This window comes from Primulina tabacum, chromosome 15, assembly GCF_025594145.1.
Source record: "Primulina tabacum isolate GXHZ01 chromosome 15, ASM2559414v2, whole genome shotgun sequence".
Classification (NCBI taxonomy): Eukaryota; Viridiplantae; Streptophyta; class Magnoliopsida; order Lamiales; family Gesneriaceae; genus Primulina; species Primulina tabacum.
This window is the reverse complement of record NC_134564.1, coordinates 4,624,098-4,696,186: the sequence shown is the minus strand read 5'-3', so window position 1 is coordinate 4,696,186 and position 72,089 is coordinate 4,624,098. Positions and strand designations below refer to the sequence as shown.

The following is a 72,089-nucleotide window of genomic DNA, read 5'->3' as shown; positions in this document are numbered from 1 at the left end:
CATTATAAACTGTAAAGCATCATCATCAACGAGATTGACTTGAATTTCATGCCAAGATGATCTCTCCATGAATGAATATTTGGTTGACAACTTCGGAGAAAAATTCGTTGGATCGATTCTTAACATTTTATGCACAATTTCAACCAACTCCAACAAATTAATAGATCGTAATACTCGTATCGGTCTAACAAATGGAATACTATATTCAACCGATATATTACCGATAACTACATGACCGCCAAAATATAAGAGTACATCGATATTAGACATTTTGACGATGAAATTTGAGAGAAAATTTATGCAAAATGAAAGAGAATAATTATAACTCATTCATCAAAGTTTACAACATTATATAGAAAGAAATTACTAAAGGAAATTGAGAACTCATTCATCGAATTTTAGAAAACACGTGAAGATGAAGAAAATTCAGAAATCTCATTCAATTATTGAAGGAAATTCAGAAATCACGTGAAGATTCAGGAAAAATACAAAATATAGTATGAACGTCCGTGAATGCTCCACGTTGGAGCATCCGTGACCAAGCACGAATGCTCCAACGTGGAACATTATTCGTGCTTCGTAAGCACGGAGTACAGTATATGTGAATTTTTTTAAAAAAATTTATTTTTGAAATAAATATTAATTTTAAATTAATTATAAAATAAACCCGAACTTTCACATATTTTGTTTTATAAATTGTTTTCTCTTCGTACATTGCATCAATAACAAGAGGCACTTGATTTATTTTTTTTAAAAAAATAAATCTAAATTAATTATCACAAGTGAAGCACTTAAAAAAATAAATCTAAATTAATTATCACAAGTGAAGCACTAATACATCAAGGATGTAAGGGCACAACCAACCACCCCATCTGATCATACAACCAACGATCTTAATTAAAAAAATGAACTACTTGATTCGCTGATCGCGGAAAATAAACAAAATAATAGTTTATAATTTCCAATGACAGCAATCATATATATGTCAGCCTATATAGAAAAGATAGAATCACAAAAATTAATTTTATGTTATTCCAATAATCTAAAAAATAGAACCACGATAGATTTATGTATTTAACACAAAATAATTAATTATAACACAAAATAACTTAGTGATCACCCATGAAGAGTTATTTAACGATCTTTTGTTTGCTACGGATCAAACCTCCAAACCTCCAAACCCTCAAGTCTTCTTTGGTGTTTGCTAGGGCAGGAGTTAACATAAAAATCAAAGATAGTAACTTGAGTTTCATTTGTTGGAAATTTTAATAAAATTTAGAGGTTGAATAAAAAATTATGTCTCATGAATGTGGGAGTGTCTTTTGGCTCTCCATATTCTTGAGTTAATGGGAAGATTAATTTAGTTAATTAATCTTGCATGACTCTTGATATGCATTTTGGGGTTTATGAATAGTGTGTTCATTTCCTCACTTCATACACATGGAAATTTTATCTCGTTCAAGCACTCTCTTGCATTACATATTGTTATATTTCATTTTGCCTCCGTTAAATATTGGTGGTAAAGTAAATGTACGTTTTCAGTTCGCCGTAGTAGTGCCTCGTGCTAAGTCACTGCTGGTTGTTCCGTTGTATCCTGTGAAATAGACGTCCAAGACGATTCTCGAAGCACATACAAGAGGGGACACATTTGTTTTAAGGAAACTGTACACGCTACAGGCCTCGGTTTGATTTTTCTTTCTTTAACATGATAGTCATAATGTAAACATCACACTTGTTTCAATTATTGTTTTTTTCCTGCAAGTTGGTTTCTGAACTACCGTTTTTTGCAATTTTTCTAACATCATTATCAAGATTTTTTAGAAAAATATCCTACTGAAAAGACACATGTTGGAAATTTTGAGGTGGTCTAATATTGACACGTTGTTATTATTATTATTATTATTATTATTATTATAAAGAAATCATGTCAAGTTGTCTTGCTATGGACATTTCCCTATAATGTTTGGACATGTTTATCAGAAGCTTTGACGCAAAGTTTGACAAGTAATTGTAGTCATGAAATGGATGGCTATAAACAGTGACGAAGTCAACAACATGATTTTATTCATCTTAGAATTTTAAATTTTATAATTTTTAAATATCTTGAATTGATCTACCCAAATTAATATCGTATTAATTCAAAATCATACAAAATTTAAATTTTGTATATGACTTTATTCGGGTTAGAATTTTGAACTCTAAAATATTTTAATATTTTGAATTGATCTATCCAGATTAATATCGTATTAATTCAAAATTATACAAAATTTACGTACAAATTTTTTTTTAAAAAAATTGAACCATCCGGATTAAAGCCCAAATATCTATCCATGTAGCTCCGCCACTGGCTACAAATAAAATTTCAACATGTTCATAGTTTAGATTTTTTTGTTTTTATTAATACCGCCAAATCGATTTGTTGTATTATTGTCCATCTTATCATCCTTGCATGCACTTACTAGGATCATGCGCGTAAATATTATATATCCCACGATTTTATAAAATACTATATGTACAAATTTAGTTATAATTTGAGTTAAAAAATACATTTTAAATTATAAAATTATTCCTGTACTTTATTTGCGAAAAAAATATTTTCAAAAATACATTTAAGATAATTTTTAATTTCAAATGCAATTTATAACCTAATATATATATAACTTAATTTATACATGTAGCATGACCTGACCTAAAATTATTTACGCAAGTTAAAATGGAGTTGGGATATTATGCGGTGATAGTTTTACCATATTAAATTATGGGATATATTTAAGAAAGAGTAGGTCTCTTGTGAGACGGTTTCATGAATTTTTATCTGTGAGACGGGTCAACACTACCGATATTCACAATAAAAAGTAATACTCTTAACATAAAATCAATATTTTTTCATGAATGATCCAAGTAAGAGATCAGTCTCACAAAATACGACCCGTGAACCCGTCTCACACAAGTTTTTGTCTTTAAGAAAACATGTATTCCAAAATTTTCACCAGTCTCACAAAATACGACCCGTGAACCCGTCTCACACAAGTTTTTGTTCCAAAACTTTCCCTCACAATAACCAAACAAATTAAGTGAGACATATATCTTATTTGGGTCATTAATGAAAAATATTACTTTTTATGCTACGAGTATTACTTTTTATAATGAATATTGGTAGGATTGACCTGTCTCACAGAAAAAAATTTGTGAGACCGTCTCACAAGAGACCTACTCTATATAACAAATGTTGATGTTACTCAAATATCATATAATAGTACAATATTGTCAATTTTGTATTGATTTTCATCTGAAAAGACAAATGTGTCATTAATACCAGTATGTTGTACATCTTGGAGCAATCAAAAATTACATATTAGTATCAGATTTGAAACAATTGATACTCAAATATCATATACTAATATCATATTTTTAATGTTTAGTACCGACTTTCATCCAAAAAAAGACATGTGAGCCCATAGATTTCGAACATATTTTTTCTGAGACAGAGACTGAAAGCAAATTTTTGGTTACTTTTAGATATTTTTGAGCAATTTACGCCATTGTAATCATAATATAATATTTTATTGTTTAATATTTTCCACAATAAAATAAAAAAATATGTGAAAAATAAAAAAATGATTCACAACAAAATAAAAAATGTGAAAAATGAAAAAAATAAAAAAAATAAACATGCTCGAGGGCCAAGCCGACCTGATTGGACCTGGTATACCCTGTCAACTTATTTACCAGATTCTCTCTATTTCACCAATCTTTTTTACTCTACAAAATAATTATATTTTATTACATTATATTAAATTAAGTTATGTTCAAATTACATATATTTCATAATTAATCATACAAATCGAAGAAAAACCGATTGTCCAAGCATCCAACACGTACATTATGATACACGCATACATATATACATATTAGTGTCCCAGTTACACCATATGTGCGTATATATTAAAATAAACTTGTTTTAAATAATTTTTGTGAAAATTTAAATATTATATTAAAAACTTTTAAATTTTTTTATGTTATGAATGATATGATTATTTAATATTCCAAATTATAGACATGAATAAAGAAATATTTTATTAAGATATGATCGTTATAAATAATAGACATTCAAATTTACTAAAATGGTTTATATATATGCAACGCATATTTTTTTTATTTATCAAAAAACATAACATGACACCAAAATTAGCTATACTAACCTTTTCAAATTTAATAATACAATATAAATAATATATATAGATAAACGTGTGTGTATGTGTGTGATGTAGTCAAAAAATAATATCACGCAGAATAAGGTTTTTCAAGTGATCAACCAATCCGGGTAATCGGATGTCACTCCCGCAATTCCCAGAAAGCAAGTCTTTTAAATCATCAGCTGCATCACGAATAAGCCTTAAAAGTGACGGGGCTATTTGACGAAAACCCTCTGAAGCTTAAGTGAGCGATGATAAACACAAGATCCTTGAAATGTATTATACATGAGGACTTACCATCAGTGTGAGAGTTTTGGTCTATTCATATGCACTTGGAGCCCTACAAGAGTGTAGTCCAGATTTAATAGCTTTTGATGAAGAGCCTATGTTTAATTAAATACAAACTAAGCCTGATTAAATTAAAAACAATTAAACCATATATAGCGAAAGACCTGACCAAATAACACAAACTGTTAGAATACTTTTTCTACCTTGAAATTTTGGTAATTGATAAAATAATTGCGTCAAGCTATTACAAGAAACCAGCCACTACATTATTTTTTTTAATTTGATGTTTATGACCGCTTATGAAGAAGTCAGACCTCTCAAGTTATTTAATATTTTAAAGCTGCAGATCACTCAAAGTTCTGACCGGAACAAGCTTTTAAATATGCATTCGATGTAGAATGTTACTATCTGACCGCCAATCAGAAATGTGTAAAGCAAAGTAGATATTTGTTTTCCAACCATTCTGAAAAATACCTATTTTGGTAAAGCTAAATACGGAAAAGTAAAGGGAATTAAATGATATTTATTGCAGTGTACGATATTGATAGAGACAATGTCAATTTGTCGGAAATTGGTACAAGTGATCGTTGTAAAATATATCCGATCGTTGGTGCTTTTCAACTATATATAGATGAAGATTCAATTCAAGGAAACTAACTGTCTTGCTCTCGAACTCGCATTTATCTTATCTGTATTTTAAAGATCTTTGAGCACTCTAAAAGCTATACATTTTCGAATCGGCCACTAACACATGCTCATCAGTTCATATCATATCTTCTACAAAACATCATTGTGCTACTTCACCAACTCAAGCCGTTACAAGCTAATTGTTGGTTTTGTTTCTAAGTATCTGATAAATCAAGGATTCTTAAACATCTCGAGTTGTAAAGTGATCACTTAAAGTTTCAACTTATGTAGTGAATAAGTCCTAGTTGAAGTGAGTTATTACAAGACGTTGTAAAGCCAAAGTCATTTAGGAAAAACCTTCCTAAGTGGAAGAAGGGTGACATAGGAGCTTGATAATCTAAACATCCATAAAAATCCTTGCGTCATTTACATTACGCATTTACTTTCAGTTATTTATCTTTTCCAGTTTTCGTTATTTATTTATCTGAAATTTCAAATATATGTTTATCACTAGAATTATCAGACCGTTTAAGCACTTTTCACTTTTTAGTGGTTCAGTAATCTAGTTGTTCAATGATACTTGTTTTAACAGCCTGGCAACTATTAAACCATCTCGCTTTTTAGAAAAAGTTTTTATAGAGTTTATTCACTTTCATCTAAACTCTAACTCAATCCATAGAAGTGGTACCATAGACAGTTTATATCATATCATCAAGAATCATTTCGTGTTATACCAACAACTCAAATTGTCAAATATGACCCTTGAGTTTTTTCATTATTGTCTGGTAAACTGAGAGCTCTTAAATATCCAAATTTGTAAGTGATTAGTAAGAGTTTCAGTTTAGATAGTGATAAGTCCTAACTAAAATGACAAGAAGTTGTAAAATCAGAGTCTTTTAGTAGAAATCTTCTCAAGTAGAAAAAGAGATGACGTAGGAGTTTTATCTCCGAACATCCATAAAAATACGTGTGATACATTTGCCCCATATCTTAAAAATGAAAGATTTAAAATGAGTTTATAATGACTTACAATGGACTTCTATAGCAACTTGGGCTAATTATTTTCGTAAAAGCGAGGAAGAATATGAAGTAGTTCATATAGGGACCCATTATGCAGTCACGCAGGCGCAGGCCTGGGTTCGGGGCGTGGCAGAATGGTATCAGATCCAGGTTACTGGCATGAAACACCGGGAAATAAGTGCAATGTGGGGAAAGTGCTACGTGTATGTGAGCCACCTCTTGAACCTGCGGGGCAAAGTGCTACATGACGGGAGCCACCTCTTGAACCTGTAGGAGCCACCTCTAGATTTTCGGCGCTGGTTGATTGAGAGGTCAGGCCGCGATTCTGAAGGAGGGGTGATTGTGATACCCCTGTCCCACATTTTAAAAATGAAATATTTAAAATGAGTTTATAATGGCTTACAATGGACTTCTATAGCAACTTGGGTTAATGGTTTTCGTAAAAGCGACGACGAATACGAAGTAGTTGATATAGGGGCTCATTATGCAGTCACGCAGGCGCGTGCCTGGGTTCGGGGCGTGACAATACGTGTGTTATTCCAATCTGCACTTTCCATTCTTGCAAATCATATTTCAAGCCATTTTTATTAAATTATCAAATATAGTTCGTTATTAGTAAAGCTGGATCGTTCCGTAGTTACTCACTTTTTAGTGGTCTAGCAAGTGTAGTCATTCAAAAATATTTTTTGACAGCCTAAAACTATTAACAACGGTTCAAAATTTAAAAATTTTTTAAAATAGTTTATTCATCTCATTTCTAAAATCTAATCCGAGCCCAACAGATCCTCTTATGTCATTGTGCATATCATTCTTAAGGGCGTCCAAATCATAATACAATCACTTACGAAAGAGTGTATAATTCTTGACTTTACAGAAGATAACAAAAATAAGAATTCAACATATAAGTCACGATCTTCCTAAACCAACATTCTCATTCTCAATTTTCATCTTATTTTGATTCTTGTAATCTTGTATCCGGAATTTATAATAAGTAGACATAAGATAGAGGTCAAGTCTTTGGGGGTTTAGTGAGAGAATAAAATCGAGCTTATATATTTATAGGGGGTTTAGTGAGAGAATAAAATTGAGCTTATATATTTATAACAAGTCAAACAAACATTTAGTTATGCAATAATTAATATGATATGATATATATCAGTAGTAGCATATCATTATGAAAATATCATATCAAGTGAAATGCAGTGATTGTTCAGGAGTATGAAGTGAATATCGTGGGCTTAAGGGGTGACTCCTACCAATATTCGGTGTAGCACTTTTCCCTATGTACTCAAGTAGAATCAGTACAATCGATTATTTACGAGCAAATGTGAACTCACATTTTCGGACCGAAATCACGTTTTAAATATGAACCATATATCAGGTTTTAACACGTTTATTGGACTCATATTTTTCGGCCGAAGCCCATTGTCTAGTGGACTAGCAGTCCGGTACACAGACCGTTATCTAAGCTCAATCAGTCATTCATTCAGTGATAGTCGATCGGTAACAAGTCAAGAATAAACAAATCTAGAAATCCAATATGAAGCATGCACTATGTGACCAATCAATTAAAAAAATGCACAATATGATGTAATATATGAATAAATCACTAATTATGAAACTTTACTATAAATTCTAGGTCAAATGTCAAATTCTATTATTCAAAGAAAAAAATGGTAGGAAACCTCACTGTAAAGAAAACTTCACTTCGGTAGCTCACTTTTTCTTCTCAGTTTCAAACCCAAGACAATATAGTTTCCTATAAATATAATTTGACTGATTTTATACTGGTTAGGACAAGTAGTAGGTGTTGAATTTTTTAAAAGTTTTTTTTGTACAAAACTTGTACCTGATAGGTTTGGTTAACACTTTAAAAATTCATAAAAAATTAAAATACATGTCCAAAAATTATCAAACTTTTCAGAAATGCCTAAAAATAGTGCAGAATCATTTGGAAGTCGGAAAATTCATGAAACACGCAGGCGCGTGTACCACACGTGCCATGTTGCCAGCACGTGATAGAGCTCTAGTCACCACGCAGGGTCGGAATTTTACAAGAGATGTATATTGTAGTTTCCTAAAACTTCTATGTTGAACATTTTTCAAAATTTGGAGCGTAAAAAATGCAAATTTGGTAAAATAAGAATGATTGTCAAGCTTATTTCGGACGACCAAAACCAGCTCTTCCGGTGACTGTTAGGATGATCATCATGCACATCTTTAAACAATATAATATTTTGAACATGTTTTTAGTTAAAATCGAAATGAAATTCGTTCAAGAAGGGGGAGAAAAATAGGCTAAAAATAGCTACCTCGTAAACAATTTTCTGAAAAATTTTCGAAAACTGTTCTTCACGAATTCGGATTTTCTGGGACGAATTTGGTCGTGATACTTTACACCTCCATCGCATTATAGTTTCTGGGTAAGAAATGATGGTTGTGTAAAAATTTGGAGATTTTTGGATATGTTTTGATATTTTTCTCTATTTTGCCCATTTTCTCTGCTTAATTTCTTATCCGATTTTTCTTCTCTAAAACCAACGAACTTCAAGAAAAAATTTCTGATGGAAAAACCTCAAAATGAATGTATTTATAGTAGAAAAGAGAACATTAAGCTTGGACATTTGTCTTAACTTATTTTGTTAAGTTTTGACACTTGTTTGCATAAATTTGACACCTATCATTTTTATTAAAATTAAATCAAATTATTTATTATATATTTTATTTATTTATTTATTTATTATTATTATTAAAACAAACCTAAATATTTTATTGTATTTCTATATATATTTATTGATTTTTTTAATCTATATAAATTTCTCAATTATAATTATTTTGATTATTATTAAAACAAACCTAAATATTTTATTTTATTTTATTTTTTTAATATATATAAATTTCTCTTAAATTATAAAATAAATTTTATTTATTTATTTAAATCATGTTATTTTAAAAATATATATTATATTGTAATTTTAAATATAAATTTATTAAATTATACTTGTAGGATAATAAAATTCATGTAATTAAATTATTGCTATGATTTAGAAGTATTTTTTTAAAATATTTTGTAGTGTTCAATTTATTAACTTTTATTTGTAGGAGATAGAATTCATTTCTTTAAATTATTATTATTTAGAATTATTTTTATTTATTTCATTACAAACATTTTTTAGACATTAAATATATTAATGGATATGATAAATCATTTATATGTATCAAAATCTTTGGCTACACTAAATAATTTTATTTATTATTATTATTATTATTATTATATGAATCAATAATATTTTGACTAAACAACTCAAACTTTTGGGGTGTCACATTAATCGTTTGTATTTAAGTCTTTTTTGACATCCTGTTTCGTCTATTAATATACTAGTCGTGGTTTCTCATCTCTTAACTGGAACCTCTGTTGGTTATCTATGTACATTTGATACTCACGGGAAATTTAGGGTCCGTTTCCAGCAAGTGTCACTAGTCCAGATGCAGGTTTTGAAATTATCCTGAGCCTGAAATCACAAATAAGATCGTTAGGAGGGGGCCAGGAGGGTGTCCTGGCGTAGCCCCTCTGACGCTCAAGTCAGAGACTGAGGATATATGGGGAGAGCAGCTAAGGGTGCTGCTGAAAAAAATATAGTGAATGAATTAACTGAACACTCAAACCTGATATTTATAGGAGGATACATGGGCCCTTGATGGGCTTGTCTTCCATTTGGGCTAGGGATGGGCCAAGGGTAGTGGGTCCATCCATGTCTTCCATCTGGGCTAGGCCCATTCATGGGGTATCACCAGTCTCCCCCTCCCGAGTCGAACTGAATCGTAGGTTCAAAGTTCGATTAGATGTGTTGTCCTTGGTTTATCGGCGACGAGGGCGTACCGTAATAAAAAAATTATTTCGTTTGCCATTAACGAACGATGTCCACCGCTGCGAAAATTACGGGAATCGACCTGCCCGGTCAGGTCGTGGGGGTTTGGGGGCAACGCCCCCAAAAGCTCTTCAGAAATAATCATTCGCCGGGGTGAGGCCGTGCAAAATTTTAAAATAAATCAAATCGCAATCTTGTTCTGAAAAGAAAGATATCATATCACAATCCTGTCCTGAAAGGAAAGATTTGGGCTCCCCCTATAAATAGAGGTCCCCTTCTTGCTTCATTATCACTTCTCTTCCACAAAATTTTTCTTCCTTGCAGTTCATTCGCCAGCTCTTTCCCGTCTACGCTCTACCTGCGCGTTAACACTTGCACCACTCCCCATCGCGTCACCTTAGCCCGCGTCGAGTCACGCCGACACGCCGCCCCTGCCTGCCAGCACCTGCGCGTGTCCCGCTGCTCGCCTAACCATCCTGCCCTCGCCAAGCCCGCCTCCCTCGCCAAGCCACGCTTACCCAACTACCCTGCCCTCGCCAAGCCACGCTCGCCCACCGCCCTCGCCTGCCAAGCCACGCTCGCCCAACCACCCTGCCCTCGCCAAGCCACGCTCGCCCACCGCCCTCGCCTGCCAAGCCACGCTCGCCCAACCACCCTGCCCTCGCCAAGTCCGACTCCCTCGCCAAGCCACGCTCGCCCACCGCCCTCGCCTGCCGAGCCACGCCCACACAAGCGCCCAGCGCTCGCCCAACTACGCGCACACCTGCCAAGCCACGCCCCGAGCTCGCCTGCCACGCTCGCCCTGCCCCGAGCTCGCCCCGAGCGCCCCAACAGCCACGCTCGCTCGAGCGCCTTGCCCAACGCCCCTGTCGCACGCTTGCCCGAGCGCCCCAACAGCCACGCTCACCCGAGCGCCTTGCCCAGCGCCCCTGCCACACGCTCGCCCGAGCGCCTCAACAGCCACGCTCACCCGAGCGCCTCGCCCAGCTGAGCGCACCTGCCGCACTCTCGCCCGACTGTGCGCGCACCTGCCGCACTCTCGCCCGACTGTGCGCGCACCTGCCGAGCCACGCCCCGAGCTCGCCCTGCCCCAAGCTCGCCCCTGCCGCGCCCACACAAGCGCCCAGCGCTCGCCCAACTGCGCGCACACCTGCCGAGCCACGCCTCGAGCTCGCCTGCCACGCTCGCCCTGCCACGAGCTCGCCCCTTCCGCGCACACACAAGCTCCCAGCGCTCGCCCAACTGCGCGAACACCTGCCGAGCCACGCCCCGAGCTCGCCTGCCACGTTCGTCCGCGCGAGCCCAGCCACCCCGCCGCACGCTCGCCCACCTCCGGCTTGTTCTATTGGTACTATTCCGCGAGTCTTCTCCCGCGCTATTTTCGGGTCAGTTTTTCCCCTATTTGTTTGATTATCCTCATTAGTTATGTCTTCTTTCGATTCTGAGTCTAGTTATTCGAGTGGTTCCGAGAGGTCCAGCGGGTCTAGTGAATCTAGTGAGTCTAACCAGAGTAGGATTTCCCTAGTTGATCCTGATTTTACCCTTGATTCCCATGAGGAGCAAGTCACCACTCATAGCCGTCCTGGTAAGGAAGTTCGCCATGTGACCCAACAGATGAACATATCTGAAGCGGATAACTTATGGTACGGTCACTTGTCATCCCACATCCCTCCTGGTAGCGAATCAAAACTTAGAACTTTGTGGCACATTCCTCTATCCCATCAGATCATCATTCCTACCACTAAGGACCGAACCTACCTAGCTCCCAAGGGCTGCTACACCTTCTTTCAGCACCACCTTGATGCCAGTCTCCGTTTTCCCTTGTGCGATTTCTTCCAAGAATTGAGCAAATACTATCAGGTGCATCTAGGCCTGCTCACTCCCAATGCTCTCCGCTTGATAAGCTGTTTTTCTGTGCTATTCCGGGCCTTAGACCTCCCTTTGAATTGCACCACTTTCTCATACTTCTTTGTTCTGTCCAGATCAAAAGAAGGACCTTTCTACGTGACCTCCCGGTCTAGCCACAAACTTTTTGATGGGGCTCCCAGTCATGTGAAGGATTGGAAAAAATATTACTTCTTTATCCAGCCTCCTAAGGAATTGACCTGTTTCACGGATTGGTACCCTATTTTCACCAAGCCCGACCTTTCCAAGGGTTACAAGAAAGATAAGGAGTATCTGGAGATAATGAGTGTATTAGGAGATCGATGCTTTAGCATTCCCCAACTTCTGTCTGAAGATCTCCTGTGCCATGCCGGGTAGCTCCCACATTTCTGGCTGCTCGCAGTCCTGCCAACACAGCCTCATACTCTGCCTCATTGTTGGATGCTCGAAAATCCAATCTCACAGCCAACTGCACTTTCTCTCCAGCCGGTGAAATCAATACTACTCCCACCCCACTTCCATCCTTCGACGAGGAACCATCCACATACACTTCATTCTCCTGATGCACGGTCTCAGCCAGAAAATCGGCAAAGGCTTGTGCTTTGATAGCTGTTCTAGGCTCATACTGGATGTCATACTCTCCCAGCTCAGTAGTCCATTTTACCAAACGGCCAGACATATCGGAATGAGTGAGGATTCTGCCCAATGGACTGTTAGTTAGCACCACAATTGGATGAGATAGGAAGTAGGGCCTCAAACGCCTTGCTGTCATCACAAAAGCCAAAGCCAATTTTTCCAACCCTGAATACCTGATTTCTGCCCCTTTGAGTGCATGCGAAACGTAGTAAACCGGCTGCTGAACTGATCCTTCTGACTTGACTAGGACCGAGCTCACAGCTCCTTCAGTGGCAGATAAATATACCCACAAAGGCTCACCTGCTGCCGGTTTGGCCAGGACAGGAAGCTCAGCAAGGTACTCATTCAACTCGGTAAAAGCCTTCTCGCAATCCAGACCCCATTCAAATTTTTTCGCCTTATGCAAGGTCCGGAAGAATGGTAAACTTCTTTGAGCGGACCTCGAGATAAAACGTGCCAGAGTAGCAATCCTCCCTGTCAATTGTTGAACATCTTTGGGTCCCCGAGGAGAGACCATATCTTGGATAGCTTGGACTTTCTCGGGGTTGGCCTCGATCCCTCTTTCTGTCACAATATAACCCAAAAACTTTCCACTCCTCACCCCGAAGAAACACTTCTGAGGATTCAACTTCAGCCCGTAGGATTTGAGGATCGCAAAGGTTTCCACCAAATCAGGTACAAGCTGGGATGAGTCTTTTGATTTTACCATGATGTCGTCCACATACACTTCGACATTCCTTCCCATCTGCTCAGAAAATACCATATCCATCAGTCATTGATACGTGGCTCCGGTATTTTTGAGTCCGAAGGGCATGACCACGTAGCAGAAAGTTCCTTCAGAGGTAATGAAACTCACTTTATTTTGGTCCTCCACGGCCAAAGGGATTTGGTGGTATCCCTGATAAGCATCCAACATACACAAATATTGATGTCCCGCTGTGGAGTCCACCAACTGATCTATCCGAGGCAGAGGATAACAATCTTTAAGGCATGCCTTATTGAGGTCTCTGAAATCCACACACATCCTCCATTTCCCTGAACTTTTCGGAACAAGAATGACATTCGAGATCCAAGTAGGAAACTGCACCTCTCGAATGTGCCCAGCATTGAGCAACTCCCTCACTTCTTTTTTTATAACTATATCTTTCTAAGGCCCGAAATGTCTCTTCTTCTGCTTTACGGGACGAGAATTCGGTAAGATGTTCAATCGGTGCTCTGCTACATCTGGGCTCGTCCCTGTGAGCTCTTGGGCTGACCAAGCGAATCCGCTGAGATTAGCTTGTAAACAAATAATGAGTTCCTCCCTGACTTTTGGGTCAAGGTCAGGGGCTATTCTGAGGGTCTTCTCATCGGGCCCCAATGTCACAATCTCCGGCTTTTCATCCATCACCTCATGAACCTCCCTCACTACCACGGGCAACCCGCTTCGCCCCCTTCTAATCATATTGACATCCACACGAGCCCTCTTTCCCTCTTCTTTCGCTATTCCTTCATAACATCGTCGTGCAACTTTCTGGTCTCCACATAAGACTTACACCTCCTTTTCCACAGGAAATTTCAACTTCTGATGATACGTGGAAGCTACGGCCCTGAAATACTTTACGGCTGGCCGCCCCAGGATTCCATTATACAATGAGGGGGTATCCACCACGGTAAATGTTATAATCTTTGTTACCCACCGAGAGTCACGTCCCAAAGATAGGGGAAGAGTAATCTGACCCAGCGACGGAATGGCATGGCCCGCGAACCCATATAGAGGAGTGGAGACTGGATCAAACTCGAATCCTTCCACCTTCATCTGATCCAACGTGCTCTTAAACAATATATTCACAGAGCTCCCATTATCAATGAAGATCCTTGCCACATCGTAGTTGGCAATGGTGGCCGTCACCACCAAGGCATCGTTATGAGGAGCCACGATGCCTCGAAGGTCTTCCGGCCCGAAGCTGATGACAGGATCTTGGGGTAAGTCTGAACCCCTGGATATCTCAAAATTCTCCAACCTCCTTCCGTGCGCTTTCCGGGCTCGCCCAGAGTCCCCATCAGTAGCACCCCCCGAGATCATGTGAATTATTCCTCTCGTGGGGTGGTTATCTTCATCTGCTCTTCTCCTCGGTTCGACAGGTTCCCGAGGAGCATCCTGACATCGCCCTTCTCTTCTCGGCTCTCCGACCCTCTGGTTGATCCAAGGAGGACCTCGACCCCGCCTAGGAGACGGGCGAGGTTTTGGTCGATCCCCAGATGAGGATCCCTCTCGTCTGTCCATCGGAGGCATCCTAACTCCGCCCTGCAACTTCTCCCACCTTCCCTCCGGCTCCCTTACCTCCATCACTTTATCACGATTCCTATTGAGAGGAACATGTGACGAGAATTGTCCTCTACTTCTAGTTCTGTCCTCCTCTCTTTCCCCCGCACCCCTCTTCCTTCCCCCTTTCTCCACTCCATCAAATCTACTTCCTCCGGGCCGATTCTCTATCCTTCTGTACCTTTGGGCATCCTCCAAGTTTACATACTTCTCAGCTCGAGCCAACAGAGCATCATAGCTCGACGGAGGCTTCTTGACCAGCGACTTAAAAAACTCCCCTCCTCTCATGCCTTGGGTAAAGGCACTTATCATGATGTCCGGGGTAGCCGCTGGTATCTCCAGCGCTACATTGTTAAAACGCTGGACAAATTCTCGCAAAGTGTCAGACTCTTGCTGTTTCATCACGAACAAGCTCAAATAATTTTTCTGATGTCTCTTGCTACTGACGAACCGGTGCAAGAAAGCGACTGAAAAGTCCTCAAAAGAACAAATGGAGTTAGGCTGCAAGGTGTTAAACCACTGCTGGGCTGACCTCACCAACGTGCCCAAGAACACCGGCATTTCACTCCATCTGTATACTGATGCAACAAAGCCGCATTCTCAAATCTCCCCAAATGCTCTTCGGGATCGGAATGTCCATCATATTCTCCAACATTCGGTTGTCGGAAAGTCGGGGGAAGTCCTTCTTCCAGAATGGCAAGCGAAAAAGGACTTCCTTTCTTGGGGGCCGGCGCTCTGCTTCCCACCTGTTGTCTAAATATCCGTATTTCCTTCCACATCTCTCCAATCTCTGCATTCCCTTTGCTTGGGAGGGGCTGGGTCTCTTCAATTCTGCTCTGCTGGCCCCCAATATTTTCCTCTCGCTCCTGGCGAGTGGCCTGCTCTTCAATGAACACAGATTCTTGGTTCCTCTTCATAGCCTCATCCACTGTCCGAGTGATAAATTGACCCAACTGCTCCAGGGTCAAATTCCCCACATTTTCATTAGGACGAGGTTGCTCGACCCTGGTCTCTTGACGAGGTTGTTCAGTTCTTGTCTCCTGATGGGGTTGTTCCTGCATCGCCTCAGCATGAGACTGTTCGGGTCCCCTCTGAGGACGCGATGACGCTGAATTAACTCTTCTACTCCCTCGCCTCCCTACCATCTCTAAGTCTCAACTCAAATATTCCCACAGACGGCGCCAAGTGATACTCACGGGAAATTTAGGGTCCGGTTCCAGCAAGTGTCACTAGTCCAGACGCAGGTTTTAAAATTACCCTGAGCCTGAAATCACAAATAAGATCGTTAGGAGGGGGCCAGGAGGGTGTCCTGTCGTAGCCCCTCCGACGCTCAAGTCAGAGACTGAGGATATATGGGGGGAGCAGCTAAGGGTGCTGCTGAAAATAATATAGTGAATGAATTAACTGAACACTCAAACCTGATATTTATAGGAGGATACATGGGCCCTTGATGAGCTTGTGTTCCATTTGGGCTAGGGATGGGCCAAGGGTAGTGGGTCCATCCATGTCTTCCATCTGGGCTAGGCTCATCTATGGGGTATCAATATTCATACTATTTCAGACATGTCTCCCTCAATTTATTTCCCGATAAGCTCAACTTAAAACTTTTTTCTCTAATAGATTCGTTTCTTGGCTTATCCAATATTGATGTATGCACCTCCATCTTAGCATGCCAATCTCTACAATTCAAACATTTTTTTCATTTAACTGCTTTACTGAAACGTCTGCTATTCGTTTTTTAAAATGTACTAGAATTTTTTTTTTCCCAAACCTCACTAAATCGGCCGAGATGCATAATCACATGCATAAAATATTTTGGAACTATTTTAAAAGTAAAACAACCAACTATTTTACCAAACCTAAAAACATCATTTGAAAAGTATAGTCATACTATAACCTCTCAAAAATCACTCATAATTAAATCGTCGTAAAAATATCTTTAACATCACTTAAAATCATAAATCATAACTAGTACGAAAAACTAGCGTCGGTCATCGGGTTATGTGCACCTTCAGTCCAATCAGATCAATCATCAAGACCTTCATTATCATAATTATCATAATCACCAGTATCAATCACACCTAGTGAGTCTAAAGACTCAACACACCATAATCTTGATAACAAGTACTACATATACATATCACATGCACCGTAAAAATACTTGTACTTAAAATATCAGTTTCATGAAGATGCATAAACTTTAAACGTAACATTTTCGTAAACATTTTCATGATGCATAAACTTTAAATAAAAACGTTTTCATAATGATGCATCAACTTTAAACATAAACAGTTTCATAAACCTTTCATATCCTCATAAACATATCTTTATTCATCATATTCATATTCATGTTCATATCATCATCAACATATACGTATTCCTTTTTCCTTTCATTGAATTTAGATCGTTAATTGTGACTTTCGTGTTCATCTACATCTACGTGTTGGGCGATGGATTCATCTACATGTAACCACAGTACTGGGCGGCGGGGACACCAGCAATACTCTCACCGGTCAACTGGGCCTTGGCCATACGTATTAACATATCATCGTATTCGTATTCGTATCCATGGAAACACGATCGTCGGGCTCCCACTGGGACCATAACCCTCACGATATCTCCAACATATCATCGTATTAGTCACAATTACTTCACTTCCTTCAACGTTTCATATTCTCATCACTTTAAAAATTTAAACATGCATATAACGTTTTTCTTTTAAACCAAGTATGCAACATATCTTTTAAATGTCCATAATAAAACCATAAAAATCCATGTACTTTTAAAAATCATAATTTAACATATAACAATTCATAAACATTCAACATAATCATATTAGCATATAAAACAGCATTCAAGACACTGCCATGACGTTTACTAATTTCTAGTGTAAAATGACCGTTTTACCCCTAGACGCATAATTTTTTGTATTTATCCTTAGACCTCGGAACGACGTCTCAAATCGTCCCAAACTTATCCTAATACCTTAAAACACTCCCATAAATATTTCTTAGGCTTAACACTTAGCCTTTCGATATGTTTCTCGATTCGTTTTTAAACTTAGACGTATAACCCGGTTTTGACTCGTATGGACTCGAAACTTAACCAAACTTTACCAAACTTGAACCAAAGCTTAATAACATCTAAATAACCCATATTCAACCCAAATCAAGCCAATTAGAACCCATGAACAGCCTAGGATACCTACTGAAATTTTGTTCTTATTCCTTTGAAAACCCTAGCCACCCTAGCCTTGTAATTTTCGATCATAGCCCTCAAGCGACTTGACCAGCCCCTATGAGCCCTTCCTAGGACCTTGACTGAACCCCTAACACGCTGCTGGACATGACCTAAAAGACTTAGAACCTCAACCCCTCAACCCATCAACTAAGCATGCACCTGTTTCCCCCAAACCCGTCCAAGCGCATGCACATCTACCTATCCCTTCGAGCCACCCTCTTGCCACCATCTTAGGAACATCATGCAGCCCACTTAAGTCTAATGGACCCTCCCTAACTGCAGCTAGCAGCCGTGACCCTCAAAGACTCCTAGTCGAAGAGTCCTTTCCCTTAAGGAGTCTATTTTTGTTTTCATTCCTCCCCTATTTTTTTCCAGCCCTTAAACATACACCTAGGGACCCTTTAACATGTGGAAAAACATCCCTTCAAGTACCCCTACCATGGCAGCCCCTTTGTGCATCATTATGAAGAGTTTTAAAAAAAGAAAACTCTAGTTTTATGCATAATAAGCCATAAAAACGACAACACAAGGTAATGTTTCATATTTTTCATGCAAACATGCATCAAACATATAATATGGTGTGATAGATGAGAAAAAAGAAGATTAAGGAGTGTCTTTGCGTATTTTACGCACGAAAACGAAGCGACGATGCGAAGAACGGCGATAGTAGACACCTAGGCTGAATTTTTCTTCAAAAGACCAAAGCTTTTCCTTTTTGATTGTGATGTGTGTGCCGTGTTGCTGGTGGAGGAAGAATTGTGGTGCTTTGGGTAGTGGAGGTGCGAGTTTTTGTTTCAATATGTAGGGTGAATTGCACTTTATATATTAAATAAATACTAACCAAACACTAATTACTAGCTTAGGCCCATTAACCATGTTAACTAGGCACATTTTGTCCATTAGTGTTTAATTAAAATATTTAAAATAATTTTTCTTAAATAAGTTTGTGAAATTATTAGTCGGGTTGCCAAAACGTTCGTATTTTTGTTAAAAATCCAACACCGACAAAAATTACGTCCCGACGTATAAAATCACCTCAAAACCCCATATTTTCAAAAATAAGAAAAAGCATCACCCATAATTTAAATAATTAAAAATAATTAACCAATAAAAACGTTTTCTATTTTTCAGCCATCGGTCTTCGTTCCTTGATCGCAATTTGAATAACCTTTAAAAATAAATTTAAATGCAACCATGTAGAAAATATATTTTAAACATGTCAAAATGCACAATATTATTAATTTATGCAATTAAAACAATTAATTAAAATACAAAGAAATTTAATAATTGCATGCATGTGGTTCGTGTGGACCTTCGAATTTTTGGGGCATTACATTTACTGCCCAGCATTATGATCCGCACAACATAGCATACCTAACCGCTATTATGTAAAACCTCCCGTTGAGTTTCAGGAATACTTTACGACCACACAGAATGCCAGATATATTTTTTACATTCTATGTGATAAATCTATGTCGATTCTCTCACCTTTCTATAAAGATTATTATAGACACTTAGGCTATGTTTGGTTGGCATGATAAAAGGGTGATTGATGAGTAATCACTCCTCATCACATGTTTGATATAAGTATTAGTACTCCTAATTATCTTGTGGGCTATCATATGGCCCATGTATGGCCTGCACTGTACATATTACATGGGAGATTAACTATCACATCTTGTTCAAGTGATTCTTTATACAACCCAAGGACAATAATATATAATTCTTGTTTTACCCTTTAATAACAAGTATGAACTAAATATATACATATGATTTAATAATATTTAGGATAAGAATTCGAGATAAATATTAAAATATAAAAGTTTATGCAATAAAATATAATTGTACAGTCTTAAAAATCGTCTTAATCCCAGCTTATGGATTTACTACTCACTATTTAATTTTTAATTATTTTTCAAATTATATAATTCAAATTAATAATAATAATAATAATAAAAATAAATAATAAGATGTAAAATAATAATAATAATAAATGAGAAGATACAAATTAATATCAATAATAAAAAATTAAATAATGATAAAAAATTAATTAAATTAATAAGAAATGGGCGGGGGAAGAAAACCATCCCTAACTAAATCGAAGGAAATTAGATAATAAAAAAATGAATTTGGAAGGGCATTATGGGTATCTCAAGTGACACTAGACGCAAGCCAAGTCGTAATTCCTTTGCAACAAATTAATTTTGAATATTGTTTTAATACATATTTTCCACGTTGTTTGTTTTTTATTGTACAATTTTAGCAATTTTTTTTTTTTTTTTTTTTTGGGATGTTGAAATGATAATATAGATATATCAGAAACTTCGTAGAACTTTCCATGTTGGAAGCATTCATGCAAGTTTAATCTGATATAAATAATCAAAATTTAGATATAGAAAACCTTTAAAAAAAAGATATAACAAATTAAATTATTTTATTTTTAAATTTTTATCTGAAATATTGATATAATATCGATATGTGAAATATTTATGATATAATCGAGTGTGTCAATACTTTGACTAGAATATATAATATTTTGTAAAAGAGGACAAGTAAAACAAATCTTTGTTTTGTGTTCATAATATTAAATTTGTATTATTTTAAATTTAATTTTTTATCTATTCACGTGCATAATTTTCTGTAAATTGGACGACAATATATTTATACTATCTTATTAATCGTGAGATTCTTAAAGTAATTAATTTTTGATGTCGTTATTTGTTTTAATAATTATTTATATTAATAAAGTGTTAAAACTTTAATACAAATCACATGCAACTTAGCGGATAGAGCTTTTGTTTGTTAAACTTCAAATTTTAGATTCAATCCCTACTTTGATATATTATTTATTTATTTTTTAATTCATATATTAAAATTATAGTGATTTTTTGGTACATCACATCCATGCATTTACAATTCATGTCACGGTATTGACACTCCTGAAAGGAGTTTTATTTGCTCGTAGCTCCAGTTTGATACCGGATGAGGTAAATCTCGGTTTTTGTTTTCTTTGTGATGGACCTGGAAGAGAAGGTACATGCCAAATATCAACCTGAGATCATGTCGTGTAATCTCTAGTTATTTTTTATAATTATATTTTAATAATAATAATATAAATATAAATCAAATAAATTAAACGTAACGCTCGGAAGTTGGGTGAAATGTATTTAAATAGCAAATTCGATAGAAAAACACTGACTGATTGGGTTGCGGATTTGAGAGTAGGCTCCGGAGTGCGAGAAAGTGGGTCCCAATTAATCATTTCTGCCACGCGGCATTTCGAAAATGAGTGTCAGAAATTAATAATAGTTTCAATTGTTATGACACATTAGTAAAATATATATTGATATGAACACCTTGATTGTCCAAATATTTATCGCAATTAGAAAATGATTCATCATCCCATGTCCTTGGCCAATTCGTCTTTCTATTTTCGTGAAGGTTTTTTCAATCGTAGTCGACGGATGCATCTATTTTTGACTTATCTAATAATTTATTTAACAAAATATTTTTAATCCGATTAAAATAAGTCAAATTTAATTTTGAAATTTTTTACTCATCGTGATAGATACATATAACTATTTTTGAAATGTTTTTTTTTTTACTCATCGTGATAGATAGATAGATATAACTGGTTGATTTTTCACTTGACCCGTCTTGTAGAAAAAAACTCGTGAGTTATTCTAAAATAAATCAAACTCAAATTTATTAAAATACTTTTATTTTATTTAAAAAGATAATCAAGATTTGGTCCCACGGATCTTCCCCTACCTTGAATTTCCCTATAAAACGCCGGTTTGCCTCTCATGCAATTCTCGCTCATTTCACATTTTCTCCTTGATAATATACCAAGGCTGAAACCCCAGCATCCCGTTAGGTTTCCGTCCATTTCTACTCTCCAATCTCCTCCCCTTTTAATCTTCAATCTTAAATCTGTATGGTGGGATTCGTTCACGGGATCTAGAATTGTTGCCGATCCATTTTTGGCACCCGTTTTTGTATGTTGTGCTCTGTAATTCGCTTCTTCTGAGGGGTTAGGTGTGGGGATATTGGGGCCTTGTAGGCGTGCGAGTGGCTTCCGTTTTGTTGTGACGCAGATCCCTTTTTGCTTCTTTTGAGGGGGTAGCCGGGGCTCCGGCCTCGGCGGGTGTTAAAGCCCCCACCTTTACAACATCGGCCAATTTTCATTCTTTGATTCTTTTTACTTTTTGTTAAAGAACTCGTAGATCCGGGAAGAGATGCCTACACTTACTTGTTTCGCGGACGCCGCCGACGCTCCTCCGCCTCCATACTCTGTGACCACTGTACCAGAACCTCCGCCATCAAACACCTCTGCCGATGCCAGTGATGATTCCGCCGCCGCTTGGTCATCTGCCCACTCGGCGTTACTTTACCGGGTTGATGGCTGGGGCGCTCCTTACTTCACCGTTAATGCTAACGGTAATGTTTCCGTTCGTCCTCACGGCGTCAACAGCCTTGCCCACCAGGAAATTGATCTTCTCAAGGTCGTGAAGAAGGCTTCTGACCCGAAAAAATCAGGCGGGCTCGGGCTTCAGCTACCTCTTGTTGTTCGCTTCCCCGATGTGCTGAAAAATCGCCTTGAGTCCCTGCAGGCTTCTTTCGACGTTGCTATTCAATCGCAAGGGTACGAGGCTCACTACCAGGGCGTGTATCCTGTCAAATGTAATCAGGATAAGTTAGTGGTTGAAGATATTGTGAAATTCGGCTCTGGTTTCCGGTTCGGGCTGGAAGCTGGGTCCAAACCGGAGCTTCTCTTGGCAATGAGTTGTCTCTGTAACGGAAGCCCTGAGGCCCTTTTGGTATGCAATGGATTCAAGGATATGGAATACATATCTCTTGCCCTTGTTGCGAGAAAGCTACATTTGAACACCGTCATTGTTCTTGAACAAGAGGAAGAGCTTGATGTAGTGATTGATGCCAGCAGGAAACTTGGTGTTCGGCCTGTTGTTGGATTCCGTGCTAAGCTTCGTACCAAGCATTCGGGTCATTTCGGTTCAACCTCTGGTGAGAAAGGAAAATTCGGTCTGACGACCACCCAAATCCTTCGCGTTGTCAAGAAACTGCAGCAGCATGAGATGCTGGATTGTATGCAGCTGCTACATTTCCATATCGGATCGCAGATCCCTTCTACTTCTTTACTTGCTGATGGAGTTCGCGAGGCTGCTCAGATTTACTGTGAGTTAGTTCGCCTTGGTGCTTGTATGAAAGTCATTGATATAGGCGGAGGCTTAGGAATCGATTATGATGGCTCCAAGTCTCAAGATTCTGATATTTCTGTTAGCTACAGCCTCCAAGAATATGCCTCCGCTGTTGTTCAAGCTGTTCGATCCGTTTGCAATCAGAAGGGTGTTAAACATCCTGTAATTTGCAGTGAAAGCGGCCGTGCAATTGTTTCGCACCACTCCATTTTAGTTTTTGAAGCGGTTTCATCGAGTTCCCATGATTCTCCTCGAATATCTTATCTGGGCCTTCAGCACCTCGTGCAGAACTTGTCTGATGAGGCTCTTACTGATTACAAAAATCTATCAACTGCCGTGGTTCGTGGCGAATATGATACATGTTTGCTTTATGCGGAGCAGCTGAAACAGAGGTGTGTTGAGCAGTTCAAAGAAGGGTCTTTGGAGATGGAACAGCTTGCTGCAGTTGATGGTCTTTGCGAATTGTTGTCGAAATCTATCGGGGTTTCTGATCCTGTCCAAGTTTACAATGTGAACCTCTCAATTTTCACCTCGATCCCGGATTTCTGGGGCATTGGCCAGTTGTTTCCGATCATTCCCATCCATAGGCTCAATGAGAGGCCTGTGGTTAGGGGGATTCTCTCTGACTTAACCTGCGACAGCGATGGAAAGATCGATCAATTCATAGGAGGTGAGGCTTGTTTGCTTCTCCATGAATTGGATGGGAATGACAGTTTAAATGGCAACGGCAGGGCTTACTACTTGGGGATGTTCTTGGGTGGAGCGTATGAGGAAGCACTTGGTGGAGTTCACAACCTATTTGGTGGCCCGAGCATGGTGCGTGTCTCGCAGAGTGATGGCCCTCATAGCTTTTCGGTGACGCGTGCCGTGCCTGGTCCGTCATGCGGAGACATTCTTCAGGTGATGCAGCATGAGCCCAAGATCATGTTCGAGACCCTCAGGCACCGCGCTGAGGAATTCGACTACAGCAATAGCATGTCAATCGCCAATGGTCTTGCTTGCTCTTTCGATAACATGCCTTACCTTTCGGCAGCATCTTCTTGCAGCCTTACTGCAGCGAACTCAGGTAATAACAGCTACTATTACCTAATGGATGAGAATTTTACAGCTGCTGCCGCCGCTGACTCGGTTGCTTCTGAGGAGGACCAGTGGTCTTACTGTGTTGCTTGAGTTGATTATGTTCTCCAATGGTTCTGTAAGTCTGTATGCTCATGGTGTCTTTTTTCGATCGTTTTGGTTCGGTTCGGTTCTGTTATGTTAGACTTTGTTGGGTATTATTAGTTGTTTCTTGTTTTTGTGGTGTCCATCTATTTCGCATGCTGATGTGAAATTCAGTGCTCGAAGTCCAGTCTTGCTTCATTTAATGTTCTCTAATTTCTCTGTTTCATGACTCTTTTTTATTAGATTCTTGTTTCTTTTCTGCTTTTATTCAAAAATTCGGTTTCTTTATTGCATATATTATTATATCATTAAAAGATGAATTGTGCCTTGAAATCATGGTTGATTGGAATTCAATTAGGATGGCTCTCACTTTAATGGACTGGATCCACTTTACTGATACAATAAGATTCAAATCAAAGTTGATACCATACTTTAAGGCTGTAGTGCCCAGTAAACATATCTTTCCCAATTTCAAGTTTTACCCAAGTGGGGAGAGACATAAACCCCCTCTTCTGTTTTCTTATTGGGTTGATTCAAAAAACATATCTGTCTGAGTTCGAAATACCCTCCCCCTCGTTTATAAAAAAAATTTTGACAAGATAAATTCATTTTTGAAGTATGTTTTTCCCATATCCCAGTATTTGAACTAATTTACTCTATTATATAGCAAATAATTCAATCCGATAAATTTTTGGGTTCTAACTATTTTTCTAACAATGCAATGTCTGTATTTCTGTAAAATATTTTTCAACAGTTGTTGAAGAACCAAATAAATAGTGCAAGAATCGTGTTTAATGTGCGTTCTTTGCGCTGTCACTGTCATAGTGTTTGATGGTCTTTATTTCCTGTCCAGTCCTCAAATTGTTGCTATAAATGACAGATGAAGGGCGAATGTTAAATGCTGTTAGTGAGCTTTTGTTTTTTTATTCCTTGAACAAAGGTTATTGTGTGTTGAAACATTAAAACTATAATAAAACATGGACATAATTAATAAGATGATATTTTTTGGAAAATATAATAATCAATTATCTAATATAACAAATATAACTAGAACAATTCGGTAAAACATAATTCTTATTGAAACGTTCACTACTTGTTTTCTTAAAAAATACTATTTTTTTAAGCTCTCAAAATCTCGGCCGAACCCATGTAAAATAAATGAAATATTTTTGACACTATTTTTAAAATAAAACAACCAACTATTATTTGAAAATCAAAAAAATAATACAAACATAAAATCATAACATTTTATCAAACCTAAAAATATTATTTGAAAAGTATAGCTCATAGTATCAACCTCTCATAAAACTCTCAAAAGCATAAATAACTAGTCGTAAAAATCTTTAACATAAATCATAATCATAAGTGCGGAAAAATAGAAACGCTGATCCTCGGAACAATTCAGTAAAACATGACTCTTACTATTTTTTTAAAAAAAATTTATAAATTTAATTTAGCTTTTTCTTTAATTTTAAACTCATTGCATCCAAAAACCGATTCCACATATATCTTCATATCCGATGAAAGATCGGATTTTCATACTCTACCCAAATATCATGTTATCATTTGCAATTGCATTTTATAAAAATTTGAATTATTTAAACGAATCCATTGATGTTTACCAATTTTTTAAGATAAAAATAAGAAAAATATTAAATGTATAAATTAACAAACTACACATCATAGAAGAAATAACAAAATAATGAAAATATTTTATCACAACACCATTATTCTACAAAATTAAAATCACCTCTATATTAATAATTTTTTCATTCCATCTGACTACCATTATTCAATAAAAACAATTAAAATTGACATCATATTCCAAAAATCATAATTCAAAAAAAAAAAAAAAACAGTTCAAAAATTTATAGAAACCTTTCTTTAATATAAATAAATATATATGTATAAACAAGGGACATTTGCTTTTAAATCCCTAACAACATAATTTTATTTTTGTTCAATCTCTTTCTGTCTGACAAAATATTTTTCTGCAATTCGTGATACACTCAAAAAATATTTTGCACTCGCTGCACCACATATGTTTTTTTGGATGGAATTTGATACAAAAAAATTGAAGATATGATACTAATATATGATATTTGATAATTAACTAGGTTTAAATCTGTTACAAAAGATAAAATTTTGAGTATAAAATTTGAGCAATTATATTAATATCAACACTTGTTACTTTTGTTTGAATACTCAAATATCATATATTAGCATCAAATTTGAAATTGTTGATTCTAAAATATTATATGTTAGTACCACTTTTTTAATGTTTGTACCGAAAATCGAAAAAATATGTGTCATTAATATCAGTATTTATTATACATGTTTGTATACTAAAAAATCATATTATTGTCGGATATGAAAAATATAGTACTCAAATATTATATATTATTACCAAATTTTCAATTTTTTTACTGTATTTTATACGAGAAAAGAATTGTGGGAGAGAGCGCATAAATATTTTTCTGTTAATTAGAGACTACATAGTCGGCTAGGAATTGAACACAAATACAACTATGTTGTTGGAAATTTATTGATCATTTATTCTATAAACAAATACATATACATATATATTATACTATACATATATATTATACAATATATATTATAATTTAATAAGATATCCGGGTCAAGTATTAGTCGATTTTGTCATACTTGCCTCCATCTTAGAACTCGAAATCTACGTATAATTTAATATATGCTATCATATTATTAGTTAAATTCTTTAGTTCTCTGGGACTTTCCTGTACTTGGGCGTATGAGTGTTTTCGTCAGATAAACTCAATGTTATTCACTTTGCTTTGTGATACGAATAAAAAATTAAGAAGTAAATATTTTGGACTGTTCAAGTATTAGCTGGTCTATTGGTCATCGAATTTCAAATATAAATCCTTACATCTCAAATCATGTTGACCGTTCTATGAATCTTCCATATTTTTCATATCACGATATGTGTAATCCATCCAATTAATACATGGAAAAACATGTTGATTTGTATATACACGGAGAGAATAAGATAATACTTTAGTTGGATTGAAAATTTTGATTTCAAATTCACTTCTCAAATCCATTTTATCCGTTTGGCTCAAAATTTTCTAAATTGTCCAATTATATTTTCTCTACTTCATATTCAAATATAAATCCTTACATCTCAAATCAACCTCCAACAAGTAATTTGCAGCCACCATAGTCCAAACTTGGACATGTTTTTCAGCAAGTGTAGTCCATGTCAATACCAAATTGGCCTTTGTCTTTTATTAGATTTGCAACCTTCTATATTTTTTCCACTCACAAATTGATGGTTGACACGGCTACACTTATCTTATCTATGATATATGCTCATTCTTTTGCAAATACAGGCATTATAAGTTATTATATGTTATATATTTCATATGAAATACGTCAATATATCTTACCTGATGGCATGTAAATTCTTTTACCAAATTTCTAATAAACATGTCATTCCCTTGCCCTTGGTTATTGGCTGGTTAGGTCCTGAAATCTTGCAGTTGGCAAAATATTAAACGACCAAGCTAATCCAATGAGTGATTTAATAAATGCAAAATATTACCTTTTTAATGGAGAAAGAAATGAAAAATCAGGGCTTCAAGTATGCTCTATACAAATCAAATACTTCAAATTTTGTGAACTGTTCATTATACATCATCAGTACACAAGAAATGAAGAAAAGAAAAAAACGATCGAAAAAAAGGTACCAAAAGTTGGACTAAAGATTTCGGGCACACACACAAGAAATGAAGAAAAGAAAAACGATCGAAAAATTTGTGTACCAAAAAGATGGGAGCTCCAAGATAAAAGAATCATCAGTGTTATAATTTCCACATTCTTCATATTTTTCTCAAGACAAGATGGCTTTTAGAGCATCTCTAACATAAGGGTATTTGAAAGGAAAACCCAATTCATTGGCCTTCTTCGGAACCACCTTTTGTCCTTCAAGAACCTGCAATTAGCCACTTGGAATGTAACATGTTTTATATATGAACATGCCAAATTATTTTAATACAGTTCGAGTACGGTATTTGTTTAGAGAGATTGAATCATTAGATCACTCATTCTCAGAACCAGTGCATAAGGATTGATGTGAGAATCACAAGGACTAGATGATCTTGCTCACCACACAAGCACCTTCTCCAAGAACAGCTTTAATTGCAATGTCGGGTACAGGAAGCCACGAGGGTCGTCCCAGGACAGATCCCAGCGCACTGCACATCTCTGAAAGGCGAACTGGATTTGGCGCCGTGCAGTTTATAACACCTAGCATTCGAGAATGTAAAATGTTTTATCCAAGAACAAGCAAAATGGCATAAATAGAAACCTACAGGATTGACTAACATTGGATTTGCAATTTTAATAAAATTTCACCTCTGTACGAAGGGCTGGATAGTGCTTCATATACTAAATTTACCATATCATCCACGTGAATCCATGAAAACCTGTTTGAATAAACCAATATAAATTTTTCTGATTCTGATTGAAACAGGTATGGAGAAATTATCCGTTCCAAAATTTTTCTGCAAAATTATCTACTAGATGACAGTTCAACATTACCATTGATTTCCAGAGCCCAGAGGTCCACCAGCAAACATCATAAAAAGAGGTATCATTTTAGCTGCAGAGAGTCAAAAGGAGTGAAAATGGTATTATTAACTACTTCGAATATAACGAGAATTTGAGAATAAAAAGGGTTGAGATCTGCTTCAACCCTATCTCTTTGAAAGTTTTTCTTTAAACAAAAGGTCTCAAGGATGATAGATTGTACCCAAAGCACCACCCTCTTTCCCCAGTACAATGCCGGTTCTTGTCTGCACCAGTCTAACATCTTTATGAACTCTTAGAGCAGCAGATTCCCATTCTCTACAAACCTGAGAAACCATATCAACTTAGATGATATTTGTAGATGACAGTGCAATACTCATGTTATTTTTTTTAATCAAATTAGTAGTTGTAATCATATGCGTTACCTCTGCGAGGTAATCGTTTCCTGGTGGACTTTGTTCATCAAATTCACGTGTTTCACTAGTGCCTGAATTGATCAACAGGAAGAAAACCACACTGAGTGCTTAATACACAATTAATGACTTTTACACATTCCTGAAGAAATCACTGACAGGCACAGGTGAAAAAAAAAAGGGCGAAGAGGGGGGTGTTGGGAGATTGTCTCCTCTTAAACAAAACAAAATGAAATTTTGTGTAATTTCTCTAAAATTCAAGTTTCGCCCCTGAATTACATTGAATTTTCCAACCCACTCCAAAATCAGTAGGAGCACGTAATTCCGTTGCTTTACAACAATAGCATCATTTCTTGATTGCCTGTAACTTCAATAGGAAAAAATGACTCCTACAAAGTGCCTGCTAAGAATGCAGCAAATATTAATGTTGGCTCACACACCATAGAATCCAACGGCAGTTGAACTGATCAAAACCATGGGACGTAATTCATCAGGTGAATTGTTTATTAATTCTACGACCTGTATAGTTCAAGTATTCCAAATATTAGCACGTAGAAGAAGATTGATAACTTTAACACAATATAGATTGGAACTTCAGGAAGGAACTTGAAAAGGGGTGCATGAGGGAAACCTTTGAAGTGACTTTAACCCTGCTGTTCTTGATATCTTTCTTGATCTGGAAAAATTGCATTTCAAGATTGTTTCACAAATGAGTGTACAGGGCTTATCTAAAAGCATATAAACACTCTGAAATTTAAAGATATGATTACATGAAAAGATTAAATAAATCTTAATAAATTTTGCAATGTACCTCAGGAGACCATCTCTGGCTTATAGGCGTCCCAGCCAAATTTACGACTGCTGTTGAACCTTGAATGTAGTTTTTCCACTCCGGCTCCTCTGCTATTTCAATTCTTGGAAAATCCTTGACTGCAGCATATAAAGAAACTTTTAACAGAAGAGAGAGAGAACTTTGAGTTTGTATCAGCAAGAAGATAAAGAACTCAGAATAGAAAAGGAAATGGAAGTAAGAAAGGAAAGAAATAAAGATTTTCAACTCTTATATCAAGAACTGAAGAAAGTATTGTTGATTGAAGCAACAAGTACATAAAAGCGTCCTGAACAAGGAGGAAGATTGAAGAACAGATGTTCTTCTAGTTGGGTGAGATAATTGAAGTAGAGGGTTTTTTTAACACAATTTAAAGATTCTCTGTTTTGAGAAGACTCCATTTTACTGGGTTGCAGACCCAGAGATTAAAATTTGATCTTTAGCTCATTATGCAGAGAACGAATGTACAATGGAAGAGAGATTTAAGCATTTTTTTATATTCTCTTCTTTCATTTCCCCCGAGAGAGCTTTTGGAAAACACAAAGCACATATATTATGTCCGAGCCTTCCAACCAACTTTCAATCTTCACGTCACATTAAAGAGTCATCTGAATATAGAGAGATAAGAAAAGTTCATTAAACTACTTGTGAATTACCTTCTTACCCGGGAAAATCGTCAGCGCCTTTGGCCTAGATCTTGTCAAGACCCGCACACGATGATTATCTAATAAAGAGATAAGACATAAATCAACAAGTGTGATGCACTATGTGTGCGAAAGAAATGCAATCATCAACCATAACAAATTAATTTGGAGTAAGATGAAATTTCAAGGTATCACACACATAGATAAGTTTTTTAAACATATATTTAGTTATCAGTTCAATTTCCAATTTCTTGCGGGTATAGTATAAGCATTTTCCGAGTTTAGTGTTGTTTGCCAGCTCAGAGATCATGGTGACAATGGATATGAAGTGAGTATACCTGACTGCAATCTTTGCACCAATCTTTTACCTATAAACCCTGTGGCTCCTGTTATTGAAACAATCATCTCATTTTCCTGTCACAAAGGGAAAAAACAGCACGTAAAATCTGCCCATATAATGGAAAGGATGGACGTAATACACATAACTTAAGGCCTGGAAGGTACAACACTTGATTGCTCAAATGTCGATAACAGATAACTCCCTAGAAAACTCCTTCTCTTAAAAATTGTGACAGTTTTTGCATGACAGGTCTAGGGGAAAGAACTGGATCAGGAAATCAAAAAATGAAACTAAGAATGACAACATAAGTTTTCCAATTTGAGATGCAAATAGCGAGTTACATCTTTCGCACATGTATTAACAATGTGCAAAGAGACTATAACGCCAAACATCAATGTAGAACATATGAAAACATTTGTGGTAACAAGGGAAGTCAAACACCAAAATCTTGGCCTTGGATTTGATAGGATGAGCTGGAAGGAAGAACACACATAAGAAGCAAGAGTTAACTCACAAAAACTATTCACATTTGCAAATGTACCATTTAGAAAAAATTCTTCGTTTAGTTTCAAACATTTAACTGTTATAATCTAATTTCCAGCTCAGTAGAGATAATACCATTATGTCCGGCCGTCGGCGGTGCAAAGCGTGAGCTATGTCCGGCCGTCGGCGGTGCAAAGCGTGAGCTATGTCCGGCCGTCGGCGGTGCAAAGCAAGATGTCCGGAAGCTTGGAGAAGTGGAGCCGATACGCAGCAGAAAATAATTCTAGGGCCAATTATTGTGCAAAATGGGCCTAAAGATTGAGAACAATGGGCCTAAAGATTGGGTAATCGGAAAGACTGACACATTTCACACCAATTTTTTGTTCTTTCTAAACGTGCAAGTTAGAGAATCCACAATCGGCTCAACTAAACTTCTGGGTTCGTGCAAAAGGAAAATGCGCAATTGAGTTCCAACGACATTACCTTCTGAAACTCCCCAGAATCATTCCCACTGCTGGCACCTAAAATTCTCACCTTCTTAAACCTGCACATCTACAAAACCAAAAGGAATAAATAAGAATAACAAGTCACAATCAAATACTCAAAACTGAATGATTCACACAAAAGACCAAACTTTTTCTATACACTAGAAATTAATTAACATACCGAAAATGTTCGAGGGAAGTTGAGAGTGGGAGATATGGAGTTTGCCCATGAAATGGCTGTGGACCCGCTAAGCTCCATTGAGAAAGCTCGACACACACTTTGATATAATCACAAGAGAATGAGAGGAGTTAGCAGTATGAAAATCGACCCCTTTGTTTTTATCGTTTGGCTGTGCAAATCGAAGGAAATATGTGATGTATATAGCGCAAATACACATCATCCGTGTTTTCTTTTTCCATCACTATTTACTTTTTTATTTTCATTTTATTTTTATTCATAACCCATTTTAGGTAAAAACTTGTATGAGACGATCTCACGAATCGTATTTCGTAAGATAGATATCTTATTTGGGTCATCCATGAAAAAATATTATTTTTTTTCCTAAAAATATTACTTTTATTATGAATATCAGTAGAGTTGACACATCTCACATATAAAAATTCGTGAGATCCTCTCGCAAAAGATTTACTCTTCATTTTATATGTCTTAGTAGGTCGTGACACAAGCGATAACTGAGATCAATAGAAAGAAAAAGAGAATTAAGTTTTTTTTATAAAAAAAATTAAAATAAAAGTTATTACATTTTGAAATCGAAATGAAAAAAGAAAAATAGGACAAAAAAAAACCGTAAAATATTGAATTGAATGATTAAAATGTATTTTTTGAATTATAAAAAAAATTCAAAAACATACTAATTAAAATCTTTAATTGATAGTACATATATAACATATAATAATGGAAGTAAACTTATAACATGCATCAATGTTCTAAGATTAAAACGAGATCTCAAATTTGAGACACAATTACAACAAAATTCTCTCGTCTAAAAAATGTTGAAAGCTAATAAAACTTAATTTATATAGAAATATCATGTTGTGAATGAAAAATAAAAGAAAGTCATGCTTAATTTCCTCATGTCCAACGAAATAATCTAAAGGGCAAAGAATTTATAAAATAAACAGTGTCCTCACTGTAATTTCCAAAACTTTAGGGGTCCAAGTTGAAATATCAAAGTATACACACGAATTTGTTATATCATACATAACCCCAGTTGTCAAAACAATTAATTAGCAATCTTTGGACTTTATAAGGGTTTAAGCATTTAGGGAAAACAAAAGCACTGATCAAATCAATCCACCTCGCCGCAAAATGAGCGTGATTGGATGGTGCATTCTGGCGGCCAGGCGGACGACGGCGGTGATTGGATGGTGCATTGGGGCGGCCAGATCGGGCGACATTTTCATCCCTGGAGACATCGACTACAGGGGTGCCGATCCTTTGCAGGCGTGGAGACCAGAAGACTAAGAAAGGGGGGAGATTTAAAGGATCCTAAGGGAACTCGAGACCCAAAAAGGAGAAGAAAATGGAAAGGATCAAGGATAAGTCCCCAGGTCCACCCATGGCCCTCCTTCCTTTCAAATTGATCTAAGAATTCAGATATAAACTATTTCTTTGTCATTGTGTTTGTAATCCCAATTCCAATGTTGCCTCAGTCTTATCATATCTGGGAAGAAGGAATTTGTTCAGTCCATCTACACTCTACGTTAGTTTTAGTTACTGCGATTCTTGAAACAAGCCTTGTTTCTACTGAAATTCAACCCGTTTTCACATTTTTTCAATCCGTAAAATATTTAACTAGACAGTTGACAAAAGAACATGACAAGACGAAACAAAAAAAAGTTACCGTAATGTTTCAAACACATTGTACAGGCGCGGATAAAGGGCACATGCCCCGACTGCCAGATCATGTAACGACGACACAATGTAACAGTATCGATATCCATCAAGTTCAGAACTCGACCATTTTCATCGACAAACTGATTTCCAGAATGAACATGATTGATACATCAAACAAACTAAAGATCAACATCTCCGATCCAAAAGTCAGAAATTTAATTAATTCGAAACAAACAGAAACTAGATTGATAACAATCTGCTCCCTTGTAAAGTGCACCTTGTCAATCTGTTTATTCAGAAAGAAAGATGAGGTGAAATTAACGGAAACACAGTAAAATCAGCTATATGCAATCGCAAGCAAGGCTGAGATACCCTGCTAATTCTTGCTACCTACCCTTCCATCTGCAAAACAGATTATATTTTCCATTCAATTTATTTTTGTTACAAGATATATTGGCAAAAGATAAAGTCAGGAATCAATTCTTCACCAAATAAAGTTTTAGTGCATATGTTATTCATTACCCTTGAAAAAGCTGAATTATCTTTTACATTATTATCATTTTCATTGAAAAAATTAATAATAAGAAACAAATCTTTCTTTGTCATTGAGGTGACGAGTAGTTTATGATTATATCATTGGCCACCCAAAATGATTTTTGTAAGCCCCTCCCACATAAGAAACAGCACAATACTAACCTTATATTTATTTCCAAGGATGAGGTTGCACATCAGTCATTATCTTCCCGACCATAGTCATAAATAATCTCAATCTGTAGCAATGGAACGTTATAAGTTGACAATCAGATGGAAAGGATTATCCCTTGGAGCCAATAGTGAAACACCAAAGTAAAACTACTATTTGTACTTCTCGGTAATGGTTTCACAGGAAACAAGGCTTCATAATCAAGTTCTTCGAACTTGAAAATTTCAATCAAATAAAGTTTACAAACCATCACCTCCTTATTACTACAGTAATAAGAACAAAGGTGGTAAGATTTAACAGTCAAACTGCTGAGGACAGGAACACTCTTAAAAAGAAAGGAATTGTACTAAATTCATATTTTCATATTATCTAACCACACAAATATATAGTTGCCAGAAGATAAAAAAACAGAGAAGATAGAGAAGCATGTGGTTACCAGAAGGCAAAAAAAAAAAACTGACAAGATAGAGAAGCATTCCCACCAAACAAAGAGAAAACCAAGATGGACACAAAAATTTGACCTAATTGTTAAAACTAATGCTTCATACTCAATTTTCAAAAATCATTTTACTCCAGTGCCAAAGAGTAACAAAAAGACAGAATGCAAACAGTCGTATAAAGGTAAAAGGTACACTTCAACATTTGTAAAGAGAGGCAGTTGGTGAGCTTCCGAGGATCCAATAACGCAAAAAAAGAAAATAGTTGGTTCTATAGAAAATGAAATACTTAAACAGTTAATTCAACAATGTAAGCATTAAGTTTTTGATCAAGTACCCCAGAAGGTGGTGTTGGGTTCCGGCAAAATTTGGAGCCACCAGGAGCCCATGGAACTGTTGACATAAAAATGTAGTAAGCCAAAAATATACAAAACAATCCTAATCAGATGGTACAATTCAACTAGTAAGTACTTCTCATTTTGAAACCAAAACTACTCAATATCAAGTTTCAGACGAGAAGAAACAGAAGAGGAAGAAAAGTTCAAGAGATGGAAACATGCTTCAACACATTAAACTTGCAAAATATTAAAAAGGTAAATCTACATCTATTTATGTGAATACACATATCTGCCTATTGCACTAATTAATGTACTTAAAGCAAGATTAAACATGATTGTTTAAGTAAGTGCTCAGTTACTTAAACTATTTATGTCTTCAAAATCTGAACACAGTAGATACAAACACCAAAACTCTTATTCTCAATCATTTGAAGAGACCATTCATGTGTACTAAACTAGCAAGTTAGTATAGTTTCCTTAAAAGACCTCCCGTTCTCCTCATTAGTCTGACTAGTTTTTCTCTCTGTATAATAAATATAACCTATTCATTATACATCCAATCAAGATGCTAACCTATAACTTACCAATGTACGGGTCAGGGTGCCGCCATTTATTGTGTGCTGCTTCACCAGCAGCAATCATTCTATCAATGAGTTCAATATCTTCCTGACGATCCCCGGGCAGCACAAAAACAAGGAAAGAGAAGTTAAGATAATGCAATTAGCATCATCAGTTTTTCAGCATTCTCACCCAAAAGAATCTTTATCAGCAAGATTACTTGACAGCATCATCAATGCAGCGAATCCCAAAAAAATAAAATTAAAAGATGATAAAAAATGCACTTTTTAATCATTAAACATAATGTTCAAATCAAAGTATGCCACATAAATCGCTAATACTACAAATTCTTTACATTCACCTACCAACCAAAGCTAGCGGAACCAACTATTCTTAGTCAATCAAACGCCTAACCTGTTTGCTGAGTGATTTTACTGTGAAATGTATACCAATCATTAAAACAATGAAATCGGCACCAAAAACATAAATTCTATCAGAGAAGAGAAACAAACCACTTGTCTGTTAGCTTCAAACTTCTCTCTCAGGGCATCAGCCTGGAAAGACAACAAAAACAGAGGAAACCGTCTCAATCTTAACGGAATCTGAGTTTTTTTCAACATATTCAAAGAGCATCCAACCAATAAAATCTACGGATCAAATGAAAGCTGTTACATCGGGGTAAAAGAGGTGGCGATGGACGGCCCAATTGAGAGTATCCTTGAGTGCTCGCCGGTAGAGGATCCTTACTCTCTCCTTCTGCGCTGCTCGCCGGGCAAGATACGACGCCGTAGCCACACTCATTTTTTCCTCAAATCTCTCTGATCTCTATAATGGGGGGTTTTCGGTTAATGTTGCGTTTGTTTTCTCTAATACGACGTCGCTTTTATACAATAACCATGGATTTAGTTGGCTTAAGCCTACATGATAACTTCCTCATTCAAAAAATAAAAATTATTTTTCACTAATACATTTTTAAAATTATTATCTTATAATATATGAAAATATAAAATCAATTATTGCATAGCAAGAATAAATGTCAAATATGAGTAAGTCTCTTGTAAGATGGTCTTACGAATTTTTATCTGTGAGACGGATCAACCCTACTGATATTCACAATAAAAAATAATACTCTTAGCATAAAAAGTAATATTTTTTTATGGATAACTCAAATAAAAAATTCGACCCACGAACAAGAGTTTTTGTGGCCTCATATAACACCCAATCCTTACATAAAACTTTGCTATATACGAATATTAACTGTTTTTCAATTAATTATAAATTTTTAGATGAAATTACTTTTATATCTTAACTTAGTTTTTAAATAAATTGACATTATTAAGTAAATTAATCATTTTATATAGTCTCCTATTTTGTCAGCCATTGGATATTTTCTTATTTTTCAAAATAACACTCACTTATTGTTAGGGATGTAAATGAACCAAACCGTTTGGGAGCTATTCGAAGCTTGGTTCGATAAAAAGCTCGTTTGAGTTCGTTTGTTAATCATATCAAGCCAAGCTCAAACTCGATTTTGAGCTCGAAAAATTAATCAAACCAAGCTCAAGCCTAAAGATATTCGGCTCGTGAGCTCGCAAACGTGTTTGATAATAGGCTCGCGAGCTCGAGCTCGGCTTGTTTAGGTGGCTCGTAAGCTTGAGTTTGACTCATTTGTTAAGTTGACAAATAAAAATATTAGTACTAATGTCAATGGAAGGAATTGAACACAAGACAAATAAAAATATTAGTACTAATGTTATTATGAACTTTGCAGGATACTTGACTAGTTGTTATTGGAGATGATTTTGTAATTCCTGATTTTAATTGATTATTTGACGTCCTCCCTACTTTCTCATCAGACTTAGTTGAAGTATCAAAATGGTGAAATTATTTCATTTTTATTTATATGGTGATATCAATGTATGATAAATATTCTAGATGCATTATTTTGGAATGTTCAATAATATATTGATTTATGTTTTTTAGCTCTTATTTGTGTCGTTTTGGTTATTTATGAATGAATTTATATTTTTATGTCTGATTTAAAATTAGTTTATAGATATATTTAATTTTTAACAAGCTCGAATCAAGCTCAAACTCGAGCTCAATTTTATGCTTTACGAACTCGAAAAGGAATCGAGCTCAAGCCACGCTTGTTAAACATGCTAAATGAGCTATTAATGAATCAAGCTCGAGCCTGACTTGATTAACAAGCTAAACGAGCTTTTAACGAGCCGATCTCGAGCTTTTCCCGAGCTTGGTAATTTCAAGACAAACCAACCTCGAGCCTGATAATAAAAGCTCGAATCAAGCTCGAGCTCGAGCCTCAAACAATCTTAAACGAACCAAGCTCAAGCCTGATACTGTTTAGTTTGGTTTGGATCGTTTACATCCATACTTATTGTCTTTTGTGTTTTTTATTTAATAAAATGTCACTAATCTCTGTAAAATAATAAAATTAATAAAATAGATGTATCTATTCCATTTTAATGACTATTTATTTAAAAAAACACTATATTTTTTGCATTTGTTTTAAATTTTATAATTCAATTTTTTCGTTGAGAATAACAAATTGTACAAGTGTGCAATGCGTGTATCAAAATATTAATATTTTTAATATAAACACATCGTTGTATGTACGGTAGTACTAGTATTGTCAATATTAACACATCTTCTGTCAAAAATTGTTCAAAATGGACTAGTACAAGAAAATGAACCATTTGCTAAGATTGGGAAGTTTTTTTTACAATAAATAACAACAATAATTTACCATCATTCAAAGTGAAAATGACATGTTACATAGAAATAAACAAATTTCTCATTCGAATTTGTCGAGTGCAGGAAAAAACGAATTAAAAGGCTTAGAGAGAGTTAATGTGGAACTTTCTTTTGTCTTATTTTTCATATCCTAAAATGGTGAAACAATATATTATACACAGACGAGAGAGGCGTCTAGTTCACAGTCCTGAAAATATTCCATCCTCCTCAGTAAATTTGATTAATGTAAGAGGCTTGTCGAGTATCAACAAAATCTTTTACTCTTGAGGCATTGTCTTGTAAAACAACCCTGCCATCTTCCATGTAGATAGCTCCACGGCATACTCGAGTTCTTCAAGTCGATGGGTCACCCATAATGCTGTAGTTCCTTTCGAACTAGCCAGGGAGCTTTTCACTGCCCGAATAACCCCAATCCGGCACAGAGAGACATACACTTATGTTATGCAGTAGCATGATCAAATCAAGTCGAATACAGACATCCAAGCAAGGGAGCAAGAAGAAAAGCCAAGTGAAGTCGATCTTGGTACTGCAAAGAAGTGGACAAAAGCATTAGATAAAAGTATCGGTTAGTTTGAACAAGTGACACTTCAGAAGGAGGGTGGAGGAAGTTAAAAAATTAACAAATAAATAAAGTTTGGGTAAATTTTCTAAAAATACAAGTTTCACTCTCCAAAAGTAAGAAATTGTACCCCAACCAAGTCGCCCCTCACACATTTCCTGGATCAGCTCCAATTGAGAGACCACCATCCCATTTTGCAATCAAAGGATGTCGATCTAAACAACAACTATGAAATGACTCATCAACTCTTTCTGCAGTGCCGTCTCCTAAAAATTGGAGATAAATTTTATAATAGCCAAGCAATAAACAAAGATTGCATTTCTACAGGGTATTGTAGAAAGAACTAGTATACATATTATATAGATTTACATATTTTTCTAGTGAATTTTTGTCATGAGACGTTGGACAAGTATTTATACTTGTATATAATTTAAACATGTATTTTATTTATTAAAATTATAATTTTGTGTTTATAATTAACTTCTGCTGCATGTTGTGTGCTCGTGTTGACAACATTAGTGTCACAAACACTAAAAATCTGATACACACGATATATTTATTTCCTGTACTTTTATGATCAACGACGTCTTTTCAAGTGATATCAGAGCCAACTCTTGATATACTAAGTGATTGATTCTGGTTTACTGTTGTTTTTACAGGAAATTCAACTATAGCTCAATGGACACATTGGCTTCAAGTGCTGCCTTTAGACCACCGGTCTTGGATGGTTCGAATTATGAATTTTGGAAAGTCAAGATGAGGATATACATAAAATCCATCGAGGAAAGAGCTTGGCAACGGGTTCTAGACGGTTGGTCACCACCTAGAATTGTTGATGCTGATGCTGACAGCCGAGTTCTGTGTCATAAGCCATCAGACACTTGACCTCTTCATCATCATCACTGGAGCAGCTCAAGCTCTCAGGTTCTGAATCATCAATGTCAGATTCTGCTCATTTGGACTTGCTATCCTCTGCTAGAAACACCTCATGTTTCTTTCTGTATGATTTCTTGTCATCATTAGTTCTTCTCTTGTGCTCATAAGATTTCTTTCCCTTTCAGTTGAGTCTCAACTTTCCTTCTTTGGCTTAGGACAGTCAGCAATAAAGTGACCATCTTTGCCACGGTTGTAGCAAGCATTAGGTTCTTCCTTGGAGTTATTTCTCTGATATTGTCTTTGAAAGTTTCCACGATTTCTTCTCATAAATCTTCCAAAATTTTTGACAAATAATGACATAGCGTCATTACTTAACTGATCTGCGGATTTGTCAATTGAACTAGTTGGTTCCAGTTTGACAGCAGTTAGGGCAGTTGTAGCAGCTGGTTTAGAAGGTTCCCCTTCTCTGGTTGGCAACTCAAACTCGTATGCTTTTAAATCAGCAAATAAATCATGAAGTTCGACCTTGTTCAGGTCCTTTGATTCTCGCATTTCCATGGTCTTAACATCTCATTTCTTGGGAATACCTCTGACTACCTTCAGTGCTACCTTTTTATTTGAATACATATTTGCGAGTGCATTCAGTTCGTTTACTATGCTACTGATTCCTTCATCATATTCGTGCATGAATTCTCCAATATTCATCTTGATATTGTCAAATCTTTGAACAACAACGGATAATTTATTCTCCTTGGTTTGCTCATTGCCTTCGCAGAGCTGAATCAGTTTCTCCCAGATTCCCTTAGCAGTCTTGCACATTTTTATTTTGCTGAAAGTGACTTTATCCAGCATTTTGTACAAAATGTATTTAGCCACATTGTCCAAGTTGGATTTTCTCTTGTCTTCAGATGTCCATTAATCTCGGGGTTTTTCAGTGTTTGCCTTTAATATTTTCATAGGTCCGTCTGTAATAACGTACCACATGTCATCGTCTTGTGCAGCTAGATGAGCCTGCATTTTGATTTTCCAATCATCAAAATCCTCTTTGGAGAACATTGACATTTTGTTGAATGAAGACATGGTAATCAGTTTGTATATTGGAATATTCAGGAAAAAAATTCAACCGCTCTGATGCCACTTGATAGGATCGGGTGAAGATGAAAGGGTGTTTAGAAGGGGGGTTGAATTAAACACTAACGATTTTCACAACATTTTCTCTTTTTATGAGTCAGTTTAGTGATAAACTGATACTCGAGAATCTTATAAGTCTATATCAATCAGTTAACAATAACAGTGCAGAAATAAACTGACTGATAGATAGAATAAAACTAAAATAAGAGGACACAAGAATTTATGGATGTTCGGAGATTTCAAACACTTCTACGTCACCCCTCTCTATCACAAAGATATGATATTCACTAAAAGAATTTGATCGAAACAAAAAGTTGTACAGACTCACTTCAGTTTTGGACTTAACAATGTCAAACTGAAACTCTTAGTTACAAATCAGTTAACAATACTCAATTGGACTGAATAATTTAGCACAAATGATCTCTTCAAGATCAAGTATTACAATAATGACTATTTGTGCTTGTAAGCTCAAAGTATAGCCTTGAATGCTATGAATGTATAAAATAAGTATGAGCTTTGAAATTTGCAAAGATTTCAGCAGAGTAACAGCTCAGTTGATAGAATAGTATATCGATCGGATTGATTCCGAGATCTATGTGTCTCAGCTGCTCTTCTCTGCTATTTATAGGCTTTTCTTCCAACGATAATATTGAATACGATTTGAAACTTTCTATCTGTTGTTTGTCATGTCAACATTCTTCTGACATTCGTATACTGCAGCTTTTGCAATCCACTAACTGTTGCAGTCAGCTTTTGTATAGTTTTCGGTTGAACGTCATTTTCCTTAACTGATGACGTGTACAGCTGAAAGATCAACTGATAGGATGTAGCTGATAAGCTCACAACTATTTGTAGTGACTGATCAGTTCCAACAGATCAGTCAGTTGTCTGCGTAGTTCAGTTTGCTAGTCCAGTTGCCTTTGAAAATCTGCGTACTAATCTTCACTTATGAGCAACCGATAGTATGTATTTTAGATCAGTTTCTATCAGTATTCTTGATCAGTTAGTTCAACCTATTAAACTCTCAGTTTGTCAAACTTTCAAAATTCAGTTTCCAACAAACATTTAGATTATATTTTTAAAGCATTCAAAAATTTAAAGATCTAAATAATTTGTCTACATGCCCTTTTACCATCCTGTCAGGCATATATCTCATGATACGGACTGAATGATGGGTCGTGTGTGTCCAAGAGAATCCACGTCTCCACCTGCAATTTTAAAAAGTACACAATATATTCATTAAAAAACATAACAACATAATATTATAAGTTAAATATTTCTTATTAGTACTGTGCGTCATATGATGGGAATGATAGACCCAGAAGCACATTTTCAGCTTGCTCTGCTGACATAGATACTTGTTGCACTCTATCAGGGCAAAGAAGAGTAATTCTAGACCAGACCCAAATCTGCAATAACATATAACATAAATTATCACATCATAAGAAAAATTAAGTAAAATAAATATAATGAGATTAGAAGTGCAAACATACCTGCAGTATCTGAACAGGCCCCACATAAATCGACCTTTAAAACCATTGATATGTCGTACAGCTCTATGTAAAGATAAGCCAACACGACAGAATCCCAGCTGAATATATTCACCATTTCTATGTCCTTGAGAAACTTCAAATACATAAGTTTCACAGTAGCACCTTTTGAGTCGGAAACATACAACCACCAATGATCATTAATGCCACAAAACGGGAATATTGCGTCACGTCCTCTTCAGTGCTGTGATCATTAATCATATTATTTAAGCAGTGGTCTCGAAAAGCAGTCAAATAAAGGTGTGTACCTTTAATATGAGAAGATGTAGGCATAAAATCCAATCAAGTTGCTGCAGCGCTGTTGTAACATTTGTTTGTAGTACGCGGTATCTACACCAGTGATGTGCATGTTATCAATATTCAACCCCAAATAAGTGAAACGTCCTGTAGGTGATTGTTGCCTCGCCAACTGTAAGGTGAAATGTGTGTGTCTCGCGACGCCATCTCTCAACTATGGCTGTAAGCAAGTGATTATCATAATTTTTAATAGGACTACACTGAATGACACTATAAAAACCCATGTGTGCTAGTTATAGGCGGACACAGAGGTGAATCCCAGCATTATGAAATCTCCGAAGACATTTGTCAGACCGACGTGGAGGTATGAGTGCATCCATATTTTCAACATTGATATTATTTGAAATTTGTCTACCCCGCAAATACAACACATTATCCGTAATTTCAGTCATCTTGCAAACTAAAAAATCATGATATAACAAATATTATTTTTTTTATGAACAAAATGTAATTACATATTTTATATTAAATAATTTTTTTATTTCTCGGTCATAAATAATAAAATGTAAATGCTGATGATGAATTGATAAATGTGATAAATATGAATAATTTATTTTAAAAATAATTAATAGTTTTTAATACTTAAATAAGCTAATTACTTTAAATGATTAAGTTATCTTTACTAAAGAATATTAGTATATAGTATTTCTGTATTAGGATGATATTATATGATAATAATATTAAATATTATTATTTAACGAATAATAATAAATAAATACTAAAAAAGTTAGTTTTGTTATTATTATTATATTAAACAAATATTAATTGGTTCAATAACATTTTTAAATAATATATGAAACTAATAATTATTCCACTTTAAAATACACTACTTTTAACTAATATTAACTAATGAATATTAGTTTAAAATATTATTTTAGTATATCGTACTAAAATTAACCAAAGAATAACATAAAAAATATTAAAAGAAATTTAATATTGTTATTATAATTATCCTGTGCAAAATTTAATTCAGTCAATCAAATTTTTAAAAATGTGTATTAGATAACAATATATTCAAAAATATTATAGATATTAAAATTAATCTTATTTAAACAAGTATATTTCATAGTTTGGTGTACCACAACATAACAAATAATTCATTTACTAATAATGTAAGGATGAAAATCACGGGTGACTGAGCCATACATTGATATTGGTTAATCCAAAATATTTTAATCTAAGTCAAATATTATTACAGTAATTCAAACAAGAAAAACACAAAATTTCTAACTATACGATGTCTATCACATATTGCAAACAAAATAATGATTCATAATTATTATTTGTGTAAAAATGAAAATTTATTTCGTATAACTAACAACTATCTAAATAAAAAGTTTAATTGTTCTCATAATAACAACACTAAATATAAAAATAATATAAATATTATCATCAAAAATTATAATGTTACCTTTTAAGACTCGTTTGTATGAAATATATCGATAGGTGCTCATAGCAATAGTTAGATCTAATGCGTGCATATTTATAGCACAAACAAACTCACGGATTCAAGTGAGTCCGTCACGGATTCAGAATCCGTGATTTTTTTTAATTTTTTTAAAAAATAAGAATCCAGAATATGGGTTTGCAGATTGTAATACTTTTATAATACTCCCATATTTGCAATATTTTAATAAATAATTTTTTATTATATTATTTTTTTTAAAAAAAAACCCACATCGTTTGACACTATTTTAACATTTTTTTATATTATTTTTATATCACATCAATATTTTTGTATAAATAAATATTATTATATTTTTGAATCATAAACATATGATAAAAATTGCAATTTTTATCTTTGTGATTTTGATAATTTATTTTATCAAATTCAATATTAGTCCACCATCACTGTTATTATTATTATTATTTACAATTTAGTCATTCACCCATGATGTGATATTAATATTTTCGAAGAAACTGATAAAATTTTGACTATGTAAAAAACAAAAATAAGAAAATGAATGATTAAGTAAAACGATCTCACATATCTATATATTTGATATTAGTGAACACGATCTATATCTGTAATGTAAAATTAATTTTTTTTAATGAATATATGAGATTGTAAATTTGTGTAACATAATTGACCAAAAATAGGTGGTGGTTTTTGTGAATATGAAATTATAATCTTCCCGGTTGTATCATGTCTGGTATATTCTGCATGACAAAAAAAGTTATCCTCCCCCTTGACTGTCTCGTCCTGCCAAAGACCTGAGCTCCAGCGTATCTCTACTGGATCAGCCAGCTGTCTCTATTCAATCTTCTTCGTTCCCAGGAGCAGGTAAAATACTTCAAAGACGATTCTCTATAGTCGTTGTTCAGCTCGAATATTTTTGTTGAGGCCCATTTTCCCCAATTCGATGCCCTAATTTGCTACTGGTTTATTCTAACTAGTTGGATTCTGCTATAGTTTGTTGTTTGAAGGTTTCATGCTATATGCCATCTGGTGTTAACTATTCAAAAGCCGTGTTCATTGTTTTTCATCTGTTAAAGTTACTGAAAAATGCTGATTTTGGCATTCTGGGTTGTAATTTACTTGGAGACGAGTGAAATTCAGCGATTAGTTACTGAAATTTCTTAATTTCAGCACAATTTTGATTTAAGAACATGGTTTTTCTCAAGTCTTCGGATATATCATATGTTGACTGCTTAGCAACTTGGACTTTTCTTGTTAAAAAATCAGGTACCTATGGTCTATATTTTGGAAATATGATGCTTGGTTTACCTTGAACATGTTCCATATAGGAATATGTTCTGCAATTTGGACCATTTTGTGTTTTGTTTGGAACACTGTTTCCCTTTGTTGGTGTTGTACATGAAGTGGACATGGAATTGCTTATACAGTTTCACTTTCCAGGACTTGGGCTCTGCATAATTTACATGGACAGCATTGTAGATTCTCTGAGTAGTGCATATCAGGAGTTTATTGCTGCAGCTGCGGCTGCTTTGGAGGCAAAAGAAAGTTCTGGTGGCCAAAAAACTCCAGCCACGGATGCTGCGCTCGAGAACTTTAAGCAGCGGTGGGAAATGTTCAGAGTTTATTGTGATCAAGCAGAAGAATTTGTAGAATCCGTGAAGCAAAGAATAGGGTCCGAGTGCCTTGTTGATGAGGCCACTGGATTTGTTGCTAGTAAACCAGGACAGACCGTTCAAAGTGGTCTTCCACCTATAAGTGCTGTACGGTTGGAACAAATGAGTAAAGCTGTTCGGTGGTTAGTGATTGAACTGCAACAAGGATCGGGAACTGGAGGTGGTTCATCACATCACAATGCAGCTGCTCCCTTCGATGCTAGATTTACCGAAGACGCTACTCAATAGGTAATCCGAGTTATATCTACACTGCTTGTTAGGCTTTCTCATCATTCATGAATCTGTTGCAATTGATTATAATTGGCTTGATATCTTGTTCGAAATGTTTGTCCTGTTCTCTGATGGAAAGTTGCTTAGCATCCTCAATTTATGAAAGTTACATATAGTTGCGAGTAAATTTCGAAAATGCTAATATTGCATCCGGTGGCAGATTTTTGAGCTGATGCTTCATTGTTGCATAGTAAATATGCTGGAGCTCACAAGGTTAAGTCTATGTAACCAGTCGGAGGCAGAAAATCGAGTAGAAATAATGCTCTGGTCAAGCTTGAATGTCTGCTTTTATGTTAGAAACATTGGAATCGTTACTTTTCAATAAAATTGTCGAAATATTGATGAATTATTCCACCACAGTTTGATTTTTCTCAAAAATCACTCGTAGATGGTTATTCCTTTTCTACTTATTAAGTGATGATGGCTATGTTCATCCGACGCTTTGGCCCTGACACCAGATCAGCAATACTTGCTAAATGCAAACTGACTACTTTCGGATTGACAAAATATCACTTTCATTTAACGAAAATCATCATGAAAGCTTGCTTAATAAATTTATGAGGAATTATATTTACACCCCACATTTATTTTTTGTAGTAGGCAAAAACTTGTGTTTGACGGTCTCAAGGGTCGTATTTTATGAGACAGATATCTTATTTTAGTCATCCATGAAAAAATATTACTTTTTATGCTAATAGTATTATTTTTTATTGTGAATATCGATAGGGTCAGGGACGGATCCAGGAATAAAAGTTGGGGGGGGCTTGAAGTCAATATGATAAGTTATATATTATTAAAAAAAATTTACATTATATCGTTCAACGAAGTTGTGCCCTACGAGATTTTAAAACATAAAATTCATCAATAATAGAATTTACATCAATATGTTTAGCTAAATCTCGTTCAATATAGAGTGTCAAACAATCGGCAAGAAAGTCATCCTCCATTTTATTGCGAAGTGCCGTCTTCACATGCTTCATTGCTGAAAAAGCCCGCTGAGTAGTGGCAGTAGACACAGGTAATGTCAAAACAAGATGAATCAATCTAGTCAACATAACATAAACACTTGACCGTCCACTCTCGGTCAATTGCTGATACAACTCAACAAGTATAGAAATCTTTAAATTCTGCATCACATCAAGTTTATAATGTATCAATTCATACTCCAAAGCAACAATTTCTTGATCTGTGAAATCTCCAGGATAAAACTTCTTCGCAAGCTTGCAAATATCATCACTATTAAATGAGTCAAATGAATTTTTAGGATCTAAAGCTGTACTAAGAGAAAGAAGTTCCACCGATGACTCATTGAACCGAGTATTTAACTCCATCAAAATGAAATCTATTGCTGCATTAAAAACATCAAAGTGGTAATGATGTTCTATTGTAGTTTGCCGACAGGAACGTCCAATCTTATATAGACAATCAAGGTCAGGTACATCAATTTCATTTCTTGAGCAAAAAACTTTAACTTCCTGAAGAAATTCATTCCACCCACATTCTCTAAATTCTTGAAGGCAAGTTTTGGTAGTAGTGACAAATGTGATAGCAGTCAAAATGTCTTGAGATTTTCTTTGAAGAATTTGACAAAGAGTATCTGTTGTTCTCATAATTTTATGCATTAAGTGCAAAATAAACACAAATTCAAAGCTTGCCACGTTTCTGTAAATCCCCCGAACTTCAGCCTTAACTCTTCCATTTGGAGAACAATCACTGAGAATTTCAAAAACTTTGCAAGTTGCAGTGTACATACCTATCAAGCTTTTTACCGAATCATAGTGAGAACTCCAACGAGTAGCTCCTGCTCGTTGCAAATTACCAATCTGGTTTGCACCACTTCCAGAATCACGTTCTCCAATTGACAACATATACTCAATTTCATTTCTTTGTGCAGTATGTAATTCAGCAATGCGCTTAGTAGAAGAAGTGACAATATTAACAATATTTTCCAAATGATAAAAGAATTCCCAAATAACACTAACATCCTTAGCTGCAGAAACCAATGTCAGTTGTAAACGATGTGCAAAACAGTGGACATAGTATGCATAGGGACAATCTTTGAGAAATAATGCTTGAAGTCCATTCCACGCTCCACGCATATTGCTAGCACCATCATATCCTTGGCCTCTGATTTTCTTAACATGGAGATCATGATGAACAAGAACATTTGATATCTCATTTTTCAAATTCATTGAGGTAGTGTCACTAACACTTTTGATGGCAAAAAATCTTTCTGTCAAAATCCCATGATTGTTCACAAACCTCAATATAATGGCCATTTGCTCTCGTTTAGATATATCTCGGGCTTCATCAACAAGAATACAGAAGTATTTATCTCCAACTTCTTCACGAACCATCTGTCGTACTCTATTGGCCATAATATGTAAAATCTCTTTCTGAATTTCTGGAGCGATATATTGGGCATTTTTTAGAGCATTCTCAAGCACAACTTCATCAATTTCTATATTCATTTTTGCAAAAGCCTTCACCAATTCAAGAAAATTTCCACGATTAGATGAAGATAGAGATTCATCGTTACCTCTAAAAGCAAAACCTTGAAGTACTAGCCAACGAACAGCTACAATTGAGGTGCTCAAACGCAGACGATTTTTCTCTTTTTCCTCTTTAGATTGTGCATGCATCACTTTATCAATATGTTGTGAGGGCCTCATCAAATTTTCAGCCCCTCTCTCACACATAGTATGAGGTGAAGAAGCTGCAGAACCAATATGAGCAAGAAAAGCACATGTTTTTCCTTGGTTTACCCTTTTCCAATTGTCAAATCCTTCATTGACCAATGCCGAGATATTAGATGAATTAACATCATTCAGGAAAAGAAAACAATAGAAACAATATGCCTTATTTGTTGAAGGCGAATACTCTAACCAATAAAATTTCTGAAACCATTTTTTCTGAAAACGACGATTCTGGCTTCCAAATTTTGTACCTGGATACTCCAACATATCTGGTTGATAAGACCCCATATTTAGATATGAACGTCTTATCTCATCTCGTACATTAACATGATATTCACATATCTGTTTTCTTTTTCCCGGATCTCGTTCAATAAAAGTAGACGAAGACTGATGATCGTCTCTAGGAGAGGAACATGAAGGAATTTGGATATTGGGAAATAGAAGACTTTCACTGGATTGATGTTGCATTGTAAGGACCATAGGAATTGAAGTATCTTCACTAGCTTGACGATCTCTCTTCTTAAAGAAAGAGGATATCAATGTTTTTGCTTTCTTTGCAGCAGATTGATATTCCATTTTGAAATAGTTCAATTTATAATCCTAAACAAGAATAAAATAATTATTAAACAAATAAACAAGTAATAGTCAATCAACAACTCAACAACAAACAATCAAGAAACCACAAATCACACACAGAGAAGCTATAAAAAACAAAATAAAAAATGTATAGCCGATTCTTACCTGGATTGTTGCCTTGCCGATGAGCAATTCGATTTCTTCGGGAGTCCGCAATTCTATTCTGTCGCTAAAGGGCTTGGGACTTGGGAGGGAAATTTTGTAGAATTGAGGTAGGGCGGATCAGAGGATAAATTTGGTCTCATCCTTGTAAATGGACGGGACTTGATTGGACTAAGACATTGATGTACGACGATTTTTGAAACAACCGTCGCTATTAGCGACGGTTTTTCAAAAAACAGTCGCTAATAGCGACTGTTATTAGCGACTGCTTGAATAAACCGTCACTAGTAGCGACGGTGTAATTAAAACCGTCGCTGATCCACATCGGCGGCGGTTTTACTAAAACCGTCGCAAATATTAGCGACGGTTTTTGAAAAACCGTCGCTAAATAATTAAAAAAGTGGACTGGGCCACAGCCCAGTACAGCCCTAGAATACATCCGTCTCTGGATAGGGTTGACCTGTCTCACAGATAAAGATTCGTGAGATCGTCTCACAAGAGACAAGAGACCTACTCGTAGTAGTATAATTGGACAATATTATCTTCTAATTAATTGCCTTTGTTTGGTAAATTTATTTAGTAGTCTTGCTTCCTAAAATAAATTATCAAGAACTTTAGTTATTCAGAAAATTATAATTAAATTTATAAATATCCTTAAATATGGAAAAATACATAAAATAAAATAAAAATATTCCTAATTAAACTAATCGTTAATTTTATTTCATCTTAGTTTAGTTTTTATTTTTTAAAAAATTCAATCAAGTGGTGTTTTATCTTTATGTTTTTTTTTTAATTGCATCCTAAAGTTTTCGAAAATTGTGTTGCAAAATTTTGATCTAACAAAATTCAGTTAAAGCATGAGATAATAAACTAAACAAATATTAGATTTTGAAATTAAAAATGAGATTTTTCAGTTATTTTATATTATCTTTTGACAAAATTTCTATTATACACACTAGTAACTAACTTCATATTTTTATAATGTTTCGTTTTATATAGAAATATGCTAAAGATTAAAATTATTCTCTATCCCTTTTTAATTTTGAATTTTTTTTCCCGAAAATGTGTGTACGATAAATTTGATAAGTAGGATTTCATATTAAATTTAGAAAAAAAAAAATCTTCAATAACTATATCTTTTAAAAGTTATATGATTAATAAAAAAAAAATTTACTTGCTACAAAAGGTAAGAACGCTGGGGGAGTGGGAGTATCAAAAAACATTAGAACAAATAATCACTTGATTTAAAGCAAAGATAAATAAAATTAATATAAAAAATATAGTAAGTAGTTCCATGAGTTATATTTAAAAATTTTATCTTTTACTTTTTTCTTTTTTTTTTTACGAGGAAAAATCATAATTTTTGTTGAATGAAAATAATATCGTTCATCACAAGACTAATCAGCCAAGATGGAAAATTCGTAAACACCCAATAAAATAGATTAAAGGAAGAACAAAGAAATTTTGTCAAAAGAAGGATCACTTCAATAGTCGTCCTCTTTACATAAGAGGCTGGGCTTATTTTTAAATTTGCCACAAAAGATTGAATATTTGAAGCTCACAAACCAGCATAATTAAGATTGTTCCTTGACCAAGTGACTGTTTGCACCGCTGACAGTGAATATGAAGATAAGATCACTTGATGGAAGCCTTTGTCCGGACAATCATGAGGCCATCTTGAATCGCTAGTAACTCCCCTAGCATTACGTTTTGAGGCTTTGGTATGACACGACCGAAAGCCGCCACCATTTGGCCTTCATGGTTACGAATAACTCACCCTACCCCTCAGCAATCACCCATTTCTGGGAAGCTTGCAAGTTGCATCCACATCTGCTCATAGGTGGCCAGCTGGAGGAGCTTGCCGATATGCTTGCGAGGGCGCTGCAGCTAAAGTTCTAGAGTCCGAGCCTTTCTTCCGAACTCTCTGATATTCCTCTATAAATCCGGTCACACTGGTCGTCGGGCCTCTAAGATCACAATGCTCTTGTTTATGTACTATCCTGCATCTCTCCCCCACGTAATCCACGCTTGGCAACAGAATTCTTCTAGCTCTCCTCTGTGCGTATGATCCACTAGCCACATACACACCTCATGCATGTCCTTACCCTTAAAATTTTTAAGTCGTCGCCATATATCACCATTTTTTCAGAAAAAACAGCACCACCGGGCAATAGAATAGTGCATGACAGGTTGAGTCCTCAGAGTTAGGAAAGAGTGGGCACCAACTCAAGATGGGTACGTGATGCTTTGCAAGGTTCATCGCAGTGGGGATTATGTTACACTACAAAAAAAAAAAGGCCAACGACAACGGTGAAAAAGAGTTAGGAAAGAGTGGGCACCAACTCAAGATGGGTACATGATGCTTTGCAAGGTTCATCGCAGTGGGGATTATGTTACACTACAAAAAAAAAAAGGCCAACGACAACGGTGAAAAACCGTTGTCGTAGGTCCTGTAAAACCGTTGTTAAAAGCCATGTGGTTAAATGATGCGCTCAAAGACAACGGTGAAAAATCGTTGTCGTAGACGTCTAAAGACGGCGGTGAAAAACCGTTATCGTAGGTCTTGTAAAATCGTTGTTAAAGTCCCTGTGGTTAAAGAGTGCGCTCGAAGAAAATTTGTGATGGATTTTCGAAAACCGTCGCTAATTGCTACAGATTTTCGAAAACCGTCGCTAAGTACTTAGCGACGGTTTGAATGACGTCGATAAAATTAGCGACATTTTTCAAGTCGTCACTAATTAGCGACGGTCGCTGAAATTAGCGACAATTTTAAATTCCGTCGCTAATTTAGCGACTGTATACAAACTTAATCCGTCGCTAATATTTTCAGGAGAATAAAAAAAATTGCTTTTATAATTTAATAAATCTAAAAAAAATTACAATATGACAATGCTAACAATATTCATGATCTTAAAACTTAAAATTTTACAAAAAATTGAAGCGAAAAACTACTAAAATCGTATAAGAGAGAAAATTTTAAGTGTTTTGTTAAGATGTGTAGAGGAAAATGGACCGAAAATACGGATATTTATAGACAAATTGCAACGGAGTTAGGTAAAACCGTCGTTATTAGCAACGGATTTTGTTTAAACCGTCGCTATTAGCGACAGTTAATCCTAAACCGTTGGTATTAGCGACGGTTTAACCAACATCCGTCGCTAATTTAAAAAGTGCGACGATTTTAATAAAATCGTCGTTAAATTAAGCGATGGTTTTGTTTACACCGTCGCTATGTTTAGCGACGGTTTTGCTCCGACGATTTTGCTTAAACCGTCGCTAAATATACCTACGGTTTGAGCTAAACAGTCGCTAAATTTAACGACGATTTTATTAAAACCGTTGTCGTAGGTGCGTTGTTGAAAGAACATAGACATAAAACAGTTTTGTTAATAGAAAACGGTTTTTAAAACTGTTGTCTTAGCTACATAAAAACGCATTCATAGACAACGGTATTAATAACCGTTAGTCGTAGCTACTAAAAAACCTGCTCATAGACAACAATATAAAAATCGTTGTCGTAAATCATGAAAGACAATGCTTTAAAAAAAACCATTTTCTTAGCTAAATAAAAAACCAGCACAAAGACGACGGTTTTTAAAACCGTTGTCTTAGCAACCAGAAAGCACACCCATAGACAACGGTTTGCTAAAACCGTTGTCGTTGACCCATAAAAGATAATGATTTTTATAAAACTGTTGTATTTGACAAGGAAAAAATTCACAAAAACAACGATTTTCGTTGAGACCATTGCTAAAAGAAAAAAGATAACGATTTCTGATAAAACCGTTGTCTTTTGAGTGTAGTTGAATGTGGGATTTCTTGTAGTGTTATGGTAAACTCGCCACAAGAAAATACTGGTTTTTGGTGGAATAGATGAGGACCATATAGTCTACCACCATTTTTGTATTTCATTGTGGTTCGACTGAATTTCAGGAAAGTCGTTCATTCCAATCCCAAATCGATAACCGCCCCGCATTGAATACTACCTTTTAAATCAAACTTCCAGAATCTAGAATTACTCACTAACACTCACCGAAAATTTAGGGTCCGATGCAATCAAGTGTCACTAGTCCAGACGCAGGCTTAGAATTTGCCCTGAGCCTGAAATCACGAAGAAGACCCGTTAGAAGGGCGCCTCGAGGGTGTTCCGGCATAACCCCTCCGACGCTCTAGTCAGAGACTGAAGATATAAAGGGGAACATCTAAGGGTGCTGCTGAAAAATAATTTATTGAATGAATAAATTAGACACCCAAATCTAGTATTTATAGGAAAATACTTGGGCCTGTGATGAGCCTCCCACCTTGGCTGGGAATGGGTCAGGGGTCCCAGATCTGGTTTAGGCCTAACTTTAGTGGGCTTATCCATGAGGATATCACTCACTATATTATGAAAGAGGAATGTTGAGAATCTCTTGTGCAATATAGGGCAGACACACATTCCGAATAAGTGGTTCGTTCCATTGTTGATTATTAATCACTGGAGATCCCCTGGTAGCTGAATAGTCTGGGGGTTGAGTTTTTACCGCAAAGTCCTATCCACCTATCCCGAAATATATCCACTACAGATCGTGTCAGGATCGAGATTAAAAATTTAGAAGGGATGAATATATTTTTCTTCGATTTGTTTCGATTGTGTTAACAATGCTGAAACTTTCTTTATGTCAGTAGAGTTTTAAGCAAATCAATTAATGTGAACTGTGCGGAAGTACGCTTACTGAAACTGGTTTGCACAAATGGCTATTCAGTTGAGTGAACACCGAGATTTACGTGGAAAACTCCTAAAAATTATTAGGGTAAGTGCAAGATGAAAACATTTCACTATAATACTTTATGGTGTACAACCATTTACTGTGTTTCTAAATAGAACACACACTCGCTTAATTCATAAGAAGAAACACCTCATAAATCTTATAGAACTAAACACTCAAATACTATAAAAGGAGAGAAGGAACTCGATAAAAAGATGATATGAAATGAGATGAGACAGCTCTCATTACTATGAAATGCATTTCATATTAATTGAAACGTGTTTCCAACTTTTTCCCAACCAACAATATATGATTTCCCTCAACCACTGCGTTAATTTTTCCTATATACTTAACATGATATGAGAGTGCATTTGAATTGGTTCACTTAAATTTTATCCATTCACATAACTCCAGAAATTTAAAATCCACCATTTCAAATTTATCAATTAAAACATAACAAAAGTGTTCTAATCTGCCTTGTCTGTTCTAATCTGCCTTGTCTTTGTCACTGAATTATCATAATAAAAATTTCAGCACATTTTCCTTTCATTCTTGTGATAATACATGATAATTACGTATGAAATCACGGATGAAAACTTTGTTAAAATTAAATTGTGTTTCTTTTATCCATTCAAATAACTACAGATCTTGTTTTCAGTGTGCTTATTTCCTTGCTGATGAGAGAAAGGATGGTGGAGATTACTGGAAAAATACGATGAAAGGTGAGACCATGCCTAAAGCAATCAATGACCTCTTTAATCAAGATCCCAAATTAGATCTCAAAAAATTCCATACAAATCGTTTCGTTACAAAATTCAACGACCTTACTTTCATAATATATCACGGCCAAGAACCAAATCCATGATATGAATGAAGTGTATTCGCGTCTGAGTTCGAGTTTGATGATATAATATGTTTTCATGCATCTAAGCTCGTGGGATTTTGTGTTCCATTACTTGAAATTTGTATGGTTTCGCAATAGCTTTGTTTGATCGTGAGATTTGGCGATTCAAATTCATCAACGTCTCTTCACACGCATTATGTTCATATATATAGAAGTTTGTTTTTGAAAATATTTCTTAATTTAGATGCAAAATCCATGAATTGTTTTTCTTCATTAGATTGGAGGAGAATTTGAGGAGAAATTGGTCAAAGTAAAGAAATCATCCACGATTTCTAGTTCTTGAGGCATATCTCAAAATTTCTGAAATTTAATATTATGAAATATTATTTTTAGTTACATGCAACTCAAAAATATTTTTCATATAAATTGAAACGTCTGCTGTTTTTTTATATATAAATCATAAACTTGAAAATTATTGATTAAAATCCACTTAACCTTACCATAAATCAAACTAATTTAACAATTCGAATATCAAGTGCATCAAATCCTTAAATCGTCAACCAACCAAAAATCATACGTCTACCTTTTTAAAAAGATCAACTAACATCAACATAAAGCATAAAAATGTCTCTAATAAAATCATTATGAATAATCTTTTAAATCTTTTATCTAACAAACTAATGCGGAAAATAAATGTCCCTCAGCTGTGTACTGCCGCACTCGATCCACTAAAGCGTCAACACCTCCTCATATCATCAAATCCTGCAACATTCGAACATAATGAGTCTAATGACTCAGCATGTTCTAAACATGAGTAGCAAATAATACATATACAGTAACAAGCATAAAAAATCATACTTTTATTTAAAATAACTTTTAAGTATCAATAAATCGTAAATCATAAAATCATTTAATCGTAAAACTTTTAATCCTTTATCATTTTGGGTGAAATTTGATCTTTGAAAGTGAATAGCTTTTATCCTCTGGTCGACTGATCAGTTTTCAGCTCCACATGGCCCATGTGGACGGGCACTAGGCACCGCCATGGAAATACGATCGTCGGACTCCCTTTGAGACCCTTTCCCGTAAACGGGCTCCCTCTGGGGCCTTTTCCAGTAAACGGGCTCCCTCTGGGGCCTTATCCCTCACGACATTCCCATAAAATTGTAAGTTCACCGTTCCTTCTTAAAACGGATTCCCCATATATCATTTATGCTTTGTCACAGTCAATTCACATCTCTCAAAATATTTTTCCTTTTCTTTTTAAAGCATAAAATATCATGACTTTTAAAAATAACATTTTTAACAGTAAAAATTGCACAGCTTTACCATAAATCATAAAATATCATATTTTCATAAAAATAATCATAATAAATCATTTAACATGCGTTATGATCATTCGGAACACTGCCATACCCACGTGTAAAATGATTGTTTTGCCCCTAGACATATAATTTCTCGATTTTGACAATTTATTACTTTTATTGACATGGTTTTATCCCAAATAATTATTTAAGCTTAAATCTAGTTATTTCATAACTTTAATTACCTTAAATTCGTCGGTTTCGATTTAATTTCCTATTTAATTATTCGTGAGGCGTTTAATTCTCGAATTAATTCAAATTTTATTACTTTCTTCCCAAATTTTAAACATAAAATTTTTATTACCTAAACTACCCTTGTGACTCATGAACCACCCCCGTTGACCCATGGTTCGAAACTCATCTCCTTAAATTCGAAATTTGACCCTTGCATGAACCCACCGAGCAAACTCCTAGTTTTGTCGAGCCACACCCGAGCCACATTGAGCCGAACTCTAGCCAACCCATCTAGGGACCCTACTGACCAACCCCAAGCCATTACTCAGCCCTTTTCTCGCACAATACCTCTTGCCCATAGACCCGAGCAGCGCATGGTGTCTCCTAGGCTCGCTAGGACACCTATCCCATGTAAGAACATTCTTACTACTTAACCACCGAACCTCTCAGACCCTCACCCTACTTGGACCCTGCTCAGAGTGACCAAACCCAGCCCAAGCCTTCGAATCAACGTCGCGAGCCCTGCAATCAAAGACAAGCTGCGTGCATACCCCTTTAAGCGCATGGGCTACTCTTTGCATCGGGGTTTCTACTCGGGCCACCACCGAGCCCAGCACTTCCTAAACCTCACTGGACCATCCTAGGGCACCATCTAGACCACCTAGCCCCAAAGTCGAGCACTAGCCATGCTAGGACTCTTCATAGGGTCAAGCTACACCCTGCCTAGGCCCCTTCCCAAGCCCTAGCCGAGCCCAAGCTTAGTTCCCGTCAAGCCGCACCCTTGGTTAAAGATGCATGCGTGTGGGTCTAAAAAAACTAGGCAATTCTCCCTTGATCATGCGCGTTCCAGCCCTAGTTTTTTCTCCTTAGTGACTCTTTTCTCGTCCCTTAATCATCTCCTAATGGCAACGTGTCCTTAGGAATCAAATAATTTTTCAAACAAGCGTGAAATCGTCATATTTTTGAAAATAATTGTTTTATCGTAAAAATAGTCGAACACAAGTATTTTTTTCATGCAAAAATATTAAAAACATGCATAATATGATTTGAATGTTACGCAAAAAGTTTTAGAAAACGTGCTTTTGCGCTTAAAAATCTCGAATATTCAATCCTTGGCAAGGGTGCGAAGATGGACGAGCCGAACGACGAAGAACCCTAGATTTTCCTCCCTTGAAATTTTCGAAATTTGTGTGTGCAAGTGTGTGAATATTTCGGCTGCTACCACCCTCAAAAGACCTAAGATTGTATTTTTTATAGATTTAATTTGCATGATAATGAGCTTTGGTTTTGGGCCTTTAAGTATATGAGCAATTGTACCTTCTCAAATTTAGTTAAATTGGGCCCAATAACTTTTATTTAATTGTAAAATTAAATTTTATAAAATTTAGTTTCCAAAAATATTATTTTTAATCTTTTAAAAACTCCTCGTTTGCTTAAAATCAGCTTTCCGGGTAAAATCAAGCTCGTCTCATAAAATAATTCGAACTCTATCATTTTTAGAAAAAAATTAATCATTTTTAATCATATTAAGAAGCCTTGAAAATATTTAGTGAAAAATAATTATTCTTGTCTTGGTCGTCCCCGATCTCCTTTCCCCAGCCTATTATCGAATATTCGGGTAAAATTCTTAATTTCATGAAATCATGTTATATAATGATTTAATATACATCAAATAAACATTTAAGATCAACTAAAGAAAAAATTATGCAATTCAAATAATTTGTATGCATGTGGTTTACGTAATCTCGCCCCCTTAAATAGAATTTCGTCATCGAAATTTGCCTTGTCTTGAAATTTAAAAGCTTAGGCTCCCTCAGCCACTTCATACCTAACCCTCTAACTTAAATTTTTCTCTTTATTTCGTCCTCACAATCTCGAAAAATGTATTTCTATCCCAAAAAATTTTCAACGTCTTCTCTAAAATCCAGTTCATGTAGAGCATGCAACCTATTCTCATCTAATTTCTTCATTATCCCAATCAATTCCATAACCAATTTTTAACATCTTATGCAACAATGACATTGTAAGAATGTTAAAAAACTAGGTTACCAGAAATTAGTGTTGCGTCGGCTCTACTTCAGCCTCCTTAGCTTGCATCATATAAGCCCTTCCAGTCGTGGGTTGCTTGAGCTTTGGGCAATCCCCAGCCTTGTGTCCAAACCTCCACACTTGAAGCACTTGTAGGTGCCCCACATGCACTTGCCATAATGTGGACAATTGCACTCCTTGCACAGTGGTTTCTCAGCAATCTTAGGGATTTTCTCTTTGGTGGTTGTCCTTGTGGTTTCGGTTGCTTAGGTTGTCCTGTATAAGGCTTCTTATTTTGCTGAATAGCTTGCTGAGCACGATTCCTCTTTCGATGCATCTCCCAATCAATATCTTTGAGTGACTGCTCGGTTTTAAAAGCTTTGGAAACGACAGTAGTATAATCAGTAAGATCGACGAGCATCACGTCACGACGGATAGTCGGCCTCAAACCATCTAGTAAGTGTTGTAACTTTTCCGCAACATCATTAGCAATCAAGGGCACAAAATGACAGCTCCTATCAAACTTCTGTACAAAATCAAAAACAGACAAATCCTCTGGCGGAGACTCGTAAACTCTCTCTTAAGCCTAGACCGAACATCAGAAGTGAAATATTTGTCACAAAATATGTAATGTATTATACTTTTAAACATACTTAAAATTTGCGGAAAATAAAATAAAAATTTCTTAAATAAGTAATTATCCTTCAAAATGCCATAAAAGTAAAATGCTTGTGTTGGAAACTAAATTTCGGCTGTTTGACAAACGGAGTGCTTAGTTGGATGAACAAACTGATCAAGGAACTGAACAAACATACTCAAACTGACTGTTGCCGTAATTGAAGATTAATACGCAAGTTAACGAAGGCAACTGAACCAACTCAACTGAATCTACGCAGACAACTGAGTGATTAGTTGGAAACTGATCAGTTGCTAAGTTCAGCCGTATGCTTATCTGGTATTACCTATCAGCTGATCCTTCAGCTGTATACATCAACGAAAAGGACGTTCAATCGACAATAGTATAAAAGAAGACTGCAACAGATAGTGGGAATGCCACAATACAGCTACAGTGTACGAATGTCAGAAGAATGTTGACATGGCAAACCAAGGGATAAAAAGATTCAAATTTCATTTAATATTACCGTTGAAGGGAAGCCTATAAATAGCAGAAGGGAAGCAGTTGAAAGAGGATCGATCTACTAATTCATTAAGCTTGCTGTTACCCTGCTGAAATTACTGCTTACATTCGAAAATCAAAAGCTCACGCTTATCGCACATATTCGTAGCAATCAAGGCTACTCTTTCGAGCTTTAAGCACATCGTTATCATTGTAAACTTGATCTTATAAAAGATCAGTTGTGCTAAATTCAGTTGTATATTGTGAAGCATTTTGTAAACTAAGAGTTTCAGTCTTGGCAGTGTTAAGTCCAAACTGAAGTGGGTCTGTACAAACTTTTGTATAGATCAGAGTCTTTTAGTGAATATCCTATCCTTGTGATAGAAGGGGTGACGTAGGAGTGTTTGAAATCTCCAAACATCCCTAAAATCTTGTGTTTTTATTTCATTTTTATTCTATCTATCAGTCAGTTTTATTCTGCACTTTATTGTTAACTGAGTGATATTGACCGACATGATTCCAAGTATCAGTTTATCACTAAATTGAACTCAAATTTCAAAAAGATTCGAAAATTTGAGTGTTTTTATTCAAACCCCCCCTTTCTAAACACTCTTTTATCCAAATATCCGATCCTATCAAGTGGTATCAGAGCAGTTAAATCCTGTCCCATAATATTCTTATTCACAAAACTGATAACCATGTCTTCTTTCAATAAAATCCCAATGTTCTCCAGAGAAGATTTTGACAACTTGAAAATCAGAATGCAGGCTCATCTAGCTGCACAGGACGATGATATGTGGTACGTCATTACTGATGGAACCATGAAGATTTTGAAAGCCAACACAGCTGTAGCTATGTCTGATGGGGCACCACAACGTATAGAGAAGCCCAGAGAAGAGTGGACAGCTGAAGATAAGAAGAAATCCAATCTAGACAATGTAGCGAAGGATATCTTATATAAAACGCTGGATAAAGTCACTTTCAGCAAAATCAAAATGTGCAAAACTGCCAAAGAAATATGGGAGAAACTGATCCAGCTTTGTGAAAGAAACGAGCAAACTAAGGAGAACAAGCTATCAGTGGCGGTTCAGAAATTTGACAACATCAAGATGAAGTCTGGAGAAACAATGCATGAATATGATGAAAGAGCCAGTAGCATCATCAATGAGCTAAATGCACTTGGAAAAGTATATTCCAATAAAGAGGTAGCACTGAAAGTTGTCAAGGGTCTTCCCAAAGAATGAGATGTCAAGACCATGGCAAGGAAGGAGTCAAAGGACCTGAACAAGGTCGAACTTCATGACTTGTTTGCTGATCTGAAGGCCTACGAGTTTGAACTACAAACCAGAGAAGGGGAAACTTCCACACCAGCGACCACAACTGCTTTAACTGCTGTCAGACTGGAACCAACTGGTTCAGTTGACAACTCTGCTGATCAACTTAGTAATGACGCGATGTCATTGTTTGTCAAAAAGTTTGGTAAATTTATGAGAAGAAACCAAGGAAACTTCCAGAAACAATATCAGAAAAACTACTCCAAAGAAGGACCTTATACTTGCTACAACTGTGGCAAAACTGGTCACTACATTGCTGACTGTCCCAAACCAAAGAAAGACAGTTGAGGCTCTGCTGAAAGAGGGAAGAAGTCCTATTAGCATAAAAGAAGAACCAAGGATGACAAGAAGTCATTAAAAAAGAAACATGAGATGCTTCTAGCTGAGGAGAGCAAATCTAAGTGGGCAAAAATTGACAGTGATGAGTCAGAACCTGAAAGCCCAAGCAGTTCAAGTGATGATGAAGAAGTCAAATGCTTAATGAAAGATGATGCTGAACTAAAGTCAGCAAGTGAACATGTATTTGACTTTAGCTCTACTGATTTCACTTGTGAGGAACTCATTACCACATTATACGACATGGTAAATGAGTATCACAATTTTGCTCAATCATTTGAAAAAATTAGAACTGAGCAAAATGATCCCAATGACAACAAAACTGAAACTGATGAATTAGTTGAAGCATTGAGTCTAAAAAGAGATATTGCAAAGCAAAAAGCTGAAATGGTTGAGAACCAAGCGTTGATATATCAGTTAAAAACTGAAATTTCAAAACACACTGAACTGATTCAAGCTTGGAACAAGTCTTCAGTTACATTAACTGAAATGCAGAATGCACAAAAATCAGTTGATGATAAAACTGGTTTAGGTTTCAACAGTTATACTGAAAATTCTGCGAGTGATACACAACCAAAATTGAATGAAAACAAAGGAAAATACATTACCTTTGTAAAATCAACTATGATAAATGAATTCTCAGAACCAAGTAAACCAGCTGTTCAATCGACTGAAAGTAAGAACAAAGCCAAACGGCATGGAATTAGATATAACTCTGAGAGTTCAACTGATTCAAGAAATTGATCACCTAAACGATCCAGTTATAAAAATCAGTACTCAAAGAAGGGCTATTACAATTACTACAACTGTAAGCCAGTTCAGAAACAGTATCAAAAGAACAGTCAGTTGAAAAAGGATACAAATCATACTGTTTCTTCTTCACACCACACACTTATTGCCCAAAAATAGAGAAAGACATTTTGGAACACAGCAACTGGAAAGTCAATTAGACTGATCCAAGTCTAGGGTTCCTAAAGGTGATAGGATCGATTAACGTATCAAGAGTGTTTAGAAGGGGGGGGGGGGAGGGGATTGAATAAACACTCACAATTAAAACTGATCTTTTCGAATTTTGAGTTCAGTTTGGTGAAAAACTGATTCTCGGAATCTTGTTGGTCAATGACAATCAGTTAAACTAAAGTAGTTGCGGAAAGTAACTGACTGAAAGATAGAATACAAAAATAAAATATACAAGGATTGTTTCTGGATGTTCGGAGAATTTCAATTACTCCTACGTCACCCCTTCTATCTCAAGGATAGGATTTCCACTAAAAGACTTTGATCGAATACAAGATTTGTACTGAACCACTTCAGTTTGGACTTATCACTGCCAAAAGCTGAAACTCTTAGTATTACAAAATGTTTTCAGTGCGTAACTGATCTTAGCACTATCAAATTTCACGATTATTACAAAGTGCTAGTGAGCTCAAATTGTAGCCTTGACTGCTACGAATAAATCAAGTAAGAGTGAGCTAAGATTTTGGCAGAATAACAGCAAGCTTTGAATGGAATGATCTTCTTTTTCTTCAGCTGTTCTTCTGTCATATTTATAAACTTCCCTTCCAACGGTAACTTGAGATATATTTGAATCTTTGTATCCGTTGATTGCCACTTCATTATTGTTTGCTTCATTTATTGTAATGCGGCGTCTTAACTGCTTTAGCCGAAATGCGTTGTTCTAAGCTGTATTGATTGAAGTGCGGCGTTTCATATTCAGTTGCAGTCTTCTATGTCTCTTTGTCGGTTGAATGTTCTTTTCCGAGACATGTTCAGTTGAAGGATGCTTAGCTTAAAAGCATACGGCTGAATGTATCAACTGATCGGTTTTCAACTGATCAATTTTCTTTATTAGATCAGCTGATTTCAGTTGTTAAGTCCAGTTGCTGAATATAATCGCGCGTATCAATTTAGAGTCTGGTTTTCAATAATTTCACCCTTTATGGTGTTTGACAAAACTTAGCAAATAATAATAACTGAATACTGAACTTTATGTGGATAAAATAAGATCTGAATTTCTTGAACTGATAGAGGTCTTGATTCAATAACAGCTGAATCTAATAATCTGATTAACTGCTTTTTAACAAGATGGTTTCTTCTGCTGTTTCTCAAGATGCTCTTTGATTTCTTCCCCCTTTTTGTCAAACAAATCCATCTTCTCAGATAATCTTCGAACGTCAGTGGAAAGAATTTTGACATCTGAGGAGATACTTGAGACAGCAGATTGTAAAAGAGTCTGCAGCAATTCCATTTTATTAGAAACAAAAGTTTCCAATCGCTCAACTCGTTTGCTGATAACGTCTTGAGTGATGGAGAGATCTTAGCCAAACCTCTGTTATTTTTCATCTCAAGCACAGTTCGGGTAAGAGACTCCATGTTTGCTTGAATGGCTTTCAGTTTTGCTGAATCAAATTCAATTGAAGAATCCAATTTGATAGTATGAGACAATTGTGTGGATTGAATTTTCTTGATTTCAGTAATCATCTGCTGCATATTGTTCTGCATATTCTGGATTTCTTCAAGGACAAGATCCGTTTCTGTGGATTGAAGAGGAGGTGACTGATCAGATGTTCTTGGTTCATGTGAAACTTGATCAAAGACCACCATGGTCATATCAGATAGTATCGTTTCAGAAACAGTCTGTGCTGGAACATCTGTTTCAGTTACTGCTACTTGGACTGGAGAAGATGAGGATTGATGTTAATCAATAATTGGGCTTTCCTGCTGAATAAGATCTTTAGTGAGAGGGTCATGAACTGATACATCTATTTGATAGTCCTCTGATATTCGTGCTGGTTCATCAGTTGGAAGTTTTTCAAAAGAAATCAACAATGCCTCCATATTTTCAGCAATCTGTTGATTTGGTGATTGAGTAGGCATCATTCTTGGATCATTTGGTTCAGAAATGACGGCCTTAACTGGCTCTTCAGTTAAGATTGGATTCTCTTTAGCTGCTTGATCAGCGGAGTGATCAACTGATAAAGGTTAATTAATAACAGATTCTGTCACCACTGCTTGAATAATTTCATCAATGTTGGCACAATTCAACTCAGCTTCAGAGTACAGCTGATGTTTCACAGCAGATGATTGTGGCACATCCTGATCTGTTTCTTCAGTTGTAACAATAGTTTGTTCTGAGGATGGCTCTTTCTGCTGAGAGGATGGTTCTTCTTTTTCTTCTTCAGAGGCTTCCTCAGGAAGAACTAACTCCTGATCCATTTCCCACACTTTTATCTGAACTTGCAAGCTAGTAAGATCTGTATCTAGCTGAGTGATCATAGCTCGATCATTATAAGAAGTTGGATTGGTAGGAATATAGTTTGCCTTCAATTTCTCAAGCAGTTGAGATAGCTTCTTAGCTCGAATTTGGTCAAAAAAATAGGTTTTCCTCTCCAAAGCCTGAACAATTGTGGCAGCTTTGACCATCTTGAGGACAATTGCTTCCAGTTTGATAAACTTGTTCAGCTGGGATTTTTTTTTTCAGCGCTTAGCAAAAATCTGAGTTCTGTAAGCGGTCCAGGCATCATAGGATTGAAGTTTTGATGCTGCAAAATTATTAACATGTTCCCAAACAAGGTCAATATGAGTTTGAATGGGATTGGATGGCCTGGGCTCTTCAATCAATTTGCCCTTGCCTTTTTCAGTACTGAGGATGTGTGAATTTCCAATCCAGTACGAGTAGTATCCACCAGTTCTATAATCTTTATACCTTTGGGTCTGGCAGGTGCTAGAACAGCAGTACGATTGATATGGATTAGAGGAGCTTTGATCCTAATTGTTTCCTTTGTTGCACCAGCTGAGATTTCTGGTGGGATGATCTTCAAAGGAACTGCTTCGATAGACTGTTGGGTATCCGAAGATTTCAGTATTTCAGTAGGAATAGATTCTACTGTGGTTGGTAATTTTGTCCTTTGTGTTCTTGGTTTCTTGGCAACTTTTGGAGAGGGCGTCTTCTCGGAATCAGATTCACTGATAATCAGTTTTCTTTTAACTGTCTTCAGTTGAGCCAATGTCTTGGCCTGTTTAACTGATTTGGGAGCTGCCTGTTGCGTCCCAATCTCCTTCTTTATCTTCACGAACTGATCAGGAGAGATATCTAATTTAGTCTTGAGTGGCAGAACATTCTTCCCATTGAAAATTTTGAATTTAGATAATCGCTCCGAATCATCTGCCACCAACCCTTTGACTTTCATCAAATAGCTCAACGGCACTGCAAATCCTTTGGATTGCTTGGTGGAGGAAAACATATTCTTCAAGATACTGAAAATAAGTTGCTTCCAGTTGAATTTTCTTCCAGCCATAATAACCGTAATATCTTGAAACTTTTCCAAAGTCAGGACGGCATACGATCCTGCCTTAGCCAATAGACCTTTGGCTACGATATCAGCCAGCAACTGAACCTCATGCTTCAGTTCCTTCTTAGGATCGGAAACTTTGATTTTCCGTCCATCAGCAGAGAGTGCAGTTTGCATTTCTTCAATATCTGATGCTTTAACATCAGCAAGGTGTACCAGTCCATCAGAAGGTAATGAAAAGATTTCTCCGAAAGAATCTTCAGAAATGGTCACCAACTGACCATTAATAGTGGAAATGATGCTTCCATCAGAGTTGATATATCCATTTGAGTAGAGGTCCTGGAGCTCTTTTGGGTAAATCTCCTGCGAGTATTGCCCCAAGAATATCCTCAGCCCAGCTGATTCAAGCTTCAGAAATACATTTTTCACATCGACTTCTTCGACTGATAAAGCTGATTCAAAGTTGATAGCCATAGCGTTCAATATATGAGCAGGGATCTGATTTGCCATTGCTGAGAGTAAGGAAACCTGAAATTTTGCGAAATACAAGCTCTGAGTGTATAAGTTTGCTCTGAGAGATGATGTACGCATAAGAAGGAAAACTGAATTGAAGCGGGGAATTATTTATATGTATGTGACATTTTCAATTCTGGACACGTGTCAGTCCATCAAAATTTTGAATAAAAACGTGTTTACGTGTGCTGTAAGCGTCTGTACAATTTAGACGGTTCAAATGCTTCCACGTTTTTAAAATAAGATTCATCATTAGATAGCAGACAGTCATGTCACTTGATTTGGAATATAATATGGTTAATTAGTTAACTTATATGAGAAGATTAGTGAAATACCCAACTGAATGATCAATTGTAAGACTGTGTCCATTCAGTTGAGAGTTTACTAACATTTGTCTTCTCAGTTAACCTCTTGAAACCATTATTCCCCCTTAATCGGTGCATGGAATAATTAAAGTGACGATAAAAAATAAATTTAAAGGTCAGAAAGATTATCGTTTCCTGAAACGTTGACGGCCCTTCAGCTTCCATGATTTTCGTCTATAAATAGAAGTAACACGGTTAGTTTCAGTCATATTGGTGAAGATATTTAACACAAAAAGAATGGCAGATACGAGTAGCTCGAGTGCTTCGCCGTTTGCTCTGGAGACCAGGAAGGCTGTTATAGAAGATGAAGTCTTCTATAAGAGTCTTCACTACTGGGAAAAGTTACAGAAGCTTGAGTTCCTGTATAATACTGGAGATGCTACCACTCCCAAACTGGTGACAGAGTTGAAAAGAGTGCGGGAGCACTTGAACATAGCTGTGTGGGTGGATATCTTTAAGGATGGTCATATCTATCAGCTAATGCTTCGAAAGGAACTGAAAATCCTTAAGCGCATAGCTGTTTCTCAGAGCTTTGTCAAGACATCTACCGCACCTTTATCCACTTGGTTGAAAATGTGGATAATTGTTGTAGAGGAAAAATATGATGATGTAATCCGTGCAAACGTTTAAGGTTGAATGAAGTATTTATATAAGCTTAATTTTGTTTTTCTCTTTCCTGCAAATGATAAATTTCATCAGTTGTTATATATGAATTGCGAACTTAAGCAGATGAACTGATGAAAGACTAACTTATATAAGTTGACTATGAACTGAAATCAGTTAAGCATTAAGTAATAAATGACAAACTGATATCAGTTGATAATGAACAACTGATAAATAAGAAGCCTGGGTAAATGAGAAAAACGCTTCGGTTGACTTGAGACTCTTTGGTTTCTTCAACATTTAATGTCATCTGTCTATAAACAAGACAAGAGAGATAAAATGTGAGACAATAACAGTTCAATATGTCGGATTCAAGTAATTCTGATGCATGCAGCAGTATGCATATTCAAGTTACTGAACAATTAAGTCCTTATTTAGAAGAGTTGAAGAACACGATGGAGGAATATGTCTTGACGTAAGTGATGTCAACATGGTTCAAAATTCATGATTTGCAGAGGATAAGTAGTAGTGGTGCTGCTCCTTCTCGTGCTCAAGTAGCAACAGCAAGAAAATACATTGATCGTTTTGAAGTCAGGCATGTTACAGACCTGGTTGATGACAATATTCTGTTACAAGCAATGCTATGGAAGGAATGGCATGTGATTGAGAAGATTTCTACATCTGAATAATTTTCTAGAATCCGAATTTATGAGTTGAATAATTGGATTACAGAATGGCAAGATTCAGTTGGTCCTAAGTTATCTTCTGTAAGATGGAATCGATTTTATTCTTAATAAAGTATCATTTCCAATTTGTTGTTGTGTTCTTATTTTCTGCAAAGAATTTTATTACTAAAACAACATCAATAATAATTTTTAGGACAAGTCAATTAAACCAAGAATATTGCGAAAGTAAGAAAACTTAGTCTCGGGTAATGGTTTGATGAAGATGTCAGCTGCTTGTTGCCCAGTTGAAATATACTCCAGTCTAATGTCCTTCTTCAAAGCATGATCTCTAATGAAGTGGTGCCTGACATCTATATGCTTGGTCCTTGAGTGAAGAACTGGATTATAGGTGATGGCAATTGTGCTCGTATTGTCACAAAATATGGGCGATTCATTTGTAATTACTCCATAATCTCTCAGTTGTTGCTGGATCCAAATCAGTTGTGCACAACAACTACCAGCAGCAAGGTATTCTGCTTCAGTTGTTGAGGTAGCTATGGATGTCTACTTTTTGCTGAACCAAGAGATCAGTCTGTCTCCTAAAAACTGACAAGATCCACTTGTACTTTTACGATCAAGCTTACATCCTGCATAATCTGCATCTGAATATCCAACTAAATTGAAAGTAGAGTCTTTAGAATACCATAACCCAACATTTTGTATACCCTTAAGATATTTCAAAATTCTTTTAGCAGCTGAGAAATGTGATTGCTTAGGATTTGCTTGAAATCTAGCACACATACAGACAAGCAAATACAATATCAAGACGACTGGCAGTTAGGTACAACAATGAACCTATTAAACCTCGATATAATGTCGCCTCAACTGATATTACCCCTTGATTAGTGTCCAATTTTACTGATGAGCTCATGGGAGTATTTGCAACTGAACATGATTCCATGCCAAATTTCTTCAACAGCTCCTTTGTATATTTAGTTTGACTGATGAATATACCAGTTTCCAGTTGCTTCACTTGCAGTCCAAGAAAGAATGTCAGTTCACCCATCATACTCGTTTCAAACTTATCCTGCATTAGCTTAGCAAACTGGAGGTTGTTCAACATATACTTCCTCTTGCAACTGGCCATTTAGGAATGCACTTTTTACATCCATTTGGTAGACTTTGAAGTTCTTGAATGAAGCATAGGCAAGGAATATTCTGATTGCCTCTAGTCTTGCAACTGGTGCATATGTTTCATCGTAATCAATTCCTTCATCTTGCCTATATCCTTGTGCTACGAGTCTTGCTTTATTGCGCACAACTGAACCATCCTCGTTCAGTTTATTTCTGTATACCCATTTTGTACCTATAATAGCTTTTGAAATTGGTCTTGGAACTAAGTTCCAGACATTGTTATAAGTGAACTGATTTAGCTCTTCTTGCATTGCATTTACCCAGTTAGGATCAGCAAGAGCTTCATCAGTTTTCTTCGGTTCTAGTTGTGAAACAAAAGCTGAATAGATAAATAAATTTAGCATTTGATTGCGAGTTCTTACTGGATCAGATGGATTTCCTATTACCAGTTCAGGTGAATGTGATTTTCTCCATCTGTACTCAGTATTTGTTGTATCAGCAATTTCTTCAGTTGGTAACTGAACACAGTTTTCAGTCTCAGTTGGTGCTTCGTCAACTGGTATTTGAATGTTATCATTATGCTCTATCAACTGATCGTCAGCAACGACTTCCTGCACATCTGATTGGTCCAGTACTTCTGGTTCAGGTGTTTGAAGTATGTTTTGATTGCCATGACTTTCATTTTTGTCATCATCTTCCAAACTGATATCTGTAAATCGATCAACTAGCTCAACTTGATCAGTTGGCTTATCAGTTAGTTCAGTTTCATCGAAATCAACATGAGCAGATTCTTCAATATTTAGGGTTTTCTTGTTGAAGACTCTATAAGCTATACTAACTGATGAGTATCCAAGAAATATTTCTTCTGCAGATTTAGCATCAAACGCTTTTAAATAATTTTTACCATTATCAAGAATAAAACATCTGCAGCCGAATAGTTTGAAATAAATAATTATACTTTTTCTTCCATGCCAGATCTCATATGGTGTTTTCATATGATTTTTATTAATCATTGATCTGTTCTGAGTGTAACACGCAGTGTTTACTGCCTCTGCCCAAAATCTTTGAGAAATACCAGAATCAGCAAGCATCGTTCTAGCAGCTTCTTTAAGGGTCCGATTTCTTCTCTCAGCTACACCATTTTGCTGAGGAGTTCTGGCTTCTGAGAGCTCATGCTTAATTCCAGCATTTTCTAGGAAGTTTGAAAGAGTTTGATTGATGAATTCAGTTCCTCGATCAGATCTGATTCGATCAATTCCAACTGATTTTTCATTTAAAATTCTTTTGAAGAGCTTTATTAGTTGCGAAGCAGTATGGTCTTTAGCTTTGAGAAAAATAACCCAAATAAATCTTGAAAAATCATCTACGACTACCAAGGTGTATTTCATTCCCCCTAAGCTCATGGCTGGTATAGGACCAAAGAGATCCATGTGCAACAGTTCTAAGCATCGGGATGAAGATTTACAGTCCTTGTTTTTAAAAGAGGATCGTACTTGTTTACCATACTGACATGCTGAGCAAAGTTTTTCTTTTGAAAATTCTATTTTGGGCAAACCAGTTACAAGTTCATGTTTACTCAGATAGGCAATGAATTTAAAGTTTAAATGATTTAGTCTCTTATACCACAACCAGTTTTTAGATGATTTGGAAGCAATAAAACAAACTGGTGCATAAGTTTGATCATTCCAACTGACTTTATATGTGTTTCCACAACGTTTGCCAGTTAGTATGATTTTATCAGTTGAAGTTTTGAATGAACATGAATTTTTCTCAAATTGTACTGAGAATCCACTGTCACATAACTGACTGATGCTAATCAAGTTATACTTCAGGTTTTCTACTAATAGAACATCTTTAAAAGTAAAGTTACCATGGATAAGCTTACCCTTACCCACAGTTCTACCTTTGGAATTATCCTCGAAACTGATGTTTGGACCACTGTATTTGATCAGTTGAGATAACGCACTTGCATATCCTGTCATATGTCGCGAACATCCACTGTCCAAATACCATATTGAGTTCTTGTTTGTACCTGTTACCTGCAATCACACACATAATATAACTTGGTACCCATATCTATTTGGGTCCTGAACTGATTAGTCCCTTAGGAACCCACACTTGGATTAGTCTAACAGACTTTCCAGTAGCTGTATTCCAAATGGTTTTTCTCGGCTTTTGTGTGCTTGGTGTGTAGTGTACAGATGATACAATATGTGTTTTAGCTTTATTCAACTGATTGTTCAGTCTATATCTCTTCTGAACTGGCTTGCAGTTATAGTAATTGAAATAGCTATTCGAATAGTTCTTGTGAAACCTCTTTGATGACTGACTTTGTGAATCAGTTGAGAATTTTTTACTATAACCAATCTCATATCTTCTAGCCTTGTTCATATTCTCAGTAGGTTGCTCAATCAGTTTACTGGGCTCAATTTGTTCTTGTACCTCTGCTGTTTTGACAAAGTGAATGTATTTCCCTTTGTCTGTT

At 35.9% G+C, this 72,089-nt stretch overlaps 5 protein-coding genes and 1 long non-coding RNA gene across 10 annotated transcripts; 3 read left to right on the top strand and 3 right to left on the bottom strand.

Annotated features, from left to right (window-relative positions):
* The first annotated feature begins 21,867 nt into the window (after positions 1–21,867).
* On the top strand, positions 21,868–24,712 carry LOC142527883 (arginine decarboxylase-like). The gene has a single exon (XM_075632868.1). The coding sequence runs from the start codon at positions 22,304–22,306 to the stop codon at positions 24,452–24,454; it is 2,151 nt and encodes a 716-aa protein (XP_075488983.1). The 5' UTR covers positions 21,868–22,303; the 3' UTR covers positions 24,455–24,712.
* Positions 24,713–28,048: 3,336 nt separating this feature from the next.
* LOC142527620 (epimerase family protein SDR39U1 homolog, chloroplastic-like) lies at positions 28,049–32,568 on the bottom strand. The gene is made up of 13 exons (XM_075632464.1): positions 32,390–32,568; positions 32,207–32,275; positions 31,239–31,314; positions 30,921–30,980; positions 30,239–30,357; positions 30,059–30,103; positions 29,868–29,946; positions 29,440–29,501; positions 29,238–29,340; positions 29,027–29,087; positions 28,841–28,911; positions 28,593–28,732; positions 28,049–28,418 (listed from the first exon to the last, which is right to left on the bottom strand). Exons 1-13 carry the CDS (start codon positions 32,465–32,467, stop codon positions 28,317–28,319), a joined length of 1,065 nt encoding a protein of 354 aa, XP_075488579.1. The 5' UTR covers positions 32,468–32,568; the 3' UTR covers positions 28,049–28,316.
* On the top strand, positions 31,322–32,097 carry LOC142527621 (uncharacterized). The gene is made up of 2 exons (XR_012815483.1): positions 31,322–31,744; positions 31,921–32,097. It is a non-coding gene; the product is annotated as an uncharacterized LOC142527621 (long non-coding RNA).
* A 1,478-nt stretch (positions 32,569–34,046) lies between the features above and the next one.
* LOC142527365 (NADH dehydrogenase [ubiquinone] 1 beta subcomplex subunit 9-like) lies at positions 34,047–36,992 on the bottom strand. Of its 2 annotated transcripts, none has more exons than XM_075632142.1 (6): positions 36,775–36,992; positions 36,615–36,656; positions 36,129–36,210; positions 35,544–35,599; positions 34,763–34,836; positions 34,047–34,468 (listed from the first exon to the last, which is right to left on the bottom strand). In XM_075632142.1, exons 1-5 carry the CDS (start codon positions 36,901–36,903, stop codon positions 34,795–34,797), a joined length of 351 nt encoding a protein of 116 aa, XP_075488257.1. In that variant the 5' UTR covers positions 36,904–36,992; the 3' UTR covers positions 34,047–34,468; positions 34,763–34,794. The 2 variants fall into 2 exon arrangements, with proteins under 2 accessions (XP_075488257.1, XP_075488258.1); XM_075632143.1 differs by having other exon boundaries at positions 34,047–34,352.
* Positions 36,993–45,434: 8,442 nt separating this feature from the next.
* LOC142527833 (mediator of RNA polymerase II transcription subunit 32-like) lies at positions 45,435–55,511 on the top strand. 4 transcript variants are annotated; one of them, XM_075632802.1, is made up of 3 exons: positions 45,435–45,574; positions 46,151–46,611; positions 55,494–55,511. In XM_075632802.1, the coding sequence occupies exon 2, from the start codon at positions 46,174–46,176 to the stop codon at positions 46,609–46,611; it is 438 nt and encodes a 145-aa protein (XP_075488917.1). In that variant the 5' UTR covers positions 45,435–45,574; positions 46,151–46,173; the 3' UTR covers positions 55,494–55,511. The 4 variants fall into 4 exon arrangements, with proteins under 4 accessions (XP_075488917.1, XP_075488916.1, XP_075488914.1 ...); XM_075632801.1 differs by lacking the exon at positions 55,494–55,511 and adding an exon at positions 46,845–47,059; XM_075632799.1 differs by lacking the exon at positions 55,494–55,511 and adding an exon at positions 46,814–47,059.
* LOC142525811 (uncharacterized) lies at positions 46,831–49,124 on the bottom strand. The gene is made up of 2 exons (XM_075630103.1): positions 47,532–49,124; positions 46,831–46,935 (listed from the first exon to the last, which is right to left on the bottom strand). Exons 1-2 carry the CDS (start codon positions 49,122–49,124, stop codon positions 46,831–46,833), a joined length of 1,698 nt encoding a protein of 565 aa, XP_075486218.1.
* Positions 55,512–72,089: the final 16,578 nt, after the last annotated feature.

Bases quoted from the DNA above. Each gene is read 5' to 3' on its own strand.
- LOC142527883 (XM_075632868.1), top strand. From the start codon at position 22,304: ATGCCTACACTTACTTGTTTCGCGGACGCCGCCGACGCTCCTCCGCCT.
- LOC142527620 (XM_075632464.1), bottom strand. From the start codon at position 32,467: ATGGAGCTTAGCGGGTCCACAGCCATTTCATGGGCAAACTCCATATCT. The intron at 28,912-29,026 runs GTAATGTTGAAC...TTATTCAAACAG, and splicing joins CTGGGCTCTGGAAATCAATG to GTTTTCATGGATTCACGTGG. The intron at 28,419-28,592 runs GTGAGCAAGATC...GGCTAATTGCAG, and splicing joins TTGGAGAAGGTGCTTGTGTG to GTTCTTGAAGGACAAAAGGT.
- LOC142527365 (XM_075632142.1), bottom strand. From the start codon at position 36,903: ATGAGTGTGGCTACGGCGTCGTATCTTGCCCGGCGAGCAGCGCAGAAG. The intron at 36,657-36,774 runs GTAACAGCTTTC...TTGTCTTTCCAG, and splicing joins GCCACCTCTTTTACCCCGAT to GCTGATGCCCTGAGAGAGAA. The intron at 36,211-36,614 runs GTTTGTTTCTCT...GGGGATCGTCAG, and splicing joins TTGAAGCTAACAGACAAGTG to GAAGATATTGAACTCATTGA.
- LOC142527833 (XM_075632802.1), top strand. From the start codon at position 46,174: ATGGACAGCATTGTAGATTCTCTGAGTAGTGCATATCAGGAGTTTATT.
- LOC142525811 (XM_075630103.1), bottom strand. From the start codon at position 49,124: ATGAATATAGAAATTGATGAAGTTGTGCTTGAGAATGCTCTAAAAAAT. The intron at 46,936-47,531 runs GTAAATTCTATT...ACATAAAAGCAG, and splicing joins ATTTAGCTAAACATATTGAT to ACATTCAAGCTTGACCAGAG.